This window comes from Bombina bombina, chromosome 4 (assembly GCF_027579735.1).
Source record: "Bombina bombina isolate aBomBom1 chromosome 4, aBomBom1.pri, whole genome shotgun sequence".
NCBI classification, from domain to species: Eukaryota; Metazoa; Chordata; class Amphibia; order Anura; family Bombinatoridae; genus Bombina; species Bombina bombina.
The window spans coordinates 395,033,002-395,105,090 of record NC_069502.1 but is presented as its reverse complement, the minus strand read 5'-3'; positions in this window follow the sequence as shown (position 1 = coordinate 395,105,090).

The following is a 72,089-nucleotide window of genomic DNA, read 5'->3' as shown; positions in this document are numbered from 1 at the left end:
AGCTAGATTGCTGCATATAAGTTATGGTTATTATATGATATATGTAAGCCCGATGGATATTGATGCTTCCCAGCAGATGTTTATTGCAACCCACTGTAGAGAACATGCTAGAACTAAATAACTCTGATCTAAGTGTAATGTCATCACTGAAATGAAGCAGGTATGACAAATCTACAGATCCTTGTTTTTTTCTTAATACAGTCTTCATTTTGTGTTTGTATTGCACTATAAAGGAACTAGTTCACAGGTTACAGTAAACAGAGATTTACTGAACTGTATTTCACTTATAGATGGTCTACAATTTACAGTATAAACAGATTGAGAGGTTGATCACAATCCTTTAGAAAAACGCATCAAATCATTTATCTACAAAAATCCTCATAGACTTTAATGTGGATTTTATTGTGGAAAATCATTAGATAAGTTGTTATAGAGGATTGTGATCGACCACATAAATAGCAGTCATTAGCTGTTCCCCAATATTTATGTTCTAATGTGAATAAATAAATATTATAAACAATTAAATAACATCAGACTAAGTTTTTCATACAATCTTTAACTACTCAGTTGGCCCAATTTCAACATTATGGGCTTGTACAACTGGTAAATGTTTTTCCTACCATTTTATCTACTATGTAGTAAAGGTATTTTGGTGACCAACAGAATATGGAATACAAATGACTAACATGTTAATTTATGGTAAATAAAATGATGAGTCTGATTTTGATCCATTAAAAGTATGTCTATCCATAAAAGATTTATTATTTGCAAATACTTCTTAAAAAGCCATTTCTAAGAAAGACATTTCAGACCTTGCTTCTTTATTTCACCAAAGACCATAAATCTACAGATGTGAGCGCAAACAGACTCATTCGTACACACAAATATGTCCCCAATAATTAAATGATACTCCAAGAGGAAAATCAATAATGAGGTATAGCTGCTGGATGCACCTGTAACAATTGCTGCTTTTGTACATACGGACTCTCTAAGTGTACCTCCAGCTCTTCTGTAATTGGTTTTTATTCTCATATCAAAGCTAAGCTAGCTGAATCTATTTGTTCCACAAACACGGCTCCTAAAAGCATATACACTACATATCTCTCACAAGCTGTCTTCCCAAGGCCATAGTTAGAATGTTTTTACCTTTATAAAATGACAAAAAAAGTTGTGCTCAAGACCATTCCTATTGAATCACATTGTGCAATGCTATAATTAGTTTTTACTTATAACTGAACTGAAATATTTATGTCAGAAAAAACAGAACTTTTTTCTCTCCTTCTAAGTATACTTAAGTATAACAGTACAGATAATTGTCTTTTAATCCATCCACTTGGGACTTGCAAACAGTGTTAAAAATTAGGAAGCAAACTTATAATCTTAAATGGACATTAAATACTATTAGAATTGCCATATACAATGTTTACTTATGTTTAGTAAATATAGTTTCATTATTTATTTAGTCCACTTTTCTTAATTTTTTTTTCTTTTTTAATGTAACAAGATTTCCAATTGCCCTGAGTCTCTATATTAACATTATGGATGCCACCATGTTGTAACCTAATTATCCTAGATTTAAAAGTTTGTTCTCTTCTTATCTTATAACTTTTCTGAGGTCAGTTACTAATAGTTATTATTGAGCTGATAATGCAGCTGTACTACTGTGACGGATAACGGGCTGCAAGGGTTAAACCCCTACCCCCTACTACCTCACCCCCTACCCTTCCTTTTTGTGAGAAATGTATGTTAAACCTGATCTTGAAGGAGCTGGTCTCTAACCGACCGATCCCTCTCCGGCCGGCCAGGCTCCTGGAACTACCAGCCGGCCGCCGCATTCAGCACCCTCCGGGAAACGTTACCTCCGGCCGCTTCAGAGGCCCCTTGTCCCAGAGCTCCACTCTCTTGGGGATTGGTACTCCTTGGGGAGGGCAAGAGATGGGCCAGTTGCCAGAGGTGAGCTCAAAGGGCCAGTGCCCATACATCAGCCGATTGTACCATATAAGTTTTGGTCCGACTTACTGCGGATAGGGCATGATATTCCCCTAGCTGGACATTTAGGAAAGTCCAGGACCCACCACAGCCTGACCCAGACCTTCTTTTGGCCAGGGATTACAGCAGACATTTAGGAATACTGTAAAACTTGCTTAGTGTGTCAGAAGGTAGGGAAGACAGGAGATCACACTAAAGCTCCCCTGCACCCCCTTCCCATTATTAATGAGCCCATCAGTAGAGTGGCAGTAGATATAATTTGACCTTCGGCCCAACCTAGCCCCACTGGGACGAAGTATATACTTACAGTGGTTGACTATGCCACCCGATACCCGGAGGCAATCCCCCTGGCCAATATCCAAGCGGAGACAATGACAGATGCAATGCTCCAGATATTCACCAGGGTAGGCTTCCCCCGGGAAGTGATCTTCGACCAGGGAACCCAGTTCACTGCGGAGATCACCTGGCAGTTGTGGAGGAAATCCAACCCCTGCACAGTGCTCCATATCACCCCCAGACTAATGGGCTCTGTGAGCAGTTTAACGGGACCTTAAAGCAGTTGCTTAGGAAGTTCTCGTCCACTCACCATGACTGGGAGAGGTTCCTGCCGCACCTCCTCTTTGTATACAGAGAGTTGCCCCAGGAATCCACTGGTTTCTCCCCATTTGAATTAGTGTATGGCCGGGGGACCCCTACACCTAGTGAGAGGCCATTGGGAGGGGGCCACAGAAGATGAAGGACCATCCGTTATGGAGTACATCCTCCAACTCAGGGACCGACTGAAGGACCTCGATGACAGGGAGCGAGAGAACCTTCAGGTCACTCAAAGAAAACAGAAACAATGGTACGACCAAAATGCTCATACTCAGACCTTGACAGTAGGACAGAAGGTCCTAGCTCTGAATCCTGTCAAAACAGACAAGCTACAGACCTCCTGGCAAGGGACCCTACCGGGTGGTGGAACAGCTGAACGACACCTGGGCCAGTTGCCGGAGGTGAGCTCCATAGCTCTATTCAGCAGACCGCCCTTCAACTGGCTAGCCCAATGTAACCCCCGACTACCCGCGTCAGCTCGGATCCTCGGTCCTCTTTAACCCAGTTCGCTCCAGCGGTCCTTTGTCCCAGAGCTCTGCTCTTCTGGGAATTAATACCTCTTGGGGAGGACCAGAGGTGGGGTGATTGCGAGGGAGGAGCTCCCATGGGAACCAGGGTTTTCAGACTCCCCTTCATCACCTAGTCTCCCGGTGTACGGTTGGACGTCCCTAGCTCCGGCCCCCAGCCATTTGGACTGTATCAGCTGGGGACCAAGGGCTTTCCAATGACACCCTGGAAGTGCCACCGTTCCCCTGGGATCACCCCGAATGCACCATCCCCATACCGCTGGACACTGGGGAACAATGGACACTATGGTGGCACCAGCCTGTCTGGAGGGGCGGGAATGGCGGGAGATTTGAGGGACTGATAAGACTCTTATCAAGATCAGTTTGTGTATAACTGTTGTGTGTGTTTCCTAATAAAGTGTACTTTGTGTTTTCACCTGAATACCTGTCTATCTAGTTATTTGGGTGGGCTCTGCTAAAATCACTTTCTCCGCTACAAAGCGGCAGGTTCTAGGTATCGGAAGGACCCCTTTGGTGGAGCTACCCAGTCGGGGTAGCCGGAATTCGTCACAACTACAAAGCCATTGTTTGCACAGTGACTCTTATAACTGTTCCCAATTGTCCTCAACAGAAGATAAGGGAATCCTAGGTTTCAACATGTTTCCACCCTTTTACCTTATAGAAACTAAAACTTTAATCCTATTTCTTATTAAAACACCCCATATACTTTTTTTTCTACATTATTATATATATCATTTATTTATTGTTTTAATTCCTTTGTAGCCCAACATTAATCTTAAAGGGACCCTGAACCCAATTTTTTTCTTTTGTGATTCAGATAGAGCAGGCAATTTTAAGCAACTTTCTAATTTACTCCTATTATCAATTTTTCTTCGTTTTCTTGCTATCTTTATTTGAAAAAGAATGCATCTAAGCTTTTTCTTCGTTCAGGACTCTGGATAGCACTTTTTTCTTGGTGGATGCAATTTATCCACCAATCAGCAAGGACAACCCAGGTTGTTCACCAAAAATGGGCCGGCATCTAAACTTACATTCTTGCATTTCAAATAAAGATACCAAGAGAATGAAGAAAATTTTGTAATAGGAGTAAAGTAGAAAGTTGCTTAAAATTTCATGCTCTATCTGAATCACAAAAGAAAAAATTTGTGTTCAGTGTCCCTTTAACAAAGGATTTCAGCTTTGTGTTCACTTACCTGCATATACATTTAATACCACACACTAGATTAATATAAATGATAAAGATAGGTGAATGTATATTGTGTGACATTCATATAAAAGAATATTTTCAAAATATTTGTTTTTCTCTACCAGTTAGTAGACTTATGTTAACATTTAAATATCAAAGTTTAAGTATTGAATACATCACTTGACTAACAAACTTTAATGTTGATTACCCTAGACTTATATTTAAGTTCATTATAATAATACTTGATGTTATCTTTCTTTATCCATATATTGCAAGGTTGTTGATTACGCCTTAGTATATTTATATTTTTAATATATAAGCAACAGAGAAAATGCTATGTTCATACTAGAACAAAGAACTTGCACCACTCTTTTGTGTCTCATTACAGCAGTGGCATCTCTAGGGGGTGCTAGACTGATAAGCATTTCTATTCATTGCTGTAGAACCTCCAAACCTCCAAAGTACCAGCTGCCATGAATTTTCAAGGCAGCTTATCTGCATGCCCAGTACTAAACAAAATCAAAAAGAGCAGTAAATAATATGTGAGATTAAGAAAAAGACAGATGTTGGTTGTAGAAATGTGGTGTGGTCTAAGATCCTTGAGGTGTAGCACCTTTGTATTTAGCCGAAATAGTTATCGTCTAGAACAGACGTAGACAAACTATGGTCTAGAGAACAAATCAGATCTGCTGAGAATTTTTTTACAGCCCACAAGCTTGGAATGTTTTTTTACATTTTTAAATCCATGGAAAAAAGTCAAAAGAATGTAAGAATGTTATGCAATTCAATGTTTAGTGTCAATAAATAAAGTATTATTTATTTATTCTGTCATTTGTTTATGTATTGTCTATAGCTGCTTTTGTGCTACAGAGTTAAGGACATGTGACAGACATTGAATGTGGAGCTATCATTGGTACAATGCACTACAATATAGGTCAACACAATATTCTCAACTCAAAGGAAAGCAATGGTCAGAAAAATTGGAAAATTTATAATGGAATATCAAGATAACAGAATTTTTTTGCAAAAAAAAAATTAAAATGAAACTGCACGCAAATTAAAATTTTGATGGGTACATTTTTTTTAACTTCAATAAAAAGTTGTGGAAATTTGTTTTATCTCTTGTTACAGAAGAACCTACATAATAGACTCAAAAGGGCCAAATTATCAAGCTCCAAACGTAGCTTGATGCCCCTGTTTCGGCACAAGCCTTCAGGCTCGCCAGAAACAGCAGTTATAAAGCAGCGGTCTTAAGCCTGCTGCTTCGTAACTGGTCCACCGCCTCTGAGGCTGCGGTCTGCAATCCCCCCAATTCTATACGATCGGGCTGATTGACACCCCCTGATTGGCCGCGAATCTGCAGGGGCGGCATTGCACAAGAAGTTCTGGTGAACTGCTTGTGCAATGTTAAATGTCGATAGCATGTACTATCAGCATTCAGCGATGTCTGTCGGACATGATACGCTACAGCGTATCATGTCAGACAGACATTGATAAATTGGCCCTAAAGCCTAAAATATTTACTATCTGGACCTTTAGATGAAAAAAGTTTGCTTGCCCCTGGTATAGAACAACTGCTGCCTGTTTTTATAATAAATCTGCTTGCATGAATTAATATAATATCTACTCTATCAGTAGATATTCTCTTAATAAATATTCAAGAATCTCGTTAAATATGCGTTTGCACTTTAAACCCTCTGTTTTGTTGCTATAAAGTGACTTAACAGCCAAGTGCAAACTTGTTTTTTTTTTAACTGCAATTTTCTTTCAATAGCCAAATTTCAAAAAAGAAGAATGGAGTATGGAGTGAGCGCCAATGGCAGAGGTGCTAGGAATAACTGGTATAAATAAATTTAATGTATACTCTCATAAACACATTAATACATTTTAAAACATAGTATTGCCTTAAAACATGGATCCATGTGTACACAAAATATAAAATAATACTGAAACGGCTTCAGTTCTAAAAATACAATACTTAAAGGACCAGTAAACACAGTAGATTTGCATAATCAACAAATGCAAGGTAACAAGACAATACAATAGCATTTACTTTGAATTTCAAATGAGCAGTAGATTCTTTTCTAACACATTTTTAAAGTTATGTATATTTCCACTCCCCCTGTACCATGTGATAGCAATCAGCCAACCACAAATGCATATACGTATAGTCTGAGTTCTTGCACATGCTCAGTAGGAGCTGGTGACTCAAAAAAAGTGTAAATATAAAAGACAGTGCACATTTTTTTTAATGGAAGTAAATTGGAAAGTTGTTTAAAATTACATGCTGTATGTGAACCATGAAAATTTAATAAAACCTGAGTGTCCCTTTAAAATTGAGGACTGGATGAATGACAAATGGTAGATAGATATAGCAAATTTGATACAATAAGAATGAGGTAGATATAACAATATCAATATAATAGAATGCAATACAATCAAGTGTATTAAGTGTCCAAATGTAAGTTAATCCAGTGAATGTGTCCAAAAAGAAAAATGTAAATTAATCCAGTGAATGTGTCCAAAGAAAAAAGAAAAAAGTATATATATGTGTGATTGTCTATCCTGGGTGAATAAATGTCCAAAGTGCTGTGGAGATAATCCTGTTTAGTTACTTTCAAAATAAAACCACAGAAAATCAAGTCCAAAAATTGTGTATAATAAAAATCCAAACTCAAAAAATAGTGATGAAAAAATAAAAATATATACAAAAAAAATGTGGAAAAAGTGTGAAAAAATATATTTGTGGAAAAATTAAAAAAATTAAAAATGAAAAATTGTGAATATAATCCCAGTGTTAATTGGAGTAATACATCCTATGATGGAGAATGGAACAAAAAAAGGGGAAAAAAGCCTTGCTAAAAATCAAAATGTACAATAAGAACCTGTGGAAAAAAGAGAAAACAATACTCAAAATGATATAGAATACTTTCTTAGAGTATCAGAATAAATCTTACCAGTTCTGTCAACGCGTTTCGGCCTGATAACAGGCCTTTATCAAGACTTTTTTTCCACAGGTTCTTATTGTACATTTTGATTTTTAGCCAGGCTTTTTTTCCCCCTTTTTTGTTCCATTCTCCATCATAGGATGTATTACTCCAATTAACACTGGGATTATATTCACAATTTTTTATTTTTTTCATTTTTCAACAAATATATTTTTTCACACTTTTTCTACATTTTTTTATATATATTTTTATTTTTTCATCACTATTTTTTGAGTTTGGATTTTTATTATACACATTTTTTAGACTTGATTTTCTGTGGTTTTATTTTGAAAGTAACTAAACTGGATTATCTCCACAGCACTTTGGACATTTATTCACCCAGGACAGACAATCACACATATATATATTTTTTTTTCTTTTTTCTTTGGACACATTCACTGGATGAACTTACATTTTTCTTTTTGGACACATTCACTGGATTAACTTACATTTGGACACTTAATACACTTGATTGTATTGCATTCTATTATATTGATATTGTTATATCTACCTCATTCTTATTGTATCAAATTTGCTATATCTATCTACCATTTGTCATTCATCCAATCCTCAATTTTAAGTATTGTATTTTTTTAGAACTGAAGCAGTTTCAGTATTATTTTATATTTTGTGTACACATGGATCCATGTTTTAAGGAAATACTATGTTTTAAAATGTATTAATGTGTTTATGAGAGTATACATTAAATATATTTATACCAGTTATTCCTATCACCTCTGCCTTTGGCGCTCACTCCATACTCCATTCTTCTTTTTTGCATTTTAAGGTAAACTAGGTCCCTTTCTGGAGAGAGCTGTAGGTGTACATACTAGCGCCAGACCTTCGCACTTATTTATCTAAATAGCCAAATTTTACCCACAATTTGTCTTATTAGGAGAAGCAAATCTGGGCTTTAGTCTGCATGCAACAAGGCTAGTCACGGTTATCATGTTAGTATAAAGTACACTATTTTGTAAGTGTTATCAGTGAAAGCCAATTTTGAGCTCTGAGAATTAGAAAATGCTCAGTTTGCAGAGCTAAATTACATGAAGATTGGGCAAAATAAATAATACAAGTTGTTTGTTACACATAATTGAACATTTCATTAAAAATACATCTAAAAAATATTCTCTTTAAGGACATCAGATAACTTACAGTTAAAATAACATAGGCTCTGATGATCGAAAGTTCTGCAACGCAGTGATATATTCCAAATGTAACCCTTAATCGACATAACCCACCAATGCAAAATAACCCTACACTACTTAACCCCTAAACTGCAAATAGCCCACCACAATAAGCTTCCTAATCTATTATCCCCTAGATCGCCAATAGCAACCTGCAATAAACCGTACACTACTTAACTCCTAAACCACCACAACCCCTCCACCGCAATTAAAAAACCTAACCTATTAACCCCTAAACCGCCACAACCCCCACCACAACAAATTCACCTCTCCTATTATCCTCTATACCGCCACAACCCCTCAACATAAACTACCCCTACACTACTTAAATACCTAACAGCTAACCCCCCAAGACCCCTAACCTAACATCCCCCAAGTTACACAAAATAACAAACACTAAAATTAGAAAAAAAATAAAAAAACACATTAAAGGGACAGTCTACCATAGAATTGTTATTGTTTTAAAAGATAGATAATCACTTTATTACCCATTCCACAGTTTTGCATAACCAACACAGTTATATTAATATACTTTTTACCTCTGTGATTACCTTGTATCTAGGAACCTTCTTCAAGCCCCCTGATCACATGACTGTAACTGTTTATTATCTATTGTCTTAAATTTAGCATTGTTTTGTGCTAAATCTTAAATAACCCCCTGTGCCTGAACACAGTGTTATATATATAGCCCATGTGTACTTTCTGTCTCTTTGTGTTGAAAAGAGATTTAAAAAGCATGTGATAAGAGGCAGCCCTCAAAGGCTTAGAAATTAGCACATGAGCCTACCTATGTTTAGTTTAAACTAAGAATACCAAGAGAAAAAAGCAAATTTGATGATAAAAGTAAATTGGAAAGTTGATTAACATTAAAAGTCCTATCTGAATAATGAAAGTTTAATTTATACTAGACTGTCCCTTTAACAACAAAAAAACACTACTAAAAACAAAACCTATGCCTATCCTAAAACTAAAGTCCCCATAAAAAAAGCCAATCCAAAAATAAAAGGACATTTTGTAGGGCATTGCCCTAAAGCAATTTCTGCTCTTTTACAGTTAAAATGAAAAATTCTTATTCTAAAATCAAAGTAACCCCCCTCAAAAAAACAAAACAGAATAAGCTATCTTAAAAAAACCTAAACTAATAATTGCCCTTATAAGGGCATTTTGTAGGGCTTTATCCTAAAGTGATTTAGCTTTTTTTTTTTTTTTTTTAAAAAAACTATCCTAAAAAAAGTTACCCCGATAAGGTCATATAGCAGGGCATTCAAAAATGTGATTTCAATGTTGTATTCATTTTAAAAATAATATAAAGTATCACTGGTCAGATTTGCGCATACATCCTTTAATTTCCAGACAGGCCTATCACATTAGCTTTAGCTGGATTTTTTCAAATTAAATATCATAATTAGCAACACTAAACAAGAAAAATTACATTTGAGTTAGTTAAAGGAACATAAAACCCAATTTTTTTCTTTCATGATTGAGATAGAACATTGAATATGAAATGACTTTCCAATTTACTTATATTATCTTATTAGAATTGTTTTCTTGTTGTCCTTTGTTGAAAAGCAGGAGTTCAGGAGTGTGCACGTGTTTGCAGCACTTTATGGCAGCAGTTTTGCTACAATGCTATACATTAGCGAGACCGCTAGATGGCAGCATTATTTCCTGTCATGTGGTGCTCCAGACATGTGCACGCTACCTACCTAGATATCTATTCAACAAAGAATACCAAAAGAACAATGCAAATTTGATAATAGAAGTAAATTGGAAATGTTTTTAAAATTGCATTCTCTATCTGAATCATAGAAGAAAAATAATGGTTCTCGTGCCCCTTTAAATTAGACATAGCTAACCAAATAATAACATATAACCATTTCACTGTGTATTAGAAATAAGTTTGAGGTTGTCAGTAGCATAAATGTTACTGCAAATAACAATACTAATATTTTTTTTAAAAAGTGTCAAAAAGCATCTTCAGAAGCTGTTCAAACCCTGTCAGTTAACAATAGAAGTGAACACTAGACTTCAAGAACTATAAAGTGTTACAACAAGCACTAGTTTGCTGCTTTACAAAACATTTTCCCTTCATCTTGATGTACAGGACTGAAGAACACACATTTGCTTTGATACATCAGATGATTGAATCTGACATAAAAACAGGCTACTTAAGTGCACAGAGATCTCTGGTGTTTTTGAGCAGAACAATAGAATTGCTTCTTCAAAAGTCAAAACATGACACAAAATAACATTAGCATTTTCCCCGTTTCCAGTGACCCAGCATGGATGAAACAGTTTAGAACATTCAAGGAAAGTACTCTTGTTATATAAGAGAAACCATAAACCTATGACAGCCATACATCCAAAATGGTGCTAAATGCTTTTATGTAAAGGAAGAAAAAAGAATTTCAGCTTGAAATAGAACAAATATCACCCAGGGGTTGTATATCAAAGTCTTCTGAAGGGATATATGGGCAAAAAGTAATAGCTGATTTATCAAAGAAAAAAAAGTCTCTTAAGAAGTAATAGGATTGGGCCTTTAATAAACATGGTAAAAAAACAAGTTTCACTCACTTCTGCAGACAGAAAACCTGAAACATAGTGGTTAATCTAATCATTTATAAAAGTAGTTATGATTTATCTGCATTTATCATTATGCCATAGTGGGAAATGTGTTGCTTTATTGCAGTTTAGCTTCAAAAACTTCAAAAAATATTTAGTCAAAATAAAACAAAAAAAAACAGCTTTCATCAGCTGCTCCTTTTACACAAGAATGGGTAAAGATGCATTAAGGGCAGCTCTGCCTTTTGAACAGAATATATATATATATATATATATATATACACACAATTTTAAACCCATGACAAACTCTGAAAATGATTTAAACTTACATTGGTTATATTTAAAATGAGGGTTAGAGTTCTGTCATTGATTAGTGCCACTTAAGACAGGGCAGTTGAAATAATGCAGATAACATAACAGAGGTGTTTTTATGTTGCATGTTTAAATCATTGTATGTATATCTATCAACAAAAGTCTTATTAGCAGCCAGCAAAAATCTCTCTCTTTCTAAATATATCTGTGTGCATACGTGAGTGTGTGTGTGTCTATACGTAAAACCATAGTAACCAATAGGTTAAATGTATATGTAACACTTTAAAATTGTGAGTAAGCATATTTAACTATGTGAGGTAACCAAAATGCAATAAACTTTCAGAACCCTCCTTGGTTCTACACAAGTATTGTTATGCACAAATCACAAAATCACTGTTCATCATGTGTGAGTGTACACAAATGTTAGTTAAAGAAACTAAACAAAAAAAAGATACTATATAAGCACTCAAAAAAGACCCCTTAAATTATCGGAGTAGAATAAGAAACATACACATTAAAATATAAATCTTTATTAAAATTGATTAAAAACTAGGTGCATTAAAACTGAAATGCTGGCAAATTATTCCAGTAAGCTCGACTAAAGTCCTTCAATATAGAAATCTGGTTGTCAGGATAGATAAACTACTAGGCATCTACTGATAGATTGAATGAGTTGAGATAAATAGTGTCGTAGCACTGTCTGGCAAATGTGTAAGGTCAATGCTGATAAAAATTGCTGATAAAAATTCAGCTGTTGAGTAATTGTAATATTAAGCACATAAGCAAAGTAATGCAATAGCTTTAAGCTATCTGGCAAATGTGTAAGATCAATGCTGATAAAGATTCAGCTGTTGAGTAATTGTAATATTAAGCACATAAGCAAAGTAATGCAATAGCTTTAAGCCTTAATTCTGTCTTGTAATGTTGAATTCCAAGATCAAATAGATGGTAATAAATTGTAATTGCCTTTTGATAAAGCCGGAAACCCGGCGAAACATGTCAAGGGAGGAGGGGGAGCTGATGGGAGCTTGTTGTGTTTTTTAATAGTCCAAACTTGCTGGCACTTATTCAAAATCACTATTAGACTAGTCCAACTATAGTAACTATTATGTACACTTGTCAATCTTATGCGCAGTATTATACAGCAGTTTATTTAACTTACGATATCGTTAAGGCTGCAATTGAAACAGCTAGTACACAATAGAAGCCATATTGTGTCTAGCCGGGTTGATACTCAGCATTCGATACAAAGTGCTTGACAGTGATATATATGCTATGCATGTCCAGGACAGTGTGGATTGTAGATAATGCATTTATTTTTCTATACAGCTATAGGTGGTAAAACTGTTTTGGGAATACTCTGGGTACTAGATTATCAATTACACATGGACAATTAATCCTTGGGCCTGTATTGAAGCCCTGCAAGGGTTAGAGATGTATGTTTGACACGCTCCAATTGAGCGCTCTATATCCGGATTCTAACTGGGAATCTCTCTGATAAAACAATTCAGTTTACACCAAGCACCAATAACACTATCTGTGAACGCTACACACTACATGGCTAAGCCATAGAATTTAATATAAAATAGTGGCCTGTTGTTATTAACCCTACATGATAAAGCTATATATATATATTGACGCTGGAAAGGTTAACAATTTGATAGCACAATCCATTTTTTCTGGCAACTGATACATTTTTTAATTCTATTAATTTGATATTAAATACCAAGAGAATATCTCTATTTGTGTGCTAGGAACCTTTGATGTATAAACATACAATATTACATCTGATTATAAGAACTAACAAATTAATTCCTATGCTTTAATATCTAATTATTCTAACTAAGTTAAAAAGTTATTTCCAATATAAACCATATTGAGTATTAGAATATCGGAATACTCTTATGGTCATATTAAGCTTTTGCTTATTTGAGCACATATTAGTTGGTATTTAACTATATTTATACAATTTACTGGGTGTGGAACACTGATAAGAAATTATTAATTTATATAGCTGTTCTATTTATATTTCTGTGTCCAGGTACTTATATGGATTCATATTCTATACAGCTAGTATCCGTATATCAGTAAATTTTAAGATTATAGACCACTTCGTGAGTGAAGCTATTATTATACAATATTAAGATATATGAACAGATTAACTACACTCTATCTAATTTGCTGGCCTATCAGACCCATTACAATTTATTACCATTTATTTGATCTTGGAATTCAACATTACAAGACAGAATTAAGGCTTAAAGCTATTGCATTACTTTGCTTATGTGCTTAATATTACAATTACTCAACAGCTGAATCTTTACCAGCATTGATCTTACACATTTGCCAGATAGCTTAAAACTATTGCATTACTTTGCTTATGTGCTTAATATTACAATTACTCAACAGCTGAATTTTTATCAGCAATTTTTATCAGCATTGACCTTACACATTTGCCAGACAGTGCTACGACACTATTTATCTCAACTCATTCAATCTATCAGTAGATGCCTAGTAGTTTATCTATCCTGCCAACCAGATTTCTATATTGAAGGACTTTAGTCAAGCTTATTGGAATAATTTGCCAGCATTTCAGTTTTAATGCATCTAGTTTTTAATCAATTCTAATAAAGATTTATATTTTAATGTGTATGTTTCTTATTCTACTCCGATAATTTAATGGGTCTTTTTTGAGTGCTTATATAGTATCTTTTTTTGTTTAGTTTCTTTAGCTAACATTTGTGTACATTTGCTATTTTAATACATAGCACCATACCACATATTACCAAGTGATTTTAGGGCCATTGACCTTATATGGAACGGTAATAGACCCTATATTATATTCTATATTAGTAGTGCCATCATTTCAACTTGTATCATCATGTGTGAGTACCAGGGTTATGAATTCTATGGAACACAGTTTTCAGATTTTATTTTCAGGAAATGCAAGAAAAGTAAATAATGAAAGTGCAGTGAAAAGTTTTTTGTGTTGTTTTTATGCGTTCACATTTGTAAAGCATGAAAAAGATTGAACATGGAATAAACTGACTTTAGTAATTGAGTGTCTAAACACTCTTCATGCTAGGCGTATAAAGATTCCAATCCCTACAGTGCAAATTCTGATTAATAGTTCACATGTTGGAGTGGGGAGGGTAGTGCATTAGTCCTAGATAGCGATGGGCGAATGTGTTTATATTTGAATTCAAATGTTAGAACGAATGTTATTGTAGAAATTCGATTTACATAATAGAATGTTAAGAACGAATATTCTTTAAAATTATATTATCGAATGATATTTACAGTTTTCGAATGTCACTTTCGAATTCGAATGTGACATTCGAATGTGACATTCGAATTTGAATATTACATTTATAAAACACAGTATTAGACTAGAAATACTATTTCAAATTTGAATATCACATTTGAATTTGAATGTCACATTCAAATTTGAATATTACATTTATAAAACACAGTATTAGACTAGAAATACTATTTCGAATTCGAATGTGACATTCAAAATCGAATTTAGCATTCGAATTCGAATATTACATTTAAAAAAACAGTATTAGACTAGAAATACTATTTTCGAATTCGAATGTGACATTTGAATTCGAAAGTAGCATTCAAATTTGAATATTACATTTATTAAACACAGTTGTAGACTAGAAAAACTATTTTGAATTTGAATGTGACATTCAAATTTGAATGTCACATTCAAATATTACATTTCGAAATTGAATGAATACATATCTAAACATTCTATTATTCGAACAAATAATTTTGAATTTTATTGAAAAATTTGAAAACGAAAATTCAAAAATAGAATGTTAGAATGTTATATAAACATTCGAAATTCGATTTGAACGAACGAATGTATCAAAATTTGTTTTAAATTTCGCTTTTTTAGAAACATTCACCCATCCCTAGTCCTAGATCAGCAATCCAAGACAAACAGGATTACTTTAGAGACCATCCTGAAGTCATTTGATAATAATGAAACTGCTTTAGAAGTAATTTGCACATCATCAGATATCATCAGGCTTGTAAAGTCATCATCTAAGGAAAAACATTCTGGTAATAGCTTCAGAATGATTAGCAGATTATGATTAGCAGGGAATACCTCTAGAGTCATCTCATTTAAATAATTTAGCCTGTGGGCATACTTCAGGATGGCTTCTGATGACTAGTCTCGAGTCATCAATTACTTCAGAATGACTCCAGGAAGATCATTATTTTTGACTAGGGACATCAAAAATTTAATTTAGATACAAACTCAGTAACCAAAATTAGAAAAAAAGAATGAGAATTATAACCGAGCGCAACAAAGTGGTGGAAGATGAAAAACACGTGGTAGGTACTATATTTATATTGTATGATTAGTATAGTGTTCGCAAAGTAGAAGTAAATAAGTAAAGTGGCTCCTTAGCAGTATTTATTATTTATCTAGTTTTTTTTTTAAATGCAGAGGATTAGGTACACTATATTTTCTGATATTTGAGCATTTATTTCTGGTATATTCCTCCCAGACTGCAGAGATGTTCTTATAAGAACTTAGGCCTAAATTACAAGTGGAACAATACATTTATATCAAGAGAGAGAGAGAGAGAGAGGGAGAGAGAAGAGAGAGACTTAATTCTTCTAGAGCTATTTTAGCTTACACTCGAGCAGAAACAATAACTTTCATCCTTTAATATGAGCAGGGTCACAAAATCAACTGGTAAATCTGTTTTATTATGGACTTTTAATTTCAAATTGCTATCTTTAGCGAAGTGCAGTAATACTGATATTGCGGCCCACGCTATCATTAGCTCGCCACTGCGCTCTCCTAACAAACATTTGGTGGTGGACTAGCTATTGTATGGATTCTAATGTAAGGTGGCATAAGAAAATAGTGTTTATGTGGTGTGTGTGATTACTGTTCCCTATGGTTTTATCTGGACACAGTCCCACCATATCTTTGCATATTTTTGAAGGCCTGGAAAAGGAAAACTATGGCTGGCCCAATGATGTCAAACCAATATATGTGAACACAAATGATTATTACATATCTAACAATGCAAGGAATTATGTGTCTTGATATCAATATAAGGGCACTATTTTATAGATGTGGTGCTTAGCGTAACAATTGAAGTTTGCATACTGTACAGCATGTAGATGTTATGTTCTATGATATTTATCATTTATCTCCTTTATTTATGATTATGGTTTCCTCCCTTTCACCATACCCCATTTAAAAAAAATTGTTGATTTACCTATCTTTCTTTTCATAACATACTTTATTAATCATTTCAATGAATTTGTTTTGTAGGTGTAACAAGAATTGGAAAATTTATTCTGGAGAGTAACATGAATTATCACAATGTCTGGCTTATCACCCAGTAGTATTTAATATATGTTTCTAATATAGAAAACTTAAAATAACTAATTTCAGCTCTTATTAATCAACCTCTAACCCTAAAACTGACAATGATTAACTCGATTCATAAAGTCCCTAACTACTTAACTGAGGGAGTTATATGTCTTAGGCCAATGGATTCAAATAGCAATGCAAACACTGGGAATTGGGTTTATTGAAACCAGTGGGAAATTGCCAACAAAGGTGTCAGATTCTAAAAGTACAGGTACTTGGACAGATGAAAGAAACTCTAGAGTATTTCTGTTACATTTTTTGCTGTTGAAAAAATGTTTGATCAAGCTCTGACATGATGAATACGTGCGTGAAATGCAAAATAAATCTCATACTTTGTGAAACTGAGCATTTTAATTTCTAAATAAACCAGAATGTTTTACTAATTATTTTGTTAAGATTGCACGAGCAATCCCTTCTTCAACCCACTCCCTGCTCTCATACAACCAATAGCGTGAGAGCAGGGCTTGTCAGTCATCCAAGACGAATGAGTCTGAGTAGTCTGACATCTGAAACCTCTAACGTTAACAAGCAGCACATATCTAGATTGATAGATGCAATATATAGATACTTTAGACATAACAAAGAGAATTGTTCTACATTAATTATGCTGTGTAATAGCCTCATTGTCTTATACAAAGGTCACAATTGTTTAACCCATTCTCTGTGATATGTAAACACTTTCACAAAATGCATATTAGAAAAGTTAATACACCAGTATAGACCAGTATGTTTAATAATAATAATAATAATTATAAAAAGATGATATATTTACCACAAAGAAATAAAATAAAAAAATATTTTTGAACTAAATGAAATGTGGAAATGGTATCCTGTCAGCTCTTGGATTCCAATAAGCGAGAAAATTGTACTCTCTCTTAGCAAGAAGCATAAAAATCAGGATGTGAAAATGGAATAAATGAATTATGTTCAGGACACAATGGGGCATCAGATTTTTCTGAAGTATGTTGCACTGCAGGACACTTCTCTAAATGAAAACCATGTAACAAAAGTCATTTTCTATATTTTACAAATTTTAACAGATAAAAGGAATGCTAGAGCGGACATTGCAATACAGTAGCAGCAGTATAGCTGTATTTTAAATTAGCATGAAAACGGTATAACATGGTATTAGTATCAATAAGGGATTTTAGTAAAGTAAAACCTTGCACAATTGCTTCTCAATAATCTCTTAATGCTTGAATAGTAGTTCAACAACTAAGAGGTTAATTTGGCTTATTTTAACTCTTGAACTGCCCAATATAAAAAATGCTTTTCTTATTCATATTCGCCTAGATTTAGAGTTCTGCGGCCAAAGGGGTGCGTTAGCTACGCGTGCTTTTTTCTGGCCGCACCTTTTAAATACCGCTGGTATTGAGAGTTCACAGAATGGCTGCGTTAGGCTCCAAAAAAGGAGCGTAGAGCATATTTAACGCAACTTCAACTCTCGATACCAGCGGTGCTTACGGACGCGGCCAGCTTCAAAAACGTGCTCGTGCACGATTCCCCCATAGAAAACAATGGGGCTGTTTGAGCTGAAAAAAAACCTAACACCTGCAAAAAAGCCGCGTTCAGCTCCTAACGCAGCCCCATTGTTTGCTATGGGGAAACACTTCCTACGTCTGCACCTAACACTCTAACATGTACCCCGAGTCTAAACACCCCTAACCTTACACTTATTAACCCCTATTCTGCCGCCCCCGCTATCGCTGACCCCTGCATATTATTATTAACCCCTAATCTGCCGCTCCGTAAACCGCCGCTACTTACATTATCCCTATGTACCCCTAATCTGCTGCCCCTAACACCGCCGACCCCTATATTATATTTATTAACCCCTAATCTGCCCCCCACAATGTCGCCTCCACCTGCCTACACTTATTAACCCCTAATCTGCCGAGCGGACCGCACCGCACCGCTATTATAATAAAGTTATTAACCCCTAATCCGCCTCACTAACCCTATAATAAATAGTATTAACCCCTAATCTGCCCTCCCTAACATCGCCGACACCTAACTTCAAACATTAACCCCTAATCTGCCGACTGGAGCTCACCGCTATTCTAATAAATGTATTAACCCCTAAAGCTAAGTCTAACCCTAACACTAACACCCCCCTAAATTAAATATAATTTAAATCTAACGAAATTAATTAACTCTTATTAAATAAATTATTCCTATTTAAAGCTAAATACTTACCTGTAAAATAAATCCTAATATAGCTACAATATAAATAATAATTATATTATAGCTATTTTAGGATTTATATTTATTTTACAGGCAACTTTGTATTTATTTTAACCAGGTACAATAGCTATTAAATAGTTAAGAACTATTTAATAGCTAAAATAGTTAAAATAATTACAAAATTACCTGTAAAATAAATCCTAACCTGAGTTACAATTAAACCTAACACTACACTATCAATAAATTAATTAAATAAAATACCTACAATTACCTACAATTAAACCTAACACTACACTATCAATAAATTAATTAAATACAATATCTACAAATAAATACAATGAAATAAACTAACTAAAGTACAAAAAATAAAAAAGAACTAAGTTAAAAAAATAAAAAAATATTTACAAACATCAGAAAAATATTACAACAATTTTAAACTAATTACACCTACTCTAAGCCCCCTAATAAAATAACAAAGCCCCCCAAAATAAAAAATGCCCTAACCTATTCTAAATTAAAAAAGTTCAAAGCTCTTTTACCTTACCAGCCCTGAACAGGGCCCTTTGCGGGGCATGCCCCAAAGAATTCAGCTCTTTTGCCTGTAAAAAAAACACATACAATACCCCCCCCCAACATTACAACCCACCACCCACATACCCCTAATCTAACCCAAACCCCCCTTAAATAAACCTAACACTAAGCCCCTGAAGATCTTCCTACCTTATCTTCACCATACCAGGTTCACCGATCGGTCCTCGGATTCCATCAGCCAATCAGAATTTTCCTACCTTAATTCCGATTGGCTGATAGAATCCTATCAGCCAATCGGAATTCGACGGACGCCATCTTGGATGACGTCATTTAAAGGAACCGTCATTCGGCGAGTAGGCGTCGGGAGAAGAGGATGTTCCGCGTCGGCTGGAAGATGATGGCTCCGGAAGATTGAAGATGCTGCTTGATAGAAGACTTCATCCCGATGATGGACTTCCGACTTCAGCCCGATGATGGATTTCTTCAGTCGCCGCTTGGATCCAGACTTCAGCCCGAGGATGGACGTCACTCTTCAGCCCCCCGCTTGGGCTTGGAGCAACACTTCCGAGGCTTGGATCAAGACTTCCGAGGACCGATCGGTGAACCTGGTATGGTGAAGATAAGGTAGGAATATCTTCAGGGGCTTAGTGTTAGGTTTATTTAAGGGGGGTTTGGGTTAGATTAGGGGTATGTGGGTGGTGGGTTGTAATGTTGGGGGGGGTATTGTATGTGTTTTTTTTACAGGCAAAAGAGCTGAATTCTTTGGGGCATGCCCCGCAAAGGGCCCTGTTCAGGGCTGGTAAGGTAAAAGAGCTTTGAACTTTTTTAATTTAGAATGGGGTAGGGCATTTTTTTATTTTGGGGGGCTTTGTTATTTTATTAGGGGGCTTAGAGTAGGTGTAATTAGTTTAAAATTGTTGTAATATTTTTCTAATGTTTGTAAATATTTTTTTATTTTTGTAACTTAGTTCTTTTTTATTTTTTGTACTTTAGTTAGTTTATTTCATTGTATTTATTTGTAGGAATTGTATTTAATTAATTTATTGATAGTGTAGTGTTAGGTTTAATTGTAGGTAATTGTAGGTATTTTATTTAATTAATTTATTGATAGTGTAGTGTTAGGTTTAATTGTAACTTAGGTTAGGATTTATTTTACAGGTAATTTTGTAATTATTTTAACTAGGTAACTATTAAATAGTTATTAACTATTTAATAGCTATTGTACCTGGTTAAAATAATTACAAAGTTGCCTATAAAATAAATATTAATCCTAAAATAGCTATAATATAATTATAATTTATATTGTAGCTATATTAGGGTTTATTTTACAGGTAAGTATTTAGCTTTAAATAGGAATAATTTATTTAATAAGAGTTAATTCATTTTGTTAGATTTAAATTATATTTAATTTAGGGGGGTGTTAGTGTTAGGGTTAGACTTAGCTTTAGGGGTTAATCCATTTCTTACAGAAGCAGCGAGATTCGGTCGGCAGATTAGGGGTTAATAATTGAAGTTAGGTGTCGGCGATGTTAGGGAGGGCAGATTAGGGGTTAATACTATTTATTATAGGGTTATTGAGGCTGGAGTGAGGCGGATTAGGGGTTAATAACTTTATTATAGTAGCGGTGAGATCCGCTCGGCAGATTAGGGGTTAATAAGTGTAGGCAGGTGGAGGCGACGTTGAGGGGGGCAGATTAGGGGTTAATAAATATAATATAGGGGTCGGCGGTGTTAGGGGCAGCAGATTAGGGGTACATAGCTATAATGTAGGTGGCGGCGCTTTGCGGTCGGCAGATTAGGGGTTAATTATTGTAGGTAGCTGGCGGAGACGTTGTGGGGGGCAGGTTAGGGGTTAATAAATATAATATAGGGGTCGGCGGTGTTAGGGGCAGCAGATTAGGGGTACATAAGTATAACGTAGGTGGCGGTCGGCAGATTAGGGGTTAAAAAAATTTAATGGAGTGGCGGCGATGTGGGGGGACCTCGGTTTAGGGGTGCATAGGTAGTTTATGGGTGTTAGTGTACTTTAGAGCACAATAGTTAAGAGCTTTATAAACCGGCGTTAGCCCAGAAAGCTCTTAACTACTGACTTTTTTCTGCGGCTGGAGTTTTGTTGTTAGATTTCTAACGCTCACTTCAGCCACGACTCTAAATACCGGAGTTAGAAAGATCCCATTGAAAAGATAGGATACGCAATTGACGTAAGGGGATCTGCGGTATGGAAAAGTCGCGGCTGCAAAGTGAGCGTTAGACCCTTTCCTGACTGACTCCAAATACCGGCGGTAGCCTAAAACCAGCGTTAGGAGCCCCTAACGCTGGTTTTGACGGCTACCGCCAAACTCTAAATCTAGGCCATTGTATTTTAAACTTTGAATTTAGTCCTGCACATTAAAAAAAGCATTAAAACAGCATAATGGAATAAAAGGGAAATTAAAGTGAAATCTTTTGTAAAATGTGTAGTGAGGTGTGTTTATTTTACCCAGTTTTCAGTTTCCCAGTAAATTAAAATTGTGTTTGTTCAACTACCAGAGAGATTGAAGCATTCAGATGTCTGCAACATAAAGTATGACATAATTTCTTAATAAGCACAGGGGCTTAATTTAGTCTTTTTAAAGTTTATGTCAGTGGTTTGCAAAATAATACCAATTTGGTACCAAAATAACACTTTTATATCATTTATCTATCTATTTATCTATCGATCTACATATCTATCACAAATCTTCCAGTTTCAAAATATCAAATAAAAGTAGTTTTTTTTCTACAAGCCAACAGCCAATACTTTTTTACTACTGTGACAGAAAATACATTTTTGAAAAGGCTGCCGAACAATCTACTGAATCAATTTTCATAAAATGACAGGGAAATAAAGCAGAATGCTTGATGTATCGTTATCAGAGTTGAAGTAGTAAAGCTCATTAAAGAGCACTGTAAATGGCAAAATGTATTATGCATACAGCAAACATTTTATACTCTTTATTATTACTGCTGCTATTAGTCTGTCCATGTCATAAAGAGGTCTGCATAAATCATAAGTATTTCATACAGTTTATTTATATACCCCTTGAAAGCTAAACTTGATGTTTAGGGGGATCTTAAAAGGGACGTTAAACTGTTAAGTGCAACTCCAGTAACTTGGTTACTACTCATTAAGCTATTTTCCTACTGTGATGTGTTTCTATTTAAAGCTATTCTCTTACTTTGATAAAGCTCTGCATCTTTATACTGGGAGCTGCCATCTTGGTATGCGAGTATTGTTGCATTCTGTAAATGTTGCACTGTACTTTCACAGATCAGTGACATTGTTGGATTTATGACAGTTGTACGTTGAACTGTGCACTGTGTTAGCTTGTTCAATAGAAAGCAGAAAAGTTATATTTTTGTGGGGAGTTTTTTGCACGGTTTAAACATTTTATAAAATATCATCAACACTATACAGGTGGCCCTCGATTTACAACGGTTCAATTTACACCGTTTCAGAATAACAACCTTTTTTTCCAGTCATGTGAATGCTATTGAAAAGCATTGAGAAGCAGTGAATTTATTAAAATAGCCAGTAGGTGGAGCTCTCCGCTTGTGTTGCAGTAAAGCCAAGCAAGCTGAAATTAATCAGTTTAACCAGACCTGAGCTATCAAGCAGATTTCAAAGGAACAAGATCTTCCTGTCTATAAATCAGTCCAGATTGGAATGCATAGAAAGAACTGTTTGCAGAAAAATGCAAGTGAAGTCTGTGTTGTCTGATTATTTTATTAGGTTTATAATGCTGTTTAGCAAATGTTTTTTGTTCATTTAACTTAGTTTCATTATATATTCCATGTTGTGTGATTATTTTATTAGGTTTATACAGCTGTTTAGCATTTAAAGTCTTCATTTCAAAGCTTTAAAAATAATGTATTAGGTGTTACTTATGACAATTTTGAGAGGGGCCTGGAACCTATCTCCCTCTCTTCCCATTGACTTACATTATAAACTGGGTTTCAATTTACAACGGTTTCGATTTACAACTATTCCTTCTGGAACCTAACCCCGGCGTAAACTGAGGGCTACCTGTACACTAAATGCAGACATTCTTCTCTGTATTGTGCACACTAAAATGAAGTGTATGATACAGCTTTAACAATATAACTGATCAGTAAATGTGCAGCATCACTAATGTCACAGGGTACAAAAATTCTTACATTCCAAGATGGCGGCGCCCATTCTGTAAATAAAGAGCTTCACTAATCAACACTTTTGAAGGGTTAAAATATGAGAATAGTTTTAAAGAGAGCTGCAGGCACAGGAGGGAAAAAAGAAGCATGGTGAGTGTACACAGCAGTTTGCTGCCCCTTTAATTATACCCTACATATTTCACAATGATAATAAATTAAAGGATTGGTTTAGATATATGGTTATCTCAAAGGACAGTCACTGCGGTATAGATCTTTTTTGTGAAAACATTATACGTGGAACATAAATTGATAGAAATAATAAATATCTGCCTAAGCAAAACATTTACATACAAACAAAACTTTAGTAGTCTAATGCAAAAGATTGTTTACATTTTTGAGTTTTAGTTCAATCCTTCACTGGTTGTTTTATTATGTGTCTCTTTTTATTTTGCTAATATATATATATATATCTATATCTATATCTATATATATATATATATATATATATATATATATAGACATCAGACTTACATGGTAAGTAAACCTTCTGAGAGGGATCTTTGTAATACCTAATACAAATTGAATATAAATGGTGGCTTTTACAAGAGTAACTCTTGGTGTTCTATTTATCATTGCGTCAATCTCAACGCATTTGCTGGAGTCAATACGCTTGCCAGACATTGCTGCTGCGAATCTACATATGGCGGCCTTATTTAATAAAAAGTCTGTCAAAAACACGCGCGTCAAGTACGGAGTGATGAGCATCGGACTGTTGATAAATAAGAGTCATCAATGTCATGGATATTCTTTTTTTTCCAACTTTATTTATACTATTTCATTACTGTCCATGAACAAGCACATTTCTCTAAAGCTAATCTTTTATTTTTCATATGTTAATGTCCAAGAAATAGCTATACCTGAACAAACAATAATATCTCATAGAAAGTTATTTTCTATGTATTTGTTATACCAAAAACTGATATATGATATTTTCACATAAATCAATGTGTATTTGTATTTCTAGAAATCATGATATGCCTATCTCATGTTTTTTTTGCTTTTTAAAATGATTATTAATGCTAGAATTTTTACTTGTATCTTTGCACATACTTGTGTGTGTGTGTGTGTGTGTGTATACACCCTGTTCCAAATTATTATGCCAATGATATCTTTCTCATTTGCCTAAATAATTGATGTAAACAACAGTCATTCTCATGTTATCAACTATTAAGAGTATAATTCAAATTTTATTGAACAAACCTCCTAATGATAACAGTATTTTTTTTTTCAAAATAAAAAAACTTACAATGCACTGTTCCAAATTATTACGCACAGTAAGTTTCAAAACACTTTATAGGTTGTAAAGAACTGAAAATTTTCAATTGTTGTGTTTGCAGCATATTTACTAAAATCAAAAGCTATTTCAATCAAACTTTGAACAACATTTTAACTTTTTAAACATTTTAATAGGTCATGTTACATTTTAACATAGGACCCCTTATTTGATAGCAGCTTCACAAGTCTTGCATCCATTGAACTTGTGAGTTTTTGGACAGTTTCTGCTTGAATTTGTTTGCAAGATGTCAGAATAGCCTCCCAGAGCTGCTGTTTGGATGTAAACTGCCTCCCACCCTCATTGATCTTTTGCTTGAGGATGTTCCAAAGGTTCTCAATAGGATTGAGGTCAGGGGAGAATGGAGGCCACACCATGACTTTCTCTCCTTTTATCCCCATAGCAGCCATTGATGCAGAGGTATTCTTTGCAGCATGAGATTGTGCATTGTCATGCATGAAGATGATTTTATTACGGAAAGCATAATTCTTCCTTCTGTACCAGGGAATGAAGTGGTCAGTCAGAAACTTCACATACTTTGCAGAGGTCATCTTTACACCTTTGGGACCCTAAAGGGGCCGAGCAGCTCTCTTCCCATGATTCTGATCCAAAACATGACTCCACCACCGCCTTGCTGACGTTGCAGCCTTGTTGGAACAGGGTGGCCGTCCACCAACCATCCACTACTCCATCCATCTGGACCATCCAGGGTTGCACAGCACTCATCAGTGAACAGGACTGTTTGAAAATTAGTCTTCATGTATTTTTCTGCCCAATGCAGCCGTTTCTGCTTGTGAACATTGGTTAGTGGTGGCCGAATGGAAGGTTTATGCACAGTTGCAAGACTCTGGAGGACGCTACACCTTGATGTCTGTGGGACTCCAGAGGCACCAGCAGCTTCAAATATCTGTTTGCTGCTATGTAATGGTATTTTAGCAGCTGCTCTCTTGATCCGATGCATACATCTGGCAGAAATCTTCCTCAATGTGCCTTTATCTGCACGAACCCATCTGTGCTCTGAATCAGCCACAAATCTCTTAATAGTGCAATGATCACGCTTAAGTTTTCGTGAAATATTTAATGTTTTCATACCTCGTCCAAGGCATTGAACTATTTCACTCTTTTCGGCAGCAGAGAGATCCTTTTTCTTCCCCATATTGCTTGAAAATGGTGCTCTGCTTAATAATGTAGAACACCCTCCTTTAGTAGTTTTTCCTTTAATTGTGCTTACCTGGCAATCTAATTATCATAGGTGTCTGAGATTGTTTTCAGTGATCAAAAGAGCCCTGAGACACAATGCCATCCATGTTAAACTGAAAAAAAAAAAATTTAATCTTTGTGACACAGAAATAGAATTTGCATAATATTTTGGAACAGGGTATATATATATATATATATATATATATATATATATATATATATATATATATATATATATATATATATATATGTTATGTCAGAAATCTTTTGCACACATATTTACATGTCCCTAAATTCCTTTTTTTGCTCTAAACAATGTTGTCGTTCATATCTCTGTGTTTATTTAAACCACTATATGTATATAGTCTAAATGTATTATTCTGAGCAGGAATAATTGTGAATATAACATGGGTATCATATGTATTTATTTGCAATCAATGGATATTTTAAGAGCTGGGCCAGATTTCTCTCTGCACCTGTGTAACCTCTCCTGATTGCAGTCTAATTTTAAACACCACTCTTACACAGGTGTTAAAAAATGGGCTGGCATATACCAGGACATTTCTTAATGAAAATAAAATTCAAGTGAAGGAAGAAAAACACTGAAAATAGCATGACAGTAAAGAGGTGATTTTCATTTCTTCTGTATCTGATTCATGACAGTTTAATGTTAGGCAGACTATCCCTTTGAGCTATCAGCTTAAGATTATATTGAATCAAACATCATTTGAATTTTAAAATCATTGTCTAAAATATTTAGGCTGACCATATTGCCGCTTTAAAAAGGGACACATATGAAAAATACATATGTCAGGGATGTTTAAAGACATGTTTTGTATAAGAAACCTAATATATGTATTTTTCATGTGTCCCTTTTTTAAAACGGCATAATGGTCATATTACACTGTGTGTCCTAATGTCATCATCAATGTTTAACTTTAATACTAATTTCACATATACATACTTTCAAAGTATAATACACAATGTAACAAAGGGCACTTACAAGTTCTGATGAGTAATCAATGAAACAAGTATCGAGCGATTTGATTTGTTAGTGATAGTAGAAAATATATATTTAAATCAGATTGACTGATGTCATAAATCATGTGATTATGCATTTCCCAATCAAAAGTGGTTGAAAAGTTCCCTAGTTTGTGGGTTGTTTTTGAGTATTGTGTCAAATTTGGTGCGAATTGGAGAGTGGGGCTTGTATTACATGCCTTCAACATGGTGCAAATAGATTTATCACCCCCAAAAAAGTTAGTTAGCTATATTACGTTTATTTCATTTTTATATCTATATCTACTAGTGCACCAAATTTAAAGCAATACTTTGCACCAAATTTGGAGCAATACTTCACATCAAATTTGGAGCAATAATATTGTCCCCTTGCTTTGTATTGAGAGACAAAGATGTAACATAATCCATAAGTAGTAATGTATTTATTTCATTTTTATCCCTATATCTACTAGGGCACCAAATTTGGAGCAATACTTTGCACCTAATTTGGAGCAATACTTTGCACCAAATTTGGAACAATAATATGTTCCACTTGTTTTGAAATAAATATATTACTACTTATGGATTATGTTACATCTTTGTCTCTCATTACATTTTATCCCTTTATCTACTAGTGCACCATATTTGAAGCAGTACTTCACACCAAATTTGGAGCAATAATATTCTTTGATTTAGAAAGAGTATACATACAATATTAATAAAGTTTCTAACTTACTTTTATTATCTAATATGCTTCATTTTCTTGCAGCATCGAACATAACCTTTCTGTGTTTTCAGACTCCCATTGATTTCTATGGCATTCGCGGCCTCAAGGGTGGCGGTTTGAACAATAGGTACGTTGCATCGGAATTGATGCAAGCGTACCTGTTGAATGTTTGTTAAGTTGGCAAGAGGGTCAAATGGAGCCGAATGTGATGGCGTATAATCAGTATTCCACTCGAATAACACAAGCATCAATGTGTGTTGGATTGATATCACAGTAGCATATATTATGTCACACATTTCAACATTTGATGATCTTGATGCTTTGTTAAATACGGCGACAAATTTGACGCGGACTTCCAGCGCATTTTCAGTTGAAGCTTTGATAAATCGGCCCCATAGACAGTGTTTTTTACAGGAGTATCTTATATATTTTTTTAAAATATTTTAAAGTGATGACATTTGTAAACCGTGTCATTGATAATGTTGTTTGTAATCTCATTAAAATAAATAATATAAATTAAATAATATTGTAATAATACAAATAAAAATATTTTCAACAAGGCGTGACCTCTCAATCTTTCGAACATGAGCTATCTAGCCAAAGGAATTCATAATATTTCTGTAGCTTCTCTCTATTTCAGTTTGAGCTGAAAAACACTAATTTTGTCGACTTTAGGTTAAGTTAAATGTGTTTATAAATGAGCACTATATGTAATAGCTATTCTTTGTGGATTTCAATTTATATTTACGTAAAAGGTATGAAGACCTTCCATCAACAACTGTTGTGCTTGAAACTTGAAGGCAAACTTCAGCCACCACTTTCCTTATTTGAAGAAGGCAATACAGACTTGAGTCTAAAGAAGTCAATGCTAGCCACTGTATAAAGTTTTTTTTATTTTTACTGAGATCAATTTGTTTTAGCAATGATTTAAAGAGATATAGAATATGAAAAGGTGTTAGAGTGGTAAAAACTAAAAGGTGTATATGTATGTGTGTATATTTGTATATGTTTGTTGGTGTATATGTGTTTAGTGTGTACATATGTATGTATGTGTGCAGTGTTCAACTTCAGCTTAGGGCACCTTGGGTTTAGGGTACCTTCATCTTAGAGCTTGACTGATAGCCAACATAATCCGACATTCAAATATAGTGCCTCCTAGACTTGTACTCAAGCAAAAATATATTACTTTCAACTTGTAATATGAGAACAAAAATAAAAGCCCTATTGATTTAACTTGATCGGTAATAGTGCTAATATTTTCCCGGTATAAAATAGGCCATAATAAAATAATCGTCAGTGTTTTTTTATTTAGTTTTTTTAATCAAATGATGGTGCTTCTTACAGACTGGAATGGCTAAGAAATGAAAATAAAAACCCAGGCTACCATACAAAGCGCTAGATTACAAGTGTGACACAGAAATTATAACACTATTGCGCGCTAACATTGTTTGAGTGAAATCCATACAGCTTCAATTTTTGCACATAAATTACAAATCCAAAGTAATTTTTTTTTTTTGTTCAAGTTATAGTCTAGTGCTTACTAACATCTGCATGTTCGATACAGCGGGTGCATTAATTCCCTTACATGGTAGACTTTTATGGGGCGAAAATTAGTTTCGGATAACACTCATACAAAAAACTCTACTCACATAGTGGAGTCTTCATTTATATGTGTGCTATACTGTTTCAAGGAAACTTAACCCCTTGAGTGCTAACGACGACTCTGAGGGCAATCTGAGGGCTCCAATCGACTCCCACCCGGCAATCAGGCCCGTATAGTGACAGGCATCGCCGGGGTTTCCTGTTTCTCGCGGTGACGTCACGCGCAATGACGTGATGATGTGACCGCACAACTTTATTTAAAATTTACAATGCACAATATAGGGAAAGGGGGCATGCTGCTTAGAAGCCTGTATCTCAGGCATTTAAGCAGCTACAGACCCACCGTTGGAAAGGTAATCGCCTTTGGGGATCTGGAAAAATGGAAAATAAAAAATAAAACAGTAAAAGAAAATATATTTAAAAATAGGGGGGAAAAAAAGCTTAAATCCAGCTTAGCACCTGGGTGGGAAATTCACATATACATACATACACATATACACTATATTGCCAAAAGTATGTAGACACTCCTACTAATAGAACTCCAGAACACCAATGCACTACTGAGAGCTAACTGAACACATCTGGTGAGCCAATGACAAGAGACACATGAGTGTAGCTACCAACCCGCAGCTAGCTCTCAGTAGTGCATTACTGCTGCCAAGCTTACATAGGTATTCTTTTCAAAAAAGGATACCAAGAAAAATAAGTGCATTTCATAATAGAAATTAACTGAAAAGTCACTTAAAATAACATGTTGGGCAACAACTAGATCACACGTCCATCACAATAAAAATAGAGAGAGCATAACAAAGAAATAAATAAAGATTTATACGATGAAAGTAACATTGTGACTTTTCGACTTGATGCTTGTCCGACTTCCTGTGGGAGGAGCGTGAAGCAGAAGTGCACGCTCGAGCTCTGTGAGGGAGAGCCATGATACAAACACACACCCCGTCACGAGAGCTCCTAGTGCCAGAGGGGAGAGCCCTGCTTGGGGAGAAAAGAACATCGAGTGTGGGAAGTCCGTGATAACCGACATTACGCCGACTGGTAACGGCCACAGGCACATGCGTTGCAATAATCATCAGCAGGCAAGACAGATGGGAGACGCGGTCTGACTGTGAGTCACCACAAAGTAACCGCCAGAGTCCTCGCAGCCTAAGCTGGGAGTGGAATACGCCGTTGCAATACAAGCTGTGTAAGACAACCACCTTGCGCCCGCTACCCAGAACCAGATGGGAGGTGTCTCGCTTGGAGCCGTGTAAGCAGAGGACCGGAGGATGGGGTCGGGCACTGAAGCCTAGATCGTGAGCTTGGATTTACGGAAAAACGCAAGTATCACCCCTTGCGCACGGTGTTTAAGTACAATTGCATGTGTGCCTGTCAGATGAACATTTTAAGGAGCTGCTGATAGATAAAAACTTGGGCCCATAAAAAAGTTGGGGAAAGTGCTGATCGTGAAATAAGAAACATCCATTCTGATTACAAGTGTTGTTTGCACGTTGGGGGCCAGAGCGTGCAGGCGAAGTTTGGGCCATATTGACATCAGTTACTATTAACTTTAAAGCCCCTGGAATAAATTATAGTGCCTTTCTTGGTGTGAGCTACGCATTTATTTTTTCCAACGATACAGTAGTCTTGGGTGGCAGTAAAGGTATACCGCTTTACTTTTTTTATTAGAGAACTGCTGCTAATGTATAGAGGAGCCAAGCATAAATCCTAGGGAGGAAGAGCAGATAGCTCACTTGGCGCATCTGACTGATTTGAATATTAGGTCTGTCAGCAGTCTAAGGGGGGTAGTTATCAAGCCGTCAACCTCAAATACGCTGGAATTCCGCAGCGTATTTGTGGCGAGGCTGATTCGCCTTAGTTATCAAAGGTTCGAGACCGGCTAAAGTAGAATTTAGTGACGTAAGCTTCGATCCGCCGGACTCAGTCCGACACAGAACGATTCTTACGTCACTCCAGATGTTCCGCACACAAGTGCGGCACATTCTCACTACTTTTTCTAGTTATCAAATGACTAGCAGGTATGCTCGGCACTTTTACGGCCCAGCAAACCTGGTTTTCAAACCGCCACCCCTGGAGGCGGCGGATCCCATAGGAATCAATGGGAGTCTGACCATAGCGAAAGTACAAGTTCGCTGCTGACAGACATCCCATTGATTTCTATGGGAGCTGTCTACACCTAACACCCTAACATGTACCCCGAGTCTAAACACCACTAATCTGCCCCCCCTACACCGCCGCAACTAAATAAAGTTATCACCCCCTAAACCGCTGCTCCCGGAGCCCACTGACACTATAATAAATATGTTAACCCCTAAACCGCCGCTCCCGGAGCCCACCGCAAGCTACTCTATACATATTAACCCCTAAACCGCCGCTCCCGGAGCCCACCGCAACTATAATAAATGTATTAACCCCTATCCTGCCCCCCCTACACCGTCGCCACCTATAATAAATTTATTAACCCCTAATCTGCCCCTCTACACCGTCGCCACCTATAATACATTTATTAACCCCTAATCTGCCCCCCCTACACTGTCGCCACCTATAATAAATTTATTAACCCCTATCCTGCCCCCCACTACGCCGCCGCCACTGTAATAAAATTATTAACCCCTAAACCTAAGTCTAACCCTAACCCTAACGCCCCCTAACTTAAATATTAATTAAATAAATCTAAATAATATTTTTATTATTAACTAAATTAATCCTATTTAAAACTAAATATTTACCTTTAAAATAAGCCCTAATATAGCTACAATATAAATAATAATTATATTGTAGCTATTTTAGGATTTATTTTTATTTTACAGGCAACTTTCAATTTATTTTAACTAGGTACAATAGCTATTAAATAGTTATTAACTATTTAATAGCTTACCTAGCTAAAATAAACTGAAATTTACCTGTAAAATAAATCCTAACCTAAGTTATAATTACACCTAACACTACACTATACTTTAATAAATTATTCCTATTTAAAACTAAATACTTACCTGTAAAATAAACCCTAAGATAGCTACAATATAAATAATAATTATATTGTAGCTATCTTAGGATTTATATTTATTTTACAGGTAACTTTGTATTAATTTTAGCTAGGTAGAATAGTTATTAAATAGTTATTAACTATTTAATAACTACCTAGCTAAAAGAAATACAAAATTACCTGTAAAATAAATCCTAACCTAAGTTACAATTAAACCTAATACTACACTATCATTAAATTAATTAAATAAACTACCTACAAATAACTACAATTAAATACAATTACATAAACTAAAAAAAAAAAGTACAAAAAATAAAAAAATAAGTTACAAACATTTTAAAAATATTACAACAATTTTAAGCTAATTACACCTAATCTAAGCCCCCTAATAAAATAACAAACCCCCCCAAAATAAAAAAATGCCCTACCCTATTCTAAATTAAATAAAGTTCAAAGCTCTTTTACCTTACCAGCCCTTAAAAGGGCCATTTGTGGGGGCATGCCCCAAAAAGTTCAGCTCTTTTGCCTGTAAAAGAAAAATACAACCCCCCCAACATTAAAACCCACCACCCACATACCCCTAATCTAACCCAAACCCCCCTTACAAAAACCTAACACTAATCCCCTGAAGATCATCCTACCTTTAGTCGTCTTCACTCAGCCGAGCAGCGATGGAACCGAAGTGGACATCCAGAGCGGAAGAAGTTAATCCTCCAAGCGGCGCTGAAGAAATCTTCCATCCGATGAAGTCATCATCCAGGCGGCGATGAAGAATTCTTCGATCCGGGCGATGTCATCTTCAAAGAGGCGCTGAAGAGGTCTTCTATCCGGGCGATGTCATCTTCCAAGCCGGGTCTTGAATCTTCCTCCCACCGACGCGGAACCTCCTTCTTCACCGACGGACTACGACGAATGAAGGCTCCTTTAAGGGACGTCATCCAAGATGGCGTCCCCTCAATTCCGATTGGCTGATAGGATTCTATCAGCCAATCGGAATTAAGATAGGAAAAATCTGATTGGCTGATGGAATCAGCCAATCAGATTGAGCTCGCATTCTATTGGCTGATTGGAACAGCCAATAGAATGCGAGCTCAATCTGATTGGCTGATTCCATCAGCCAATCAGATTTTTCCTATCTTAATTCCGATTGGCTGATAGAATCCTATCAGCCAATCGGAATTGAGGGGACGCCATCTTGGATGACGTCCCTTAAAGGAGCCTTCATTCGTCGTAGTCCGTCGGTGAAGAAGGAGGTTCCGCGTCGGCGGGAGGAAGATTCAAGACCCGGCTTGGAAGATGACATCGCCCGGGTAGAAGACCTCTTCAGCGCCTCTTTGAAGATGACATCGCCCGGATCGAAGATTTCTTCAGCGCCGCTTGGAGGATTAACTTCTTCCGCTCAGGATGTCCACTTCCAGGGCCGGCGTTTTGTAATAGGCAGATTAGGCAACCGCCTTAGGGCACACCAGCAGGGGGGCGCTAAGAGCGGTGCCGACAGTCAGCTGCCTAAAAAAAATGCATTTTTTTAAAAAAAATTCCTGAGCAGCTGATCTGCATCTGAGATTGGAGACCTGGTGCTGACGGTCGGACCTGCTGCCTAGCCTGCCTGTGTGCCTCCAGTCCTCACTGAGTCTGACTGTCATTGCTATCTCCCGTCCCACTCCTCTCCCTCCCACACAGTGTGCTGGCCCGGCCGCCCGGCATAGCCTATTAATACAGTCTCAGTCTCACTGCCTTAATCATGTGGGGAGGTCCGGACCAAGTCAGTGCACGTCGCGCCGCGCATGCGTATTGTGACCGACCGTGTCAGTGGAGGACTGGTGACGAAGCGCACGGAGGCGGAGCTCACTTGCCTCACGCATGACGTCACTCACTCTAACTGAGAGCGGGAGAAAGCAGAGGGAACGTGACGGCTCCTGACTCCATCCACCGTGTGACAGGCAGCAGGCTGCAGGCAGCTCAGTCACGAGTGGAGTCACGAGCCCACAGACGAGTCGACCAGTCCACGTCCACAGTGTCGACCGCCAGTACAGCCAGGTACGGAAATCTTGAATGGCCAGGCTGGTGATGGGGAGGCCAGGGTCAGGGGGGTGGGCACTGTCTGTCACTTCTGCTGTCTGTCTGTCCACAGCTGGCTGGAAAATCTTGAATGGCTAAAGTATGATCTGAATGGGATAATGGTGTTTTATTTTCATAAAACATGTAAAAGGTAGCTGTCTTGAGACAACAACGATTAATGCACTGATATAGCAAAGAACAAAATAAGTAGCAAGCTCAAAAATTCCTTTTTAACTCTAATGGCATTACCAAGTGATTTAATTTTGCACTTGGACAAATGGGTCCAATAGAACAACCTCTTTGCAAGTTAAAACATTAAAATCATATCTCATAGGAAATACATTATATTTGTATGTGGAAATTCTGAACCTTTACATTTGTAAATCCTCATTATGAAACCCATATAAATGTACCACATTTTTTTTTATTATTTATTAAAAAATAATGTTGCATTGGCATTTTGCAATGGTTCATTCTTTTGTGTTACAAATATTTTGATTCCTGTCTTCTAGTAATGTTAAAATGAACATAGTGATTAAATGAATGGCTAAGATTTTGAGTTTTATCAGAACTGTTGTCTCTTTTTTAATTATTATTTTTTTTAAAGCTGTGTTGTGTTGTATTTTGGGCAAGGTGCAAAACCGTGCAAAGGGTCTTGAGTTAATTTAGTAGCTTATAGTTGCTCTACTCTAACTATATATATATATAACTATTCTGGGGGTGATACAGAAAATAAATAATAATAATATACATGTGCCCACTGCCTTCCTTTCAGAAAACAATATTAAAGGTGGAACTGCCTGGCAGGTTAGGGTATTCCTTGAATTTTCTTTACCTTATATTGATATTTATTTTATATATTCAGGTTATATTGTTGTTGTTGTTGTTGTTGTTGTTGTTGTTGTGTGGACTGGATAATTTTAAAGATTGGGTCAATATAACCTTAGCTAGAGAGTCTCTAGCTAAGCTTATATTGACCCAATCTTTAAAATTATCCAGTCCACACAACAGGAGAGTGTAGTTAGTATTCTATTTCTATTCTATGTCAAACATATGCAGAAGTTTAATCTGTGCTATATTTATATACGGACATCACATGCTAATAATTTAAAATTGTTTTTATTGTTCTCTTCCAAATTAAATATTAAAAAGACATATAGATAAATAATGAGTTTATTTATTTGGCATTATTACACACTTTTTTCCCTTTCCAATTGGTATAAGCCCGTATTTAGTAGAATAATAAACTCATTATTGTTTGTTGCATCTGAAATTGGGCATTTTCAAAGCTGAAAACAGAAATTCCTTGGCTTGGTTAAACACATTTTTGTTTTGATGTTTGTTGAGTCATTTAACTGTCCACTGACCCACCTGTCTGTGACTTTAATTGAGAAATCCATACTTTAGTCTTTAATTTGCATTATAGTGTCACCGTCCACACCACATTATTAGCTCATTAGGGAATAATAATGCATAAGGCTTGAGGAGGGTTGGTGGTATTGTATGTTTTTTGTTTTTTTTTTGGTGGGGATGGGGGGGGTGTCCAAATGCATCTTCGCCTGTGTAGACAAATATCCTTGCACCGGCCCTGTCCACTTCGGTTCCATCGCTGCTCGGCTGAGTGAAGACGACTAAAGGTAGGATGACCTTCAGGGGATTAGTGTTAGGTTTTTGTAAGGGGGGTTTGGGTTAGATTAGGGGTATGTGGGTGGTGGGTTTTAATGTTGGGGGGGTTGTATTTTTCTTTTACAGGCAAAAGAGCTGAACTTTTTGGGGCATGCCCCCACAAATGGCCCTTTTAAGGGCTGGTAAGGTAAAAGAGCTTTGAACTTTATTTAACTTAGAATAGGGTAGGGCATTTTTTTATTTTGGGGGGGTTTGTTATTTTATTAGGGGGCTTAGATTAGGTGTAATTAGCTTAAAATTGTTGTAATATTTTTAAAATGTTTGTAACTTATTTTTTTATTTTTTGTAACTTAGCTTTTTTTATTTTTTGTACTTTAGTTAGTTTATGTAATTGTATTTAATTGTAGTTATTTGTAGGTAGTTTATTTAATTAATTTAATGATAGTGTAGTATTAGGTTTAATTGTAACTTAGGTTAGGATTTATTTTACAGGTAATTTTGTATTTCTTTTAGCTAGGTAGTTATTAAATAGTTAATAACTATTTAATAACTATTCTACCTAGCTAAAATTAATACAAAGTTACCTGTAAAATAAATATAAATCCTAAGGCCTAGATTTGGAGTTTGGCGGTAGATGGGCTGTTAACACTCCGCGGGCTTTTTTCTGGCCGCACCATAAAATTAACTCTGGTATCGAGAGTTCAAAAAAATGCTGCGTTAGGCTCCAAAAAAGGAGCGTAGAGCATTTTTACCGCAAATGCAACTCTCGATACCAGAGTTGCTTACGGACGCGGCCAGCCTCAAAAACGTGCTCGTGCACGATTCTCCCATAGGAAACAATGGGGCTGTTTGAGCTGAAAAAAAACCTAACACCTGCAAAAAAGCAGCGTTCAGCTCCTAACGCAGCCCCATTGTTTCCTACGGGGAAACACTTCCTACGTCTGCACCTAACACTCTAACATGTACCCCGAGTCTAAACACCCCTAACCTTACACTTATTAACCCCTAATCTGCCGCCCCCGCTATCGCTGACCCCTGCATTATATTATTAACCCCTAATCTTCCGCTCCGTAAACCGCCGCTACCTACGTTATCCCTATGTACCCCTAATCTGCTGCCCTAACATCGCCAACCCCTATATTATATTTATTAACCCCTAATCTGCCCCCCACAACGTCGCCTCCACCTGCCTACAATAATTAACCCCTAATCTTCCGACCGCAAAGCGCCGCCACCTACGTTATCCTTATGTACCCTAATCTGCTGCCCCTAACACCGCCGACCCCTATATTATATTTATTAACCCCTAACCTGCCCCCCACAACGTCGCCGACACCTGCCTACACTTATTAACCCCTAATCTGCCGAGCGGACCTGAGCGCTACTATAATAAAGTAATTAACCCCTAATCCGCCTCACTAACCCTATCATAAATAGTATTAACCCCTAATCTGCCCTCCCTAACATCGCCGACACCTAACTTCAATTATTAACCCCTAATCTGCCGACCGGAGCTCACCGCTATTCTAATAAATGTATTAACCCCTAAAGCTAAGTCTAACCCTAACACTAACACCCCCCTAACTTAAATATAATTTAAATCTAACGAAATAAATTAACTCTTATTAAATAAATTATTCCTATTTAAAGCTAAATACTTACCTGTAAAATAAATCCTAATATAGCTACAATATAAATTATAATTATATTATAGCTATTTTAGGATTAATATTTATTTTACAGGCAACTTGGTAATTATTTTAACCAGGTACAATAGCTATTAAATAGTTAAGAACTATTTAATAGTTACCTAGTTAAAATAATAACAAATTTACCTGTAAAATAAATCCTAACCTAAGTTATAATTAAACCTAACACTACACTATCAATAAATTAATTAAATAAACTACCTACAATTAACCTAACACTACACTATCAATAAATAAATTAAATACAAATGCTACAAATAACTACAATTACATAAACTAACTAAAGTATAAAAAATAAAAAAGAACTAAGTTACAAAAAATAAAAAAATATTTACAAACATAAGAAAAATATTACAACAATTTTAAACTAATTACACCTACTCTAAGCCCCCTAATAAAATAACAAAGACCCCCAAAATAAAAAAATGCCCTACCCTATTCTAAATTAATACATTTAAAAGCTCTTTTACCTTACCAGCCCTGAACAGGGCACTTTGCGGGGCATGCCCCAAGAAAATCAGCTCTTTTGCCTGTTAAAAAAAACATACAATACCCCCCCCCCAACATTACAACCCACCACCCACATACCCCTAATCTAACCCAAACCCCCCTTAAATAAACCTAACACTAAGCCCCTGAAGATCTTCCTACCTTGTCTTCACCATACCAGGTTCACCGATCGGTCCAGAAGAGCTCCTCCGATGTCCTGATCCAAGCCCAAGCGGGGGGCTGAAGAGGTCCATGATCGGAACAGCCAATAGAATGCGAGCTCAATCTGATTGGCTGATTGGATCAGCCAATAGGATTGAACTTGATTCTGATTGGCTGATTCCATCAGCCAATCAGAATATTCCTACCTTAATTCCGATTGGCTGATAGAATCCTATCAGCCAATCGGAATTCGAGGGACGCCATCTTGGATGACGTCATTTAAAGGAACCGTCATTCGTCGTTCAGTCGTCGGCCAGGATGGATGTTCCGCGGTGGAGGTCTTCAGGATGCTGCCGCTTCGCTCCGGATGGATGCCACTTGGATGAAGACTTCAATCGGATGGAAGAACTCTTCTGCCCCGCTTGGATAAAGACTTCAGCTGGATCATGGACCTCTTCAGCCCCCCGCTTGGGCTTGGATCAGGACATCAGAGGAGCTCTTCTGGACCGATCGGTGAACCTGGTATGGTGAAGACAAGGTAGGAAGATCTTCAGGGGCTTAGTGTTAGGTTTATTTAAGGGGGGTTTGGGTTAGATTAGGGGTATGTGGGTGGTGGGTTGTAATGTTGGGGGGGGGGGGGGTATTGTATGTTTTTTTTTACAGGCAAAAGAGCTGATTTTCTTGGGGCATGCCCCGCAAAGGGCCCTGTTCAGGGCTGGTAAGGTAAAAGAGCTTTTAAATGTATTAATTTAGAATAGGGTAGGGCATTTTTTTATTTTGGGGGTCTTTGTTATTTTATTAGGGGGCTTAGAGTAGGTGTAATTAGTTTAAAATTGTTGTAATATTTTTCTTATGTTTGTAAATATTTTTTTATTTTTTGTAACTTAGTTCTTTTTTATTTTTTGTACTTTAGTTAGTTTATGTAATTGTAGTTATTTGTAGCATTTGTATTTAATTTATTTATTGATAATGTAGTGTTAGGTTAATTGTAGGTAATTGTAGGTAGTTTATTTAATTAATTTATTGATAGGGTAGTGTTAGGTTTAATTATAACTTAGGTTAGGATTTATTTTACAGGTAAATTTGTTATTATTTTAACTAGGTAACTATTAAATAGTTCTTAACTATTTAATAGCTATTGTACCTGGTTAAAATAATTACCAAAGTTGCCTGTAAAATAAATATTAATCCTAAAATAGCTATAATATAATTAGAATTTATATTGTAGCTATATTAGGATTTATTTTACAGGTAAGTATTTAGCTTTAAATAGGAATAATTTATTTAATAAGAGTTAATTTATTTTGTTAGATTTAAATTATATTTAAGTTAGGGGGGTGTTAGTGTTAGGGTTAGACTTAGCTTTAGGGGTTAATACATTTATTAGAATAGCGGTGAGCTCCGGTCGGCAGATTAGGGGTTAATAATTGAAGTTAGGTGTCGGCGATGTTAGGGAGGGCAGATTAGGGGTTAATACTATTTATGATAGGGTTAGTGAGGCGGATTAGGGGTTAATTACTTTATTATAGTAGCGCTCAGGTCCGCTCGGCAGATTAGGGGTTAATAAGTGTAGGCAGGTGTCGGCGACGTTGAGGGGGGCAGATTAGGGGTTAATAAATATAATATAGGGGTCTGCAGTGTTAGGGGCAGCAGATTAGGGTACATAAGGATAACGTAGGTGGCGGCGCTTTGCGGTCGGCAGATTAGGGGTTAATTATTGTAAGTAGCTGGCGGCGACGTTGTGGGGGGCAGGTTAGGGGTTAATAAATGTAATACAGGGGTCGGCGGTGTTAGGGGCAGCAGATTAGGGGTACATAAGTATAACGTAGGTGGCGGTCGGCAGATTAGGGGTTAAAAAATTTTAATCGAGTGGCGGCGATGTGGGGGGACCTCGGTTTAGGGGTACATAGGTAGTTTATGGGTGTTAGTGTACTTTAGGGTACAGTAGTTAAGAGCTTTATGAACCGGCGTTAGCCCAGAAAGCTCTTAACTCCTGCTTTTTTACGGCGGCTGGAGTTTTGTCGTTAGAGCTCTAACGCTCACTTCAGAAACGACTCTAAATACCAGCGTTAGAAAGATCCCATTGAAAAGATAGGATACGCAATTGACGTAAGGGGATCTGCGGTATGGAAAAGTCGCGGCTGAAAAGTGAGCGTTAGACCCTTTAATCACTGACTCCAAATACCGGCGGTAGCCTAAAACCAGCGTTAGGAGCCTCTAACGCTGGTTTTCACGGCTACCGCCGAACTCTAAATCTAGCCGTAAGATAGCTACAATATAATTATTATTTATATTGTAGCTATCTTAGGGTTTATTTTACAGGTAAGTATTTAGTTTTAAATAGGAATAATTTATTAAAGTATAGTGTAGTGTTAGGTGTAATTATAACTTAGGTTAGGATTTATTTTACAGGTAAATTTCAGTTTATTTTAGCTAGGTAAGCTATTAAATAGTTAATAACTATTTAATAGCTATTGTACCTAGTTAAAATAAATTGAAAGTTGCCTGTAAAATAAAAATAAATCCTAAGATAGCTACAATATAATTATTATTTATATTGTAGCTATATTAGGGTTTATTTTAAAGGTAAGTATTTAGTTTTAAATAGGATTAATTTAGTTAATAATAGAAATATGATTTAGATTTATTTAATTAATATTTAATTTAGGGGGGCGTTAGGGTTAGGGTTAGACTTAGGTTTAGGGGTTAATAATTTTATTACAGTGGCGGCGGTGTAGTGGGGGGCAGGATAGGGGTTAATAAATTTATTATAGGTGACGACGGTGTAGGGGGGGCAGGATAGGGGTTAATAGGTTTAATATAGGTTGCGGCGGGTTCAGGGAGCGGCAATTTAGGGGTTAAACTATTTATTTAGTTGCGGCGAGGTGCGGGATCAGCAGGATAGGGGTTAATAATTTTATTATAGAGGGCGACGGTGTAGGGGGGGCAGGATAGGGGTTACTAGGTATACTGTAGGTGGCAGCGGTGTCCGGGAGCGGAGGTTTAGGGGTTAATACATTTATAAGAGTTGCGGCAGGGTCTAGGAGCGGCGGTTTAGGGGTTAGTAACTTTATTTAGTTGCGGGAGGCTCCGGGGGCGCCGGTATAGGGATAGAACAGTGTAGTTTAGTGTGGGTGCTTAGTGACAGGCTAGCAATAAAGCTGGGAAAAAGCCGAAGGGCAGCGAGATCGGATGAGTGATAACTCTCACAGTCCGCTGCTCATCGCCCCGCCGCTTTTTGACAGCTTTTTTTGATAACTTAGGCGAACGTATTCAAGGTCCGCGGCAGCGAAGGTAGGCAAGCTTAGGCGGGCGTATTGGGCCGGCGAAGCCAGAAAAGTAGACGGCTTGATAACTACCCCCCTATGACAGAGATTTTAAAAAGCGGTTGCCGAGTTAACAGATAAAGCTCTGTCAAGGAAGTTTGAACTATAAGCGGAGGAGCCAGACTTGTACCAGTAAAATCTGAGAAAACTTGTATTTTAAACAGAGCACAAGGCAAAGAGTGCAAGCCCTCAGAGGAAAGGGGCACAAGAGAAGGAGCAGTAAAGAAGATTGGCAGAGAACTAGATAGATGTATTGTTTTCCCTGACAAGGTCGCCCCTATCTTTCAGTTGATACACTGAAAATCCTTATAAGTGACATTCTTGTCGGGTATACTGTTAAGCACGCTCTGTCTAGAACAACTTGCTAGGAGCGCTGGACTCTTTTAAGCCCCACAATAGTGGGTGGTGGGCTTTAGATGTAGTGGCCAATTTGTATATATAAGAGTAACACAGTTACAAATTTCTGATTTAACTATTTGATTTATTTACTTGTTCGTTGTTTCATTGCTGCAACCTGTTTTGCCATTTTTGCATATTTGTATAATAACCATTTATAATATCTGATTATAATTTAAGTCATGCTGGTATTTCAGTAGCCTCTAGTTTAAGGGGTGACGAGTTAAGGGAGAGGTACTCGAGAGTACAGGGCATTCAGATAAGAGCCAGCTGTACAGGGCAAGGTATTGATGTTCTGTGGATTAGCAAAATTTAGGGTACCAGCTACACAGAAAAGCTATCCCAAGTAAACCAGACAGGATATAGGGCAGGTCGCAACACTATCTGACTAAGAATTTGGAGAATCTATACACCAACACTAATTTTAGTTATCTCACATACTATTCACCGCGGGACCCTCTTTAGGGATCCCTATATTAATACTTTATTGAATTAATATATCACCAATTGGAGTAGCACATTGAAGCACAGCTAGTCAGTAGGTTTATATAAGACCACTTCGGTCCAAACTTTTCTTTCATTCTTTCTTTTCACTTTTTTCTTTTTCCTCATCTCCTGCGATCACCCTTTTTTTTTTTTTTTTTTTTTTTTTTAGTAACACTACACTCACTTTCACTCTATGGAAAAATATATTCCTAACCTCAAAGTCAGGTCTCCCACCATGCCCCCTAAGAGAGATAAAAAGCTTAAAATGACACAAGAGATAGGCTCAGAAAGCAACATGGACTTACAGGTTCTAAGCTCAGATAAACAATTGACATTAAATCAACTAGCAGAAATGATATTACCTCAATTTGAAGCGGTAAAAAAGGAGATGGCTACTCTATCAACAGAAATTAGATCATTCTCAAACAGGATACTAGAAGTAGAGGAGAGAGTATCAGATTTAGATGATAGATTAAATGCTCACGAGACAAACTGGACAAATTATGAAGATAAAATAAAAATGATGCCATCTAAAATTGAAGATTTAGAGGATAGATCTCGTAGAAATAATGTACGCATTGTTGGTTTACCGGAAACAAGTGATTATGAAGATCTGGTACTATTTGCCTCCACAACTTTACCACAACTGTTGGGGATGCAAATATCAGAAAAAAATCATATAGAAAGAGCACATAGAACAGGAATGCCAAGGAAGTTCCAAGATGGTAGCCCTAGACCAAGGATGGTAATGATCAAATATTTAAATTTCCAACACAAGGTACAGATAATGAGACATTACAGGAAAACTCAGGGTCTCAAGATAGGCACGAAAGCTATATATATATATTTATTCCAGGATTTCTCTATGGAGACATCCTCAAAGAGAAAGATAATGGCACCTTACTGTACAAGCCTAATTAAAGAGGGAATTAAGGCAAACATGAGGTATCCGGCCAAGATTGAAATAAGTAACCCAGATGGGAATGCTCTTTTATTAAATACTGCAGCAGAAGCGAAATTATATTCTACGGAGAAAGGTATAGAGATTTGATGTATTAATAGTCAGTGCTGTTGTTTTTCTTTTATCCTTTTTTTTTCCACTATGTGGGTTTTTAGGCCAACGTTAAGGTATAAGTCTGATTGCCTTTTCTACTTGTTTTCCTTTGCTCTTTTTTTTTTCTCTCTTCGCTCCTCCTCGTCCTGTCTTTCTCCCTCTTCCCCTCCCTCCGGGCCGAGGGGTGGACTGGCCTATATGCCGTAGTAGAAATTCGAAAAATGTTTTTTAAATATATTGATTTTAAAATAAATATTAAAACTATATGTTAAAGTGTGTTTCATGGAATGTGGGGGGTGTAACCTCCCCTATTAAAAGAAAGAATATTCTGAGAATGCTTAAGCGCCATACCCCAGACATCATGTTTCTGCAGGAGTTGCATTTAAAAGAAGCAGAGATACATAAATTAAAAACAAATTGGATTGCTGAAATTATTGCAACTCCATGCAGCAGCAGGAAGTGTGGGGTGGCTATAATGTTTAACAGAAGCCTGATATACAGTATTAAAAGTCAATTGTTAGACCCACACGGAAGATTTATGATCATACAGGCCGAAATTAATAATAGGTTGTGGACATTCTGTAATATCTATGGACCCAATGAAATTAATATAGAATTCTGGGAAAAAATTGAGAAAAAACTAATACATTATCTAGGGCAAAATTTAGTAATGGCAGGGGATTTCAACGCCACAATGTGGCCAGAGATAGACAGGTTAAGATCTGGAGCCATTAGCAGACATAACAGAGAGGCAAAGCTTTTAAGGGAATTTGCTAAGTCCTTAAAGTTAAATGATATATGGTGTCTACAGCATCAAGATGAGCAGGGTTTTTCTTGTGAGTCTAAATCTTCAAAAATTTCTCTAGAATAGATATGTTTCTGATAGACGAGAAGTTATTGACTTTAGATCTGGTATCACAGATGGATGAGATAATAATATCTGATCACGCAATAATTAGTCTAAAGATAGATGTTGGAACAATAAAGAGTAATAATAGAAATTCATTCAGCTTCCCCAAGTATATGATACAAGACGAAAATTTCCTGAATTTTTTGTCGGAAAGATGAAAAGAATATTACAGGCAGAATAAACCAGATGCAAGCAGACCAGAAATACTTTGGGAGGCTGGGAAAGCGGTATTACGGGGCGAGATAAAAAGTTATTTGATAAAAAGGAAGCGGAAATCTAAAGCCAGAGAGATTCAATTAGCGAACCAACTAAGGAATTCATATGGTAGGTACTTGAACTCTCCAAATTCAAGCACCTGGAAGAGTTACAAAACAGCTAAACAAGAGAGGGAGATCTTCTTGAGAGAAAGATGGGCAATAGAAGATATGCGGACAAGAGCATATTGTAAGGGGTTTCAGGGGCTCTCTGCAAAATATCTTGCTAAAATAATTAAATTCCGGAGAAAGAATAATCTAATTCCAATAATTAAAGATGGTCCGAAAACATTTACGCAATCAGTTGAGATAAGAGAGGCCTTTTATAGGTATTATCCGAATTTATATTCTAGTGTGGGAATTGATGAGACTAAAAAGGCTGAATTTTGGCAAATGATTAAGGTACTGAAAATAGCTAAGACTGACTTATTACAGATTAACTCACGGATAACAGAGGAGGAAGTTAACATTACAATTGATAGAATTAAAGTTAATAAGGCATCGAGGCCGGATGGTCTTCTGGCAGAATTCTACAAAATCATTAAAGAAGATATTGCGGGCATGCTGGCAGAGGTATATAATAGTTATTATTTGCAAGGGGAGCTAAACTCACCATTCTTTGCTGACTCCATTATTTCATTAAAGGGACAGTCTACACCAGAATTTTTATTGTTTTAAAAGATAGATAATCCCTTTATTACCCATTTCCCAGTTTTGCATAATTAACACAGTTATAATAATATACATTTAACCTCTGTGATTATCTTGTATCTAAGCCTCTGCAAACTGCCCCTTTTTTCAGTTCTTTTGACAGACTTGCAGTCTAGCTAATCATGCCTGCTCCCAGATAACTTCTCATGCACGAGCAGAGTGTTATCTATATGAAATACGTGAACTAACACCCTCTAGTGGTGAAAAACTGTTAAAATGCAATCTGCAAGAGGTGGGCTTCAAGGTCTAAGAAATTAGCATATGAACCTCCTAGGTTAAGCTTTCAACTAAGAATACCAAGAGAACAAAGCAAAATTGGTGATAAAAGTAAATTGGAAAATTGTTTAAAATTACATGCTCTATCTGAATCATGAAAGTTTATTTTGGCCTAGACTGTCCCTTTAATATATAAGAAAGGAAAAGCTCCAGAAGAGCTGGGGTCATACAGACCAATTTCACTCCTGAATCAAGATTACAAAATATAAATGTCAATTATAGCAGATAGACTGAAGAAAGGGGTGGGAAACTTAATACACAGTGATCAATCAGGATTAATCCCAGGCAGAAACCCAGTACGCAATATGCGGAGAGCCTTAGTTATACTAGACCATTATTATAATAAGTCCCAGAACGCGAATCAAACAAGACAATCGGATTTGGCTATGCTTACAATCGACGCGGAGAAAGCGTTCGATTCGATAATCCGGGATCATTTATTTACGGCACTTAAGGAATTTGGTTTTGAAGGTAATATGGTCCACCTAATTGAAAGGATATACACTAGTCCGCGGTCTCAATTGTTGGTGAATGGAGAACTATCCCATTACATAACTTTACAGAGAGGGACTAGACAGGGATGTCCCTTATCACCACTATTATTCGATTTGGCTCTGGAACCATTGGCCATTTTATTCAGACAGGAAATAGAGGGAGTGGAATTCGGGGGACATAATCTACTCATCTCCTTATATGCTGATGATATTATGTTATTTTTAAAGAACACTAAATCAAGTATTCCCAAAAGTCTTGCGATCATTAATAAATTTAGTCTTTTCTCAGGGTATAAAATCAATGAGAAGTCAGAACTAATATGGATCAATAAAACAAGATTGAGTCATATGCACCATGGATTTAGGGAAGTTAAGTCTATAAACTATTTAGGAATCAAAATAAGCAAAAACCCTAAAGACTGGTATGGCATGAATTATGCTATGTTTTTCAATAATATAGAAGGAAGACTAGGTAGATGGAACATCCACTACTTATCACTTTCCGTGAAAATAGCATTGATTAAAACGATTGTATTCCCGAAGTTATTGCAAAATTTACCATTATGGATCACTAATGTAGCCAGGTACAATAGAGCCTGTGCGCTCTTTATTTGGGGTAAGAAAAGAGGCAGATTAGCAATGGAGAAACTTACTCAAAGTAAAAAATATGGCGGTTTTGCCTTGCCGGATATTGTAAAATACAATGTTGTCGCGTTATCTAAATTCGGAATAGACTGGATAACAGAGGCTAATTATGTGACTTATTATAAATTAGAAACAGCATTGATAAAACCCTTTGATCTGAAGGCAATTCTACATCACCCGTATAGGAGTTTACCAAGTAACATAAGTAGTCTAGTATCCTTTTCTAATGTGGTTCGTGATTGGCAAAAATTCTGTGGGTATGTGGGTCAAAATTTTCAACTGACACAATATTTACCTATTATTGGTACCCCGGATTTTACACCCAGGTTGAACAATATGGTCTTCAAAATATGGAAACATAGAGGCTTATGCTATTTTTACCAGCTAATGCAAGCAGAAGGGCAAGTGGTGCAAACATTCGAGACACTTTCAAGATAATATCAATTACCGACAAAAAGTTTTTTTGCTTATTTACAGGCCAGGAGCTATTTATATAAACTACTACAAACGTATCAAATCACGTGGGACCCAGGAATTGACTCAGGAGTGAAGTTATATGTAGCAGGTTAAAGGACAATATCATTTTGGTATAAGACATTGCAAAATCTCTCAGGGAAAGAACATACAAACAGAATAAAAGAGTTTGCGATGAGTTATGACAGTTCCCTACAGGGTGAGGAAGTTGTGAGGAGTTTAAAGCTGGCAGAGACAGCAACAAGACTGGTGAGTTGGAAAGAATCACAGACTAAGCTCCTGAATAATTATTATCTAACGCCTAAGAGGATAAGTAAATGGGCACAGAATGGGCATAAAGGGACATTGTCTCTGGGAATGCCCAAAAATCAGCCAATTCTGGAGTAAAGTTCAGTATTGGGTGAACAGGTTTGTGTCAGAAGAGCTTAAGCTGCAGCCGAGATATATTCTTCTTTTAAAAGAGTATGGACGAGTGAAAGGTCAGGGACAATTAATCAATATGGCCATTCTGGCAGCTCGTCATTTAATATTTCTGAAATGGAGATCTCCTGGGGCCCCTACTTTGTGCGAGTTTACACCATAAAGTCACAAATGATTATTGAAAGACAGTTTTTGGTGCGAGCGTCTGAAAAGACTTTCAGATTATTCTTTGGTAAATGGAAGAATGTAATCTTATCGTGGCCCAGGGCGGCACAGACACAATTTGTAACCCCTTTGAAAAAGAATGTAAATTTCATATCTTTGGTGGCAGCAGAAATATTCCTCATACATTGGCTCTGAATATCCCTGGCAGGGATCTGGGGTCATGCTGGCCTGGAGGTTTCCGGAGGCGGGGAGAGGGAGTTTTGTCTCCCTTCTCTTTCCTTTTCCTTTCTTTTTTTTTTTCTTGTTCTTCTTCTTTTCCTTTTTGTACACTTAAGGGAATTAGATTCCAAAATAGCACTTATCCATATGAATGTATTATTAATTGTTGATTCCATCCTGTTAAATCGCTATATCGAAGTATCATATACAAAGAGCCAAGATGGCGTATATTAGGTAATTTTTGTTAACTCTGAAACACATGAATACAGCATAAATTGTTGAATTTATAATTTAAAGTAAAAAAAAAAAAAATCTGTATTGTATTCAGGAATCATCATGACAAGTATTATGATACTCTGTTATTTTTGAACCGTTGTGGTTCTAAGGTTTTTGTTTTGTTTCTGTTATAAGATCTGGGGTCATGCTGGCCTGGAGGTTTCTGGAGGCGGGAAGAGGGAGTTTTGTCTCCCTTCTCTTTCCTTTTCCTTTCTTTTTTCTTTTCTTGTTCTTCTTCTTTTCCTTTTTGTACACTTAAGGGAATTAGATTCCAAAATAGCACTTATCCATATGAATGTATTATTAATTGTTGATTCCATCCTGTTATATCGATATATCGAAGTATCATATACAAAGAGCCAAGATGGCGTATATAAGGTAATTTTTGTTAACTCTGAAACACATGAATACAGCATAAATTGTTGAATTTATAATTTAAAGTAAAAAAAAAAAATTCTGTATTGTATTCAGGAATCATCATGACAAGTATTATGATACTCTGTTATTTTTGAACCGTTGTGGTTCTAAGGTTTTTGTTTTGTTTCTGTTATAAGATCTGGGGTCATGCTGGCCTGGAGGTTTCTGGAGGCGGGGAGAGGGAGTTTTGTCTCCCTTCTCTTTCCTTTTCCTTTCTTTTTTCTTTTCTTGTTCTTGTTCTTTTCCTTTTTGTACACTTAAGGGAATTAGATTCCAAAATAGCACTTATCCATATGAATGTATTATTAATTGTTGATTCCATCCTGTTATATCGATATATCGAAGTATCATATACAAAGAGCCAAGATGGCGTATATTAGGTAATTTTTGTTAACTCTGAAACACATGAATACAGCATAAATTGTTGAATTTATAATTTAAAGTAAAAAAAATTCTGTATCGTATTCAGGAATCATCATGACAAGTATTATGATACTCTGTTATTTATGAACCGTTTTGGTTCTAAGTTTTTTGTTTTGTTTCTGTTATAAGATATGTTTTGTTAAATAAAAAAAAATATAAAAAAAAAAAAAAAGAAATAAAGATATACACTGAGAGAGACACAGAGAAAAAGTGATAGAAAGATAAAGATGAACAAAGAAAGGGAAGGAGCAAGAGAGAGATACAGAGAGTAAAAGAGCAAGAGAAACTGGAGGGAGAGAAAAACAAATAAAAAGAGAAAAACAAAAGCTCAACACAGAAGTAAAAGCTAATGAATAGTGATGTTGCGAACTGAAAATTTTCTGTTCGCGAACAAGCGAACTGCCATTGACTTCAATAGGCAGGAGAATTTTAAAACCCACAGGGACTCTTTCTGGCCCCAATAGTGATGGAAAAGTTGTTTCAAGGGTACTAACACCTGGACTGTGGCATGCCGGGGGGATTCATGGCAATACTCCCACGGAAAATTACATCGTTGATGCAGAGTCTGGTTTTAATCCATAAAGGGCATAAATAACCTAACATTCCTAAATTATTTGGAATAACGTGCTTTAAAACATCAGGTATAATGTTGTATCGATCAGGTAGTGTAAGGGTTACGCCCGCTTCACAGTGGCAGACCAAACACCCCGTTTAACGCACCGCAAACAACCGCAAACAGTCAATTTGCACAACCACGAGATAGATAGATTTGATAGATAGATAGATACATAGATTAGATAGATAGATCAATAGATGCAATATACATTTGATAGATACGATAGATAGATTTGATCTATAAATAGATAGATTTGATAGATATATAATTTCCCAGACAGAGAATTACAAGACGTGCGTTCTGGGACCCATGGTAAGGTTCCCAGAGGCAGTTGCGGTGCCAGGGGATGTGTATATGGCATGGATTTTAGGAACCGGGAGATGGAAAAAGATGCTTGGTCGGTCCTCCTACTTCAAATTTGGGGCACTGCGCGTGCAATCTACTGTTACACCAGATATGAGTGGTGGCACTGGGCAAGTGGGCCTGGCACACACTCTAGCAGGCAGGCAACTGCAATTAGATTACACTAGCAGACTGATGTTTCACAGTCAAAAAAGTTTTTTTTTTTTTAATTATTTACACTACTGTTACACCAGATATGAATGGTGGAACTGGGCAAGTGGGCCTGGCACACACGCTAGCAGGCAGGCAACTGCAAAAAGATTACACTAGCAGACTGATGTTTCACAGTCAAAAAAGTTTTTTTTTAAAAATTATTTACACTACTGTTACACCAGATATGAGTGGTGGCACTGGGAAAGTGGGCCTGGCACACACGCTGGCAGGCAGGTAACTGCAATTAGATTACACTAGCAGACTGATGTTTCACAGTCAAAAAAGTTTTTTTTTTTAATTATTTACACTACTGTTACACCAGATATGAGTGGTGGCACTGGGCAAGTGGGCCTGGCACACACGCTAGCAGGCAGGCAACTGCAATTAGATTACACTAGCAGACTGATGTTTCACAGTCAAAAAAGTTTTTTTTTTAATTATTTACACTACTGTTACACCAGATATGAGTGGTGGCACTGGACAAGTGGCTTGGCAGGCAAGCAGCTGCAATTAGATTACACAGGGAAAAAAATGATGTTCTAGCCCTAAAAAGGGCTTTTTGGGGTGCTGTCCTTAAAGCAGAGATCAGATGAGTCCTTCAGGACTGTAGTGGACACTGAATACACTAGCCTAGCTATCAATTTCCCTATAAAATCAGCAGCAGCTACACTGTCCCTCCTCTCACTAACAATGCAGCTTCTGAATGAATCTAAAATGGCTGCTGTCCAGGAGCTGGGAGGGTCTGGGAGGGAGTGTCTGCTGCTGATTGGCTGGAATGTGTCTGCAGACTGTGAGATACAGGGTCAAAGTTTACTCAATGATGACGAATAGGGGGTGGATCGAACATCGCATATGTTCGCCTGCCGCAGGGAACGCGAACAAGCTATGTTCGCCGGGAACTATTCGCCGGTGAACAATTCGCGACATCACTACTAATGAATCCCAGTAACAGAGGACAGGTCTCACCCACAGTAAAAACACACATATCAAGAACAAAGGCAGGGCAGGCAGTGAAATCAGACTGTAGAGACATTATAGAGAAAAATCATGTACCACTTATGGGAACATATCCTATGCCCTGTGATTATGTTCAAATAAAATAAGAATTATGTTATTATTGTTGCTTTAAAGATTCCTTACCAGAAGCTCCAAGCAACCTAAGGGGCAGCAAGATGTAGTGGCCATTCAGAGCATAAAGCAGCATTAAACCACTCTAGTGCACAGAAAAAAATTACTAACAACTATACTAGCCAATCAGGGACCATGAAACGTGGAGTTCTAGAGGTGCATTGTTTCTGCATGTATTTGCCAACAGTCAGTTTTCTTCCAAACCCAGCTGAAGCTCAAATGCGGTTTACTGTGCTTGCTGGTTTCTGCCTGACAGCAGCTATATATGTTCCCCAGCTCTCATGTCCCTAACACATCTGAGCTCTCTTTACTGCTAATCCTTCCTTCCTTTTTTACTACTGGAGAAACTCTGGCCACATTGCGGGACCAGGATTGCCATCACTGAGTGTAACTCACTGATCTTTTTAAATATATTGTTTCATATAAACAGCATTATTACTCATTTGATTCCCTTATTGATATGGCAAATTAATGCTTTATATAAATGTATTATAGTGTGCTAACACATACATGAGAAGTCTGTGCTATCCACTCCGAGTTAAATCCCAATAATCCCAATAGATCTCAATAAATAAAATGTAGACAACTTTTTTCTTATTTTCTTTTGATTCATCTCCTCCAGAAAATGTCCTAAATTCAAAGACACTGGTGAGTTTGCCAAGGGACCACATTAGGTTAAAAAACTTATCAAACATTAATTCACTTATCTTTTTCAGCATTTCCTGAGTAGCAATTCCTACCATTAGCACCTATAGTTACATGAGGTGCCCAATACATAATGTCTTGTGTGTCTGATGTTTTCCTGGGCACTTATAAGTTACACATGCTGTAGAATGTGCAGGGAGGAATATGAATAATGCATATAACTACTGCTGTCTAGAAACGCAATACATGTTCCTGCCTGCACATCCTGCAGCATGTGTAACTCATAAGTGTCCAGGAAAACATGGCTGAGGTGGCAACCATTACCCTGTTCCAACAACATGTGGAATTCATGTAGAATGTATTGCCACTGTGAAGTATATTGTCTTGTGATTGTATCTTGCTATTTAAAAGCTGATGATATTGCCTTGTTTTTATTTATGTATTTATTTATTTTGTATTCAACTGTTTTCAATTTTTTGTTGTTGCATATTTTAGAATGACCTGTTTTATAGGGATTTTTTATTTTATTTAATTGTTCTGTAAGATTTTAAAGCCATGTTTGTGCTGCTGGTATCTTTCACAGTGGAACACGTTTTATTCACAGTGAAGTAAGCTGTTACAGATATAGGGAGTGCATTGATTTTTCTACAATATAAGTGCAATCACATAAACATGGAATTACTTCAAACAAGCAAAATAGAAACTAAAAAAAAAATGTAGTGTATAAACAACTGCACAACTAAATAAATAAAGTATATAGTCCTTAATTTGTCAACCCTTAATATGGAAAGTAGTTATTTCTCCAAGAGTGTCCTTGAAAACGCCAAAAAACAAGTTAATTGGGGAAATGTAGGTTGGAACTGTGAGGACTTTGAGGCAACCCTTGCACACTAATTACTGAGAACACTAAGGCCTAGATTTAGAGTTGGGCGGTAGCCGTCAAAACCAGCCTTAGAGGCTCCTAACGCTGGTTTTGGGCTACCGCAAGTATTTGGAGTCAGTCAGGAAAGGGTCTAACGCTCACTTTCCAGCCGCAACTTTTCCATACCGCAGATCCCCTTACGTCATTTGCGTATCCTATCTTTTCAATGGGATCTTTCTAACGCCGGTATTTAGAGTCGTGGCTGAAGTGAGCGTTAGAAATCTAACGACAAAACTCCAGCCGCAGGAAAAAGTCAGTAGTTAAGAGCTTTCTGGGCTAACGCCGGTTTATAAAGCTCTTAACTACTGTGCTCTAAAGTACACTAACACCCATAAACTACCTATGTACCTCTAAACCGAGGCCCCCCACATCGCCGCCACTCGATTAAATTTGTTTAACCCCTAATCTGCCGACCGCCACCTACGTTATACTTATGTACCCCTAATCTGCTGCCCCTAACACCGCCGACCCCTATATTATATTTATTAACCCCTAATCTGCCCCCCTCAATGTCGCCTCCACCTGCCTACACTTATTAACCCCTAATCTGCCGAGCGGACCGCACCGCTACTATAATAAAGTTATTAACCCCTAATCCGCCTCACTCACGCCTCAATAACCCTATAATAAATAGTATTAACCCCTAATCTGCCCTCCCTAACATCACCGACACCTAACTTCAATTATTAACCCCTAATCTGCCGACCGAATCTCGCCGCTACTGTAAAAAATGGATTAACCCCTAAAGCTAAGTCTAACCCTAACACTAACACCCCCCTAAGTTAAAAATAATTTAAATCTAACGAAATAAATTAACTCTTATTAAATAAATTATTCCTATTTAAAGCTAAATACTTACCTGTAAAATAAACCCTAATATAGCTACAATATAAATTATAATTATATTATAGCTATTTTAGGATTTATATTTATTTTACAGGTAACTTTGTATTTATTTTAACCAGGTACAATAGCTATTAAATAGTTAAGAACTATTTAATAGCTAAAATAGTTAAAATAATTACAAAATTACCTGTAAAATAAATCCTAACCTAAGTTACAATTAAACCTAACACTACACTATCAATAAATAAATTAAATACAATTCCTACAAATAAATACAATTCAATAAACTAACTAAAGTACAAAAAATAAAAAAGAACTAAGTTACAAAAAATAAAAAAATATTTACAAACATTAGAAAAATATTACAACAATTTTAAACTAATTACACCTACTCTAAGCCCCCTAATAAAATAACAAAGACCCCAAAATAAAAAAATGCCCTACCCTATTCTAAATTACAAAAGTTCAAAGCTCTTTTACCTTACCAGCCCTTAAAATGACCTTTGTGGGGCATGCCCCAAAGAATTCAGCTCTTTTGCCTGTAAAAAAAAACATACAATACCCCCCTCAACATTACAACCCACCACCCACATACCCCTAATCTAACCCAAACCCCCCTTAAATAAACCTAACACTAAGCCCCTGAAGATCTTCCTACCTTGTCTTCATCTCGCCGGGTATCAAACCGATCCGTCCTGACTCCGATGTCTTGATCCAAGCCCAAGCGGGGGCTAGACATCCATCATCCGGCGGCAGAAGAGGTCCAGAAGAGGCTCCAAAGTCTTAATCCTATCCGGGAAGAAGAGGCGATCCGGACCGGCAACCATCTTGATCCAAGCGGCATCTTCTATCTTCATCCGATGACGACCGGCTCCATCTTGAAGACCTCCACCGCGGACCCATCTTCTTCTTCCGACGACTTCCCGACGAATGACGGTTCCTTTAAGGGACGTCATCCAAGATGGCGCCCCTCGAATTCCGATTGGCTGATAGGATTCTATCAGCCAATCGGAATTAAGGTAGGAAAATTCTGATTGGCTGATGGAATCAGCCAATCAGAATCAAGTTCAATCCGATTGGCTGATCCGATCAGCCAATCAGATTGAGCTCGCATTCTATTGGCTGTTCCGATCAGCCAATAGAATGCGAGCTCAATCTGATTGGCTGATCGGATCAGCCAATCGGATTGAACTTGATTCTGATTGGCTGATTCCATCAGCCAATCAGAATTTTCCTACCTTAATTCCGATTGGCTGATAGAATCCTATCAGCCAATCGGAATTCGAGGGGCGCCAACTTGGATGACGTCCCTTAAAGGAACCGTCATTCTTCAGTTGGACGTCGGAGGAAGAAGATTGATCCGCGCTGGAGGTCTTCACGATGGAGCCGTTCCTCATCGGATGAAGATAGAAGATGCCGCTTGGATCAAGATGGTTTCCGGTCTGGATCGCCTCTTCTTCCCGGATAGGATGAAGACTTTGGAGCCTCTTCTGGACCTCTTCAGCCGCAGGATTATGGATCGCCAGCCCCCGCTTGGGTTGGATGAAGATTTTGGAGCCAGGACCGATCGGTGATACCCGGCGAGGTGAAGATAAGGTAGGAAGATCTTCAGGGGCTTAGTGTTAGGTTTATTTAAGGGGGGTTTGGGTTAGATTAGGGGTATGTGGGTGGTGGGTTGTAATGTTGGGGGGGTATTGTATGGTTTTTTTTACAGGCAAAAGAGCTGAATTCTTTGGGGCATGCCCCCCAAAAGGTCCTTTTAAGGGCTGGTAAGGTAAAAGAGCTTTGAACTTTTTTAATTTAGAATAGGTTAGGGCATTTTTTTATTTTGGGGGTCTTTGTTCTTTTATTAGGGGGCTTAGAGTAGGTGTAATTAGTTTAAAATTGTTGTAATATTTTTCTAATGTTTGTAAATATTTTATTATTTTTTGTAACTTAGTTCTTTTTTATTTTTTGTACTTTAGTTAGTTTATTTAATTGTAGTTATTTGTAGGTATTGTATTTAATTAATGTATTGATAGTGTAGTGTTAGGTTTAATTGTAGGTAATTGGAGGTATTTTATTTAATTTATTTATTGATAGTGTAGTGTTAGGTTTAATTGTAACTTAGGTTAGGATTTATTTTACAGGTAATTTTGTAATTATTTTAACTATTTTAGCTATTAAATAGTTCTTAACTATTTAATAGCTATTGTACCTGGTTAAAATAAATACAAAGTTACCTGTAAAATAAATATAAATCCTAAAATAGCTATAATATAATTATAATTTATATTGTAGCTATATTAGGGTTTATTTTACAGGTAAGTATTTAGCTTTAAATAGGAATAATTTATTTAATAAGAGTTAATTATTTAGTTAGATTTAAATTATATTTAATTTAGGGGGGTGTTAGTGTTAGGGTTAGACTTAGCTTTAGGGGTTAATCCATTTATTACAGTAGCAGCGAGATTCGGTCGGCAGATTAGGGGTTAATAATTGAAGTTAGGTGTCGGTGATGTTAGGGAGGGCAGATAAGGGGTTAATACTATTTATTATAGGGTTATTGAGGCGGGAGTGAGGCGGATTAGGGGTTAATAACTTTATTATAGTAGCGGTGCGGTCCGCTCGGCAGATTAGTGGTTAATAAGTGTAGGCAGGTGGAGGCGACGTTGAGGGGGGCAGATTAGGGATTAATTAATAAAATATAGGGGTCGGCGGTGTTAGGGGCAGCAGATTAGGGGTACATAGGGATAATGTAAGTAGCGGCGGTTTACGGAGCGGCAGATTAGGGGTTAAAAATAATATGCAGGTGTCAGCGATAGTGGGGGCGGCAGATTAGAGGTTAATAAGTGTAAGGTTAGGGGTGTGTAGACTCGGGGTACATGTTAGGGTGTTAGGTGCAGACGTAGGAAGTGTTTCCCCATAGAAAACAATGGGGCTGCGTTAGGAGCTGAACGCGGCTTTTTTGCAGGTGTTAGGTTTTTTTTCAGCTCAAACAGCCCCATTGTTTTCTATGGGGGAATCGTGCACGAGCACGTTTTTGAAGCTGGCCGCGTCCGTAAGCACCGCTGGTATCGAGAGTTGAAGTTGCGGTAAATATGCTATACGCTCCTTTTTTGGAGCCTAACGCAGCCATTCTGTGAACTCTATATACCAGCGGTATTTAAAAGGTGCGGCCAGAAAAAAGCAGACATAGCTAACGCACCCCTTTGGCTGCAGAACTCTAAATCTAGGCGAATGTCAATTTAACGTTTCATTTTATCCTAGCGGTATAAGTGTGCCTAGTCTCTTCAAATACCCAGTTGTTGTTATGTTCTTGATTTTAATGTTTGAAATAAACATTTTATTCCGGATCCTTCGTTTGATTCCTGCTTGTAGCCACAGTAGTGAATGTAACAAAATCCTTATGCTAGGATCTTAAAGGGACAGTAAAGTCAAAAGGAAACTTTCATTATTAAGATAGGGCATTCAATTGTAAACAACTTTCAAATTTACTTTTATCATCAAATTTGTTTTGTTCTCTAGGTTTTCATTGTTGAAAGCTAAACCTAGGTAGGCTCATAGGCTGATTTCTAAGCCCCTGAAGACTGCCTCTTATCTTAGTGAATTTTAACGTTTTTCCCACATGTTTTTACCATTAGACAGTTCTAGTTCATGTGTGCCATATAGATTACATTGTGCTCACTTTATTATTATTATTATTATTATCATTATTATCGTTTATTTGTAGAACCCCCAACAGATTCAGCAGCACTCACTTCCATGTAATTATTTATGAGTCAGCACTGATTGGCCAAGATGCAAGTCTGGAAAAAGAACTGAAATAAGGAGGCAGTCTGCAGAGACTTAGATACAAGGTAATCACAGGAGTAAAAAGAGTATTAATATAACAGAATTGGCTGTGCAAAACAGGGGAATATGTTATAAAGGGATCATCTATCTTTTAAGACAAAACAAATTTCAAGTACATTGTTCCTTTAAGCTTACTAAGGACAATGAAATATGTAATGGGGAAGTTGGATTAATAGGAACAGCAAATGTTACTATTTCTTGCAATATTCTAAAACATTTCAGGATTGCATTGTTTAGGGTCACATACCTCTTAAATTACTTTTTATGTCAGGAATGCCAAACATGTGGCCCAAGGGCCCCAGGCAGTCCTTTGTGCTAGGCTTTTATGGCCCCTGGGACAAATCAGTCATCATTTTTGTGGCCCCCTGGCAGAAAGCAAAACTAAAAATGTGGGCTTTGGGGTGGACAAAACTCAAAAGATCCACCGGGGAGAACAGCAAATAGAAGAAACCTTGCAGCCTTACCTATATCTCCTGTGCCATTAAACATTTTTAGGATGTATATTATTATTTGGGTGTTTAATAGGCATACATTTATAAGCAGCCCTTAAGGCTGTAGAATTATTGCAGGAGTATATTTTTGCATGTGCTTAGGTGCTTTCTTATAGGCCATGAGGCCATTATAATTTAAAATACTATTTATAAGACAGAACAGAGGGGCGCCTCATGTGTAGATCAGCAGAACCAGAAGCAAATACACATAAATGATAGCCAAATGGGTACTCACATATGGCAAAAGCACCCTTGTGTGCTAGTAGTGGCAGGCTGATATCTCAATGTGTATCAGCTCACCCTCTCCTGGCTCCAAAGAGGTGCACTGGATCTGATACAGGAAGCTCAATACACCCAAATACAATGTTCCTATGGGCAATCGAAAAGAAGGTGCTTTCACTTTGCTTAAGTTAAAAATGGTTGATTAAAATCACATTAAAAACATAAAACAGTGAGTGAAAGGGGCATTACAGCTAGCCCCCTATATACAACACGTTTCTCGGCTTGATAAGCAGCCGTTTCATGAAACTTTTATGAAATGGAGGATTTTAATCTAATGCTTTTTTTCCCACCATAATTTAAATGAATTTTGCTTTTGCCCTGGAAACAAGCTTCACTTAGCAGCAAATCAGAGCATATCTTCTGCTGATGAGTGCTTATGAGTATAAAACAGCTGTCCAGAATTGGTTTCATTGCTGCTGCGCTTACCTCAAAAGGGAATTGCTGTGTTTTAACTTTAGTGCGGGTTCTGGAAGCCGAGCGTGCTAAGCATCCTGTTAGCGTGCCTGGGGCTCTAGCAAGAAGAGGATCAGGTTAGCGAGCTCTCCAGAGGTAAGGTAAGTATTGCATTCATTGGGATATTTGTTTCTTTAAAATATAGACGAATATCTGATTTTCATCACAAATTTGCATTTGTTTGAAAACGATTGCAAAACTCTACCTGTGAGTAAGTTGTGGGAAAAGGCTTTTATTGTGGGGGAAATATATATGTCACAAAACGTTATTGTATATATAAAAAAGCAAGGAACAGCACTGGTCTGTACTTCGGTCACAGGGTGCAAGAATGCATGAGCTCCAAGATGGCAGCACCCAATATGAAAATGCAGAGATTCACCAACCAGAACCTGTTAAGGATTAAAGAGACATGAAACCCAATTTTTTTTAATGATTCAGATAGAGAATACAATTTTAAGTAATGTACCAATTTACTTCTATATTTAATTTGCTTCATTCTTCAGATATCCTTTGTTGTAAAAATAGCAATTCACATGGGTAAGTCAATCACACAAGGCATCTATCTGCCGCCACCAATCAGCAGCTGCAGAGCCTATTTAGATATGCTTTTAAAAAAAAAGATATCAAGTAAATGAAGCAAATTAGATAACAGAAGTAAATTGGAAAGATGTTTAAAAGTGAATGCTCTTTCTAAATGATGTTAAAAAAATGTTTGGGTTTCAAGTCCCTTTAATATAACAGAACATTTGTAGACAAAAAAATAGATATTGAGTATTAACCATTCTGTTCAAGTTCATGTCCAGTTCTTTAATATCCCTTAACGGTACCCTGCTCTAAAGCATAAATGATGCCTAACCACTGTCCCATAGACTATAAAAGGGAGTGGGCTCTAGACTGCCAAATCATGATGAAATCAGCAGAAACTCATACGTTCATTTCTGTGTTACTTTGCAGCTGGAAGCAAGCTCCCATTAGAGTCTATGGAGCAGGGGTCTGGCATCTGATTAGCTGTATGGCACACCTTTAAAAACAAAAAAGGCTATGGAAGGTGGGCAGGTGACCCTAAACAATTTAATGTTTTTAAAACACTGCATGAAAATGCATATTATCCATTTAAAAAAGAAAGGAAGTCCTACCCTCCACCTTTGATATTTAGTTAGGTGCAACCTTTTATTAGCACCACCAATTTTTAAACAATCAGGGGCTGTTGGTAAAATACAAAGGACTGGATTTGAGATTCAGGGATCTAGCATGATGAATGCAGCAGTTTTTATTTATGTTATAGTGTTAACAATCAGCTAGATTACGAGTTTGGCATTATGAGTGAAAAAGCATTGTTATGCTTCATAACGCTGCTTTTTCCCTAATGCCGCTATACGAGTCTTGTAGGTATAGGTGTACCACACACCATTTTGGCAGTCACGCAACGTCAGTACCGCACTTTTAAAAAAGTCCTTTTTCAATGGGACTTCCATAGCTCCTGTATTACGAGTTTGCCTGGGAGGCCAAAAAGTGAGTGGTACACTCTATAACGGACAAGATCTGTACCGCCATCTAAACTCAGTAGTTATGGGTTTTACGTTAGAAACAAACATGTGCATTGAGTTTTATGTTAAAAAGCTGTAGCATAAAACAGATAACTAAAGTGTTAAAAAGTACACTAAAACCCATAAACTACCTATTAACCCCTAAACCGAGGCCCTCTCACATCGCAAACACTATAATACGTTTATTAACCCCTAATCTGCCGCTCCGGACATCGCCGCAACTGAAAAAAATTATGAACCCCTATTCCGCCGCTCCCCGACATCATCGCCACTATAATAAACCTATTAACCCCTAAACTGCCACCCTCCCGCATCGCAAACACTATTTAAAGATTATTAACCCATAATCTGCCGTCCGCCCACACTACCGCTATAATAAACCTATTAACCACTAAACCGCAAGCCCCACACAACGAAATATACTTAAATAAATTATTAACCCCTAAACCTCTGACCTCCAACATCACTAACTCTACATAAATATATTAACCCCTAACCCTAACGTAAACCTAACACCCCCTAACTTAAATATAATTAAAATAAATCTAATTAAACCTTACAATTATTACCTAAATAATTCCTATTTAAAACTAAATACATACATACCTGTAAAATATAACCTAAGCTAGCTACAATATACCTATTAGTTATATTGTATCTATCTTAGGTTTTATTTTTATTTCACAGGTAAGTTTGTATGTATTATTAACTATTTAATAACTATCTAGCTAAAATAAATACAAAGTTACCTGTAAAATAAAACCTAACCTGCCTAACACTAAAAACTAACATTACAATAAAATAAAATAAATAAAATTATTAACCCTTTAAGGACACAGCTTTCAGTTTGCTCAATTGTTTTATGACGGAAAAATTCCGTCATATGTCCTTAAGAGGTTAAAATACAATTTTCTAAATTAAAAAAAAATAAACACTAAATTACAAAAAATAAAAAAACACATTATCAAAAATAAAAACAAATTACTCCTAATCTAATAGCCCTATCAAAATAAAAAAGCCCCCCCAAAATAAAAAAACCCTAGCCTACACTAAACTGCAAATGGCCCTTAAAAGGGCCTTTTGTGGGGCATTGCCCCAAAGAAATCAGCTCTTTTGCTTGTAAAAAAAAAATACAAACACTCCCCTACAGTAAACCCACCACCTAACCAACCAACCCCCCCAAATAAAAACCTATCTAAATAAACCTAAGCTAACCATTGCCCCGAAAAGGGCATTTGGATGGGCATTGCCCTTAAAAGGGCATTTAGCTCTTTACATTGCCCAAACCCAAAGCTAAAAAAAAAAACAACCCAAAAAAACCTTAAAAAACCCTAACACTAACGCCCGACGATCCATTTACAGTTTTCGAAGTCCGGACATCCATACTGATCCAATCAGCCAATTGGATTGAGCTCTCATTCTATTTGGCTGATTGGATCAGCCAATAGGATGAAATCTCAATCCTATTGGCTGATTGCAACAGCCAATATAATTTTTTCACCTTTAATTCCTACTGGCTGATAGAAATCTTTCAGCCAATAGGAATGTAAGGGACGCCATCTTGGATGACGTCATTTTAAGGGAAACTTCATTTTACAGCGACCATCGTAAGAAGAGGATTCTCCGTGCCGGATGTCTTGAAGATGGACCCGCTCCATGCTGGATGAAGATAGAAGAGGCCGCCCAGATGAAGACTTCTTGCTGTCTGGATGAGGACTTTGCCGGCTGGATGAAGATGGAAGAGGCCACCCGGTTGAAGACTTTTTGCTGTCTGGATGATGACTTCGCCGGCTGTATGAGGATGGATGTGGATCGTCGGGGGTTAGTGTTAGTTTTTTTTTAAGGTTTTATTTGGGTGTTTCTTTTTATTAGCTTAGGGTTTGGTCAATGTAAAAAAGCTAAATGCCCTTTTAAGGACAATGCCCATCCAAATGCCCTTTTCAGGGCAATGGTCAGCTTAGGTTTTTTTAGATAGGTTTTTATTTGGGGGGTTGGTTGGTTGGGTGGTGGGTTTTACTGTTGAGGGATGTTTGTTTTTGTTTTTTACAGGTAAAAGAGGTGATTTCTTTGGGGCAATGCCCAGAAAAAGTCCCTTTTAAGGGCCATTGGCAGTTAGGCTAGGGTTTTTTTTTATTTTGGGGGGCTTTTTATTTTGATAGGGCTATTAGATTAGGGGTGTTTAGACGTGATTTTTATGTTAGGGTGTTAGGTTTCAATGTTACTTTTTCTTTCCCAATAGACATCAATGGGGCTGCGTTACGGAGCTTTTGTTTCCGAGATCGCAGGTGTTAGGCTTTTTTTTGCTGGCTCTCCCCATTGATGTCTATGAGGAAATCGTGCATGAGCACGTCAAAGCAGTGCTTGATTTCGGTGCAGAATGGAGCTCAACGCAACCATTTCACCCGCACAAGCCTGTTTTTTTAAAACCTGTAATAGCAGTGCTGTAGGGAGGTGAAATAACACCGAAAATGTTGTGGTTGTTAATTTGCCTCTAGCGCTCAAAACTCGTAATCTAGCTGAATATGAATAGTGTTAATTATATTCACAAAGTGTAATCCAACCATTTAGGTAAAAATGACAAATATTCATTTATTAAATAAGACACAAATGTGGCACTCAGGGTAGGTACTGTTACCTACTCTAAATGCCATCTGTGTGTCTTATTTGATATTAACTCTGGAACCATGGAAAAGGGGGCCTATTACAGGGAGTGCAGAATTATTAGGCAAATTAGTATTTTGACCACATCATCCTCTTTATGCATGTTGTCTTACTCCAAGCTGTATAGGCTCGAAAGCCTACTACCAATTAAGCATATTAGGTGATGTGCATCTCTGTAATGAGAAGGGGTGTGGTCTAATGACATCAACACCCTATATCAGGTGTGCATAATTATTAGGCAACTTCTTTTCCTTTGGCAAAATGGGTCAAAAGAAGGACTTGACAGGCTCAGAAAAGTCAAAAATAGTGAGATATCTTGCAGAGGGATGCAGCACTCTTAAAATTGCAAAGCTTCTGAAGCGTGATCATCGAACAATCAAGCGTTTCATTCAAAATAGTCAACAGGGTCGCAAGAAGCGTGTGGAAAAACCAAGGCGCAAAATAACTGCCCATGAACTGAGAAAAGTCAAGCGTGCAGCTGCCAAGATGCCACTTGCCACCAATTTGGCCATATTTCAGAGCTGCAACATCACTGGAGTGCCCAAAAGCACAAGGTGTGCAATACTCAGAGACATGGCCAAGGTAAGAAAGGCTGAAAGACGACCACCACTGAACAAGACACACAAGCTGAAATGTCAAGACTGGGCCAAGAAATATCTCAAGACTGATTTTTCTAAGGTTTTATGGACTGATGAAATGAGAGTGAGTCTTGATGGGCCAGATGGATGGGCCCGTGGCTGGATTGGTAAAGGGCAGAGAGCTCCAGTCCGACTCAGACGCCAGCAAGGTGGAGGTGGAGTACTGGTTTGGGCTGGTATCATCAAAGATGAGCTTGTGGGGCCTTTTCGGGTTGAGGATGGAGTCAAGCTCAACTCCCAGTCCTACTGCCAGTTTCTGGAAGACACCTTCTTCAAGCAGTGGTACAGGAAGAAGTCTGCATCCTTCAAGAAAAACATGATTTTCATGCAGGACAATGCTCCATCACACGCGTCCAAGTACTCCACAGCGTGGCTGGCAAGAAAGGGTATAAAAGAAGAAAATCTAATGACATGGCCTCCTTGTTCACCTGATCTGAACCCCATTGAGAACCTGTGGTCCATCATCAAATGTGAGATTTACAAGGAGGGAAAACAGTACACCTCTCTGAACAGTGTCTGGGAGGCTGTGGTTGCTGCTGCACGCAATGTTGATGGTGAACAGATCAAAACACTGACAGAATCCATGGATGGCAGGCTTTTGAGTGTCCTTGCAAAGAAAGGTGGCTATATTGGTCACTGATTTGTTTTTGTTTTGTTTTTGAATGTCAGAAATGTATATTTGTGAATGTTGAGATGTTATATTGGTTTCACTGGTAAAAATAAATAATTGAAATGGGTATATATTTGTTTTTTTGTTAAGTTGCCTAATAATTATGCACAGTAATAGTCACCTGCACACACAGATATCCCCCTAAAATAGCTATAACTAAAAACAAACTAAAAACTACTTCCAAAACTATTCAGCTTTGATATTAATGAGTTTTTTGGGTTCATTGAGAACATGGTTGTTGTTCAATAATAAAATTAATCCTCAAAAATACAACTTGCCTAATAATTCTGCACTCCCTGTAGATGTTGCACCAGGACTTTATCTACATATTACATGGATTTTACTAGAAATGTGCGATTCGTTTCGGATCGATTCGGAAATTCGGCTGAATTCGTAAAATTCGGGATTCGGATCGATTCGAATTTCTGAATTAAAATAGTGCCGAATCTACCGAATCAATCCGAATTTGTTCAGATTTATTCGGATTGATTTGGTAGATTCGGATGGCCATGGATTACACTAGTATTGTACAGTATATTAGGTTATATCACTCTGGTATGGGTTACACCTAATATACAGTACATAATACTAGTCTAATACTAGGGATGGGCGAATGTTTTGCAACATTCGAAAAACGGCACAAATTTTAACACGTTCGTTCGTTCGAATCGAATTTCGAATGTTTACATAACATTCTAACATTCGATTTTCAAATGTTCGGTTTCGAATTTTACGATTACATTCGAAAAATATTCAAATTCGAAAAATTTGAATTTAGATTGTAATAGTATTTCTAATGCTTTTTCTTTAAATGTAATATTCGAATTATGCAATATTCGAATTCGAAAAATTCGAATTTAGATTGTAATAGTATTTCTAATGCTTTTTCTTTAAATGTAATATTCGAATTATGCAATATTCGAATTTGAAAAATTCGAAGTTAGATTGTAATAGTATTTTTAATGCTTTTTCTTTAAATGTAATATTCAAATTATGCAATACGTGTATTCGAATTCGAAAAATTCGAATTTAGATTGTAATAGTATTTCTAATGCTTTTTCTTTAAATGTAATATTCGAATTATGCAATATTCGAATTCGAAAAATTCGAATTTATGTTTGTAATAGTATTTGTAATGCTTTCTTTAAATGTAATATTCGAATTATGCAATATTCTATATGGAAACATTCGAAATGATATATTTGTATCTATTATGTATCAATTTACTAAATTCCCACCCTACCACATGAACTATTGAACTTCTGAATAGTATTTGTTAAATAGAATGTTAAATTCGAAATTTCGAATGTGGACATTCGATATAATTATAAACATTCGAATTCGAAAGTGACATTCGAAAACTGTAAATAACATTCGATTTTCAAATTTTTAAGAATATTCGTTCTTATTGACATTCGGATTTAGAATTCGAATTTCGGTAATAACATTCGTTCTACATTCGAAATTCGAAAATTTACACATTCGCCCATCCCTATCTAATACACAGCACATCCCACCTAACACTTACCGAAATTCCGAATTTCCGAACCGAATCCAGCTGAATTCATTCGAATCCGAATGAATCCGAAACGAATTCAAACCGAATTCATTCAAATTTTTCCGAATTCGAATCGATCCGAACCAAAATTTGAACAAATCCGAATCGATCCGAACCAATTTTTTTCGCCCTGCACATGTTTAGATTTTACAATTGTGAAGTTCTAATCCTTCTGTGTGTTTACAAATATTAATTTATTGTAAGCAATAAAAATATAATGTTAACTATGTGCACAACACAGATGGAGCATAATCTTCTGGTTGTTGTGTATTAATTTTATCAGTGTATTATCAGATACCCTCTTAAAGGGACAGTTTACCCAAACATGTTCCCAATGATCCATTTTACCTGCTGAATTGTAAATTTATATGAAATAGAAAGCACAGTGTAAATGCAGCAGAACCTCTATGCTGATAATACCCTGATCTACCTATCAACCCCTGCACTCTCTCCTTCTGTCAATTCTCACATCAGCTACAGCTTATCTGGCATTTCCTCCTGGCTGGCCTCTCACCACCTAATAATAAACATATCCAAAACCAAACTACTTCTAATCTCCCCTCTAACCCTACTCCAGTTTCTAATTTTTCAATCACTGTTGGCGGCACCACTATCCCCCCATCATCCTGAATCCGCTGCCTTGGAGTCACACTTGACTCAAATCTGTCCTTCATTCCCCACATCCAATTGCTCTCTTCATCCTACAGCAACCACCTACGCATTATCTCCTAAATTCATCCATTTCTGAGCGCTGAAACTATTAAACAGCTAATCCACTCCCTCGTAATTTCCCAATTTGACTACTATAACAACCTACTAACTGGCTTCCCTCTCTCCCGCCTCTCCCCTCCTTCAATCCATCCTAAATGCCTCTGCCAGGCTAATCCACTTCTCCCGACGCTCTGTATCTGCTGCATCTCTCTGTGAGTCCCTTTACTGGCTCCCCATTCACAGCAGAGTTAAATTCAAAATTCTCACCCTGACCTACAAAGCCCTCACCAATGCTGCCCCATCCTACCTGTCCTCACTCATCTACAAATATATTCTAGCCCACCCCTAAGATCCAACAATGGCCTGCTCCTTGCATCCACCATACCTCGCTGAATGCCGATAGCAATACGCTCTCCGTATTCAGCATTGCACCAGCAGCTCTTGTGATCGGGTTGAATTTTGGCGATCTCTGTCCGCCTGCTCAGAGCAGGCGGACAGGTTAAATGGGCCTCTTTGTCTGTAAAATTTTGTCTTTTATTGTATTGTTTCTCCGTTCACAAGAACTGCTTGTGTAATTATAAATGCCAACAGCATATTCAACGTGCAGTGGACATGATAAGCTACATCGTATCATGTCCGCTCGCACATTAATAAATAGGCCCCCTTATCTCTTGTACAGACTTTCATTTCTGCATTTTCTATAAAATAACTACATTTTACAAAATCCAAATATTATGCATTATAAATTTACAATATCTCAAGACAATGCACATAAAGCTGTATTTAAAGGGACTGTAAACAATCAGACTTCTTACACACTAATTACATTTTTTATTATATCTAGATTATAAACATTTTATTGTGCAGAGTGTAAGCGCTACGGAAGCGAATCAAACCAAATTTGTATCTTTCCCGTTTTTTTCCTCCTCTGTCCGCCCATGCAGCCTGAGTAAAATCTTTCATAGTCAGTGCTGCAGGGCAGTTACGTCACACTCCACACTTCCTCCGCCCATCTCTTTACCCGGAGCGCGCATTCTGAGTTAGTCTGTGCATGCGCATTGCCGCCACTCTGCTTCACGAAGCATTGCGATTCTGTATAGGGAAGAAGCAGGATTGCAGTGTGCATGCGCACGTCAAGAGGCAACGCACGCTGTCAAGATAGGCGAAGACGGATGTTCGATCATCTGTTGGCTGCAGGGGCTATGACGGTAAGTATATAAAAAAAAAATTTTTAGCTAGGCGGACAGAAAAGGCTAATTTTGGCAGAAAGTATTATAACTATTTTTAACACTTCCACTGCGCTTTTTCTCTGCATAACAATAATAAATGCAATATTATTTTATAGTTTTATAATACATGATTTTAATCAAACAATGTTTACAGTCCCTTTAAAGTAAAATTACAAAGACACCAATACAAATACTACAATGTTATTTTCTGCAATTCCAACTTAAATGTGCACATAAATATTTTTATTTAAGTTCCCAGCTCAATTTATACCTAGTACTTATGCTGTAGCCAAATTTGATGACTGCTTGTTATGCAGAATTGTTGGAAAGTTATTTTATTTATTTACTTTTTTTTTTTTTAAAAACGGTTTGTGCATAAAAGCTGGATTCCTAGCGACTTACTATTAAATTCAATAAACATCAACTTGGAACTAATGTTGAGCTTTTAGTGGAGTCATTTCCACTTGCGGACATGTTCAATAAACACACATATGAAAAGAAAAACAGCTGTATTTCATGCTGTGAAGTAATGGTAATGGTGTTACAGGTTATTACTAATATTCCTAATTAGAATGCAAAGACCCAATTATAAAGCAGTATATTGAAAAAAAAAAATCAAGATTCTTTTTATAGGATACATTTTTGCCTCTTTTTATTGAAATGAAAACATTCCTATTTGTATTCCATCTATAAAAGAAATGAACACTGTATATTCATTAGATTCTAGATGCAAGTAAATGTCAATTTTACTAAAACTATAAAAGGCAACAATTATTAAATTTTAAACATAAAATATCAAAACTATTGTAGAGAAAGATGTGGAAACACTCAAGTGCTAACATCATGTAATCATGTCTTTATGTATTATGTTGTTTAATTGCCTATTGGCCAGATTAAGAGTTTTGCATTAGGAGCTATGCAGTGCTAACGAGCAGTTTTCATTCACCGCTAACTTACCTTCAGCGCTGGTATTACAGGTTTTTACAAACCCGGCGTTAAAAGGCAAGAAGTGAGCGTAGATCAAACAGATTTCAGATCTTTAAACTAATTACACCTAATCTAATAGCCCTATCAAAATAAAAAAAGCCCCCCCAAAATAATAAAAACCCTAGCCCCCCATCAGTAAAACCCACCACCCACACAACCAACCCCCCAAATAAAATACTAACTAAAAAAACCTAAGCTCCCCATTGCCCTGAAAAGGGCATTTGGATGGGCATTGCCCTTAAAAGGGCATTTAGCTCTATTGCAGCCCAAAGCCCTAACCTAAAAAATAAACCCACCCAATACACCCTTAAAAAACCTAACACTAACCCCCTGAAGATCGACTTACTGTTCTGAAGACCGGACATCCATCCTCAAGGAAGCGGCAGAAGTTTTCATCCAAGCTGGGCAAAGTGGTCCTCCTAGACGGGCAGAAGTCTTCATCCAGATGGCATCTTCTATCGTCATCCATCTGACGCGGAGCGGGTCCATCTTCAAGACATCCGACGTGTAGCATCCTCTTCATCCTTAGTCTTCTTACTGAATGACGGTTCCTTTAAATGACGTCATCCAAGATGGCATCCCTTAGATTCCAATTGGCTGATTCTAATTCTATCAGCCAATCAGAATTAAGGTAGAAAAAATCCTATTGGCTGATGCAATCAGCCAATAGGATTGAGCTGGCGTTCTATTGGCTGTTCCAAACAGCCAATAGAATGCAAGCTCAATCCTATTGGCTGATTGGATCAGCCAATAGGATTGAACTTCAATCTTATTGTCTGATCCAATCAGCCAATAGGATTTTTTCTACCTTAATTCTGATTGGCTGACAGAATTCTATCAGCCAATCGGAATCTAAGGGACGCCATCTTGGATGACGTCATTTAAAGGAACCGTCATTCAGTAAGAAGACTCCGGATAAAGAGGATGCTCCGTATCGGATGTCTTGAAGATGGACCCACTCCGCGTCGGATGGATGAAGATAGAAGATGCCGTCTGGATGAAGACTTCTGCCCGTCTGGAGGACCACTTTGCCCAGCTTGGATGAAGACTTCTCCCGGCTTTGTTGAGGACTTTGGCCCAGTTGGATGAAGACTTCTGCTGCTTCCTTGAGGATGGATGTCCGGTCTTCAGAACAGTCAATCTTCAGGGGGTTAGTGTTAGGTTTTTTAAGGGTGTATTGGGTAGGTTTATTATTTAGGTTAGGGCTTTGAGCTGCAATAGAGCTTGTTTGTATTTTTTTTTTTACAGGTAAAAGAGCAGATTACTTTGGGGCAATGCCCGCATAAGGTCCTTTTTTTTTCTTTTTTTTCAAATCAGCTTTATTTCTATTAAAAGTGGTTTACGAGGAGTGGAGACAAAGCTCCTTTTGTGTATACAGAGGCTGATTTATTTTTCAAACAAAGAAAACAACTCTTGCTCACACCACATATCTAATTATAAATGCCCATAAGTCATTCTTCTATGTGCGGTTGTGAGTTATCCATATGGTTTATGAAGATTAAACATTCAATAAAAGAATAACAACCTTAATAACAGTGATTAAACATACACATAACGGATACAGACTATTAGTAATCACTCGTTAGTTGGAGCGTTAGTACCATACTGTTTTATGCGATTCAAATAGTTATACTTATTGGAATATCTCCTTTTCTTTTCTTTATCATGGTAATGTAGTGTTCCCATAGTGAGGTTATTTCTGCAAAAAATGTGCATAGTGTTGTGTTTTAGGTAGTGATTTTCTTCCAGTGCTATTAATTCCGATGTCTTTAGTATCCACATATATTTGTGGGGGGTGTCTTTGCTTTTACAATTTTTCGCTATTAGAAATTTAACACTATTCGTCATTATAGTGAATAATTTTAGAAATGGTTTATATTTTAGAGGGGTGGTTTATTCAAAAGCCAAATTAGGGGATCTAGCGGGAACTGAAAATGTAAAATTTTCTCAATTTCTGCAATAATTTGTCTCCAAAATGTCTGGATTGTCGAGCACCACCACCACATATGTGCCATATCGCTACCCACATGTCCACATCTCCAGCATTTATTATTTGACTTGTGGAAAAGTTTATGTCTACGGGGTGTGTAATACCATCTATGTAATATTTTGAGGTTTAATTTGACAATGCTTGAAGAGCTCGAAGTCTTCATGGTATGTAGAAATATTTGTGAGCAAGTCTGGGGAAGAATTATTTTGCCTAGATCTCTCACCCAGGCCTCCATATATCCCAATACCTGTCCAGGTTGTATGTGAGTCAGTAAATTGTATATTTTTGAGATAGTGTGTCTCGGAGTTGGGTTTTGAGTAAATAAAAGTTCGAAATTAGTGAGCGGTCTAATCATGTTCTGCCGCAAAAGGCCCTTTTAAGGGCTATTGATAATTTAGTTTAGGCTAGGGTTTTTTTTTTATTTTTGGGGGGCTTTTTTATTTTGATAGGGCTATTAGATTAGGTGTAATTAGTTTAAAGATCTGTAATTTGTATTTTATTTTCTGTAATTTAGTGTTTGTTTTTTGTGATTTAGCTAATTTAATTTAATTTATTTAATTGTTTTTAATATTAGTTAATGTATTTAATTTATTTAATTGTAGTGTAGTGTTAGTTGTTATTGTAACTTAGGTTAGGTTTTATTTTACAGGTCAATTTGTATTTATTTTAGCTAGGTAGTTATTAAATAGTTAATAACCATTTAATAATTATTAACTATTAATTAATTAACTATTTAATAATTATTCTGCCTAGCTAAAATAAATACAAACTTGCCTGTAAAATAAAAATAAACCCTAAGATAACTACAATGTAACTATTAGTTGTATTGTAGCTATCTTATGGTTTATTTTATAGGTAA